This window comes from Squalius cephalus, assembly GCF_949319135.1.
Source record: "Squalius cephalus genome assembly, chromosome: 21".
NCBI lineage: Eukaryota > Metazoa > Chordata > Actinopteri > Cypriniformes > Leuciscidae > Squalius > Squalius cephalus.
The window spans coordinates 1,060,456-1,121,403 of NC_137142.1; the positions used below are offsets into that span (position 1 = coordinate 1,060,456).

At 43.5% G+C, this 60,948-nt stretch overlaps 2 protein-coding genes across 2 annotated transcripts; both read left to right on the forward strand.

Annotated features, from left to right (window-relative positions):
• Positions 1-4,352: 4,352 nt before the first annotated feature.
• On the forward strand, positions 4,353-5,348 carry LOC307149404 (trace amine-associated receptor 7c-like; the record flags this gene model as incomplete). Its single annotated transcript, XM_079855704.1, has 1 exon — positions 4,353-5,348. One exon carries the CDS (start codon positions 4,353-4,355, stop codon positions 5,346-5,348), a length of 996 nt encoding a protein of 331 aa, XP_079711830.1.
• Positions 5,349-31,273: 25,925 nt separating this feature from the next.
• On the forward strand, positions 31,274-38,297 carry LOC307149562 (trace amine-associated receptor 7c-like; the record flags this gene model as incomplete). The annotated part of the gene is made up of 2 exons (XM_079855936.1): positions 31,274-31,945; positions 37,974-38,297. 2 exons carry the CDS (start codon positions 31,274-31,276, stop codon positions 38,295-38,297), a joined length of 996 nt encoding a protein of 331 aa, XP_079712062.1.
• Between the last annotated feature and the right edge of the window lie 22,651 nt (positions 38,298-60,948).

Sequence of the window (60,948 nt, forward strand, 5' to 3'; positions counted from 1 at the left end):
CGCTCCCGTCGTATGTCGCGACTCGCCCGCCATCTCCTCCTTTGGAGTCAGAAGCATCTGAGGTCGCTTCGAGCCATTCACGTCCCTGGTGTGCTCAACTGTGCAGCCGACGAGCTCTCACGGCAGCCACCTCTTCTGGGAGAATGGTGACTCCATGGGAAATCTTCGGAGCCACTCAGATAGATCTGTTTGCCTTCCGGACACGACCCATTGCCAGTGGTTCTATTCCCTAACCGAAGGAACCCTCGGCACAGATGCACTGGCACACAGCTGGCCCCAGGGCCTTCGCAATTATGTCTTTCCCCCAGTGAGCCTCTGACTCCACAGAGCCCCACAGACTCTGTGCAAGATCAGGGAGGACGTGGAGCAGGTCCTGCTCGTTGCGCCATATTGGCCCAATCGGACTTGGTTTGCAGAGCTCATGCTCCTCGCGACAGCCCCTCCTTGGCCGATTCCTCTGAGGAAAGACCTTCTATCTCAGAGACGGGGCGCTCTATGGCACCCGCGTCCAGACCTCTGGAAACTCCATGTCTGGTCCTTGGACGGGACGCGGAGGTTCTAGGTGGCCTACCACAGGCTGTGGTAGACACCATCACTTCTGCTAGAGCCCCCTCTACGAGGCGCCTCTATGCGTTGAAGTGGAACCTATTCTTCGGTTGGTGTTCTTCCCAGCGTAAAGCGATTTGTGTATGCTCTCGCTTCCGCCTTTATACCCGCACTGGCAGGCGGGCCGCGGAATGCAAATCTTCTGGACCGCCAGAATCCATCCTCCTGGAGCCAGCAGCTCTCATGGGTTGAGTATGTGCATAACTCGTTACCAGTATTGTCCACAAGCCTCTCTCCGTTTGAAGGTAGTTTAGCAGCCACCAATTTTTCAGAACCTGTAATACGAGGTTGCGGTTCCCTTCGCTCATGCTTTCGTCCAGAAGTGCCATCGAACCTGGAGGAAAACCAGAAGGGCTATACTTCGGGTGCGAGCACGCACTTAGGCCCAGGCCGATCGCCACCTTCAAAGCCTCCTGAATACATAGTTGGTCAAAAAGAGTGGCTTTCTACTCAGAACATTCCTCTCCGCACCTTTTGTAATAAGCTTGTTCCCAAATGTATTGCCCCGTTCACTGTAACTGAAGTCCTTAGTCCAGTGGCAGTACGCCTCAAACTTTCTCTGGTGTACAGGAGAATTCATTCGGTTTTTCATGCATCTAAAATAAAACCCGTTTTTTGTTCACCTATTAACCACCCATCCCCACAGCCGCATCTCGTAAACGGGGAACCTGTCTCTTTAGTCAAACATATTCTGGACTCGAGACAGAAGGGACGCGGATTCCAGTACTTGGTGGACTGGGAGGGTTACGGTCCGGACAGGGCCGGATTAAGAATTCAGAGGCCCCCGGGCACAATGTCTTGTAGGCCCCCCCTTAGGCAGGCCAAATGTATAGTTTGTCCAAGGATATTTTAATTTTGAATTAACAGTTTTAGTTTACTGACTTAAAAGGAACTTTGTTGTACTATGCTGGAGTAAAGTTCATAAATGATCGTTCTTTCCCATATGATTTTGTAAAACTATGATGGGTGGACCTCTGTCCCTCTAGGGGGGTTCGGGGGCATGCTCCCCCGTAAGAAAATTTTGTACATTTTAAGGTTAAATGCATCAATCTGGTGCTCTTTGAGAGCTCAAAATTAAGAGCTTCAACGGGCTTCAACCCATGAACTGTGCAAAAAGAAAAAACATTGACTTGTACCTGGACATTAAAGGGGGCTCAAACTTATTTTTTAGTTATGATATAGAGTTTCAGTCTACATTAAATTATCACTGGTGTTTTAGTATGCCAAACAATTAGTGATATATATATAAATAAATATATATATATATATATATATATATATATATATATATATATATATATACTGTATATAAGAATATGACACATAGGCTGAAGATGAATAAAGTATAAGGCTATTAAATAGCAGTTCCAAAATAGTTTTTGTAAATACAAATAAGTTAGAGTAGACCACAGTCATTTAGAAATACAGTGAAAATAAAGTGGCATTTTTGGGTTAAGGAAACAACAGTAACCATGGTAAATGCACAATACTAACATGAGCTGTTAATGAACATGACCACTGATCCTGATGAATAGAATGAAAATTGAATGAACATAAACCTGCATGTAAATAATTCCAAACATGAAGTAAGTTGCGGAATTTATTGCCACTTTTTGGTAATTTCATGACTTACAAATTGACATCAACTACGATGTTGTTGCATCATGCTTGTAGTTTCTTTTGCGCTTTATTTATAATAAAGTGACATAAAGCGCTCTGCCGCGCTGCGCGTGTAATTGAAGAGGACACGCAACGAGACTGACGGGACAGGAAAGTACGTTTTTTTTTAGGTGAGAGACTTTTTATTTCGTAACAAGTTACAAATAACGTTAGAATAATGATACAGATCTGTATTATGCTATTGTTTTTGATAGTGTTGTACATTTCTTACAGATAATCATGATCACTGCGTTTGTCTTACCGAATTTGGTATCTTCCTGTCAGCAATTACAGTTTGTCTAAGCTTCTTCTTTTTTATTAATGCCACGAAAAACATTTAAAAAAACAAAAAAATAATAATAATGAGAAATAAGTTCAAAGCTTGTGTTTTGGAAAAGAAAATTAATATATCACTAGCCCTAACATTCAACTTCCCACTTTATTAACGTCCTAAAGTGTCACAATAAATGGGAAAAACGAGTCCAAAAAGACGTATAATAGGTGAATCTGGCAACACGGAGGCTGCACCCGCGCCCTTACTCACAACGCGCTCTCAAGCCCCGCTCACTGTTCCTTCTCTCAGTGACATGAATTGCAAACACACATATGACGCGGTTTAAACGGCTAATTAATCATTCAGAGAGCTTGAAATTTTATTTTTGAATATAAAAAAATGACCGAAGTCCGGACCTCGGTGACGTCATAGCTGGCTACGGCCATGCCTATATTAAACCTTTCACGCTTAATCCAAATGTATTGTTTTACTCGGTGCTTGCTTATATGTATTGAAATGTCTGAAACCTAAAATAAACATTATGAGGTTGAAAAAAACTGCATAGTTGTGTGCTGCATATAAATAATAACCATATCATATCAAAAGTGAGAAAGAAGAAGATCAAGTTCGGCCAAAGGCAGATTTGAACCCGGGTCCAACGCGTCAAAAATCTCAAATACCAACGCCCTACAGTCTACGCCACTGACTCTAGATATAATGCATTAACGTGAGTCTTTTTGCTAGAAAGACAGACACTTAGCGCAAGTTGCGCAACTATACAATACGCTCCGTAAAAAAAAAAAAAAAAAATTTCTTTAGAATTTTTTTTTTTTTTTTTTTTTCTTGGGCCCCAAGTGCGCATGGGCCCCTGGGCACGTGCCCATAATGCCCATTGGGTAATCCGGCCCTGGGTCCGGAGGAGAGAAGTTGGGTTCCTGCAAGAGACATATTGGATCACTCCTTGATCGATGATTACATTCGACAGGTAAGATCTCATGGGAGCACCAGGAGGCACTCCTAGAAGGAGAGGTACTGTCAGGGTTTGCAGGTCTGTGGCTTCTTACTTGTCTTCTGTGATTGTGTGTGTTTGTCACCTGCGTTGCTTGGAAAACCATGATCGCTGATTATTGATTGGGCTCAGCTGTGTCTCATCAGCCTCACTATATCTTGGGCCTGTGTTTGTTCATTCCGTGTCGGATTGTTGTTTTGCTCACTACTCGTTCTCTGTGCAGTGTCTCCTGTCTTCTGTGTCCTGTGCTCCAGTTCCACTTCCTGCCTGTTTCCTGGATTATTTGAAGCCTCCTTGTGGATTTCTCTCACTGGACTTCTGCCTTGGATATTCTGTCATCGTCTGCCCATTGTAGTCCTTGCGTTGCCAAGGTTCATCATCTTCATCCACGACTTTCTGACCATTGCACTGTTTATTTCAAGTTCTTTCTGAAATTAACTGTTTTATTGCACTTGCAATTGAATCCTGAGTCATTTACCTGACACAGTGTTTCCAATTGGTCTTATACTGGGATAAATATTTACAATAAAATTCACTTAACTTCCATCTTTAATTGGTATTATGTATATAACCATATAAAAGCTTTCAAGGACCAGTCTTTTATGAAAGTTTTTTTAGAATATAGATCAGATTAGATCTGATAGGTCTATGAATATTGTAGTAGTGGGTTGGTTGATAGCTGAATATTCATACATCATGGTAAAATGAGGTGGTCGCTGAGCTTCCATAAGTATAAAACTGAGTCATATTAGTGGCAAGCATCTTCACACAGAGTCTACTCTCCAAGTTAGATCTATCATGGAAATGTCTAACTGGGGACTGACAAACATGAGCAATCAAACAATCCAATATTGCTTTCCAAACAACAATTTGTCTTGTACCAGAAGTATCCGACCTGAAGCAGGGTACATTATTGTGTACATTTTCATCGCTGTAACATCGGTGTTCACCGTGTTTCTGAACCTGTTGGTGATCATCTCCATCTCGCACTTCAAGCAGCTCCACACTCCCACCAATGTGCTGATCTTCTCTCTGGCAGTGGCTGATCTGATCACAGGACTGATTCTCATGCCAGTGCAGGGAATGAAACTGATTGAGCCATGCTGGTACTTTGGAGAAATATTTTGCTCAATATTTCCTCTTATTCTTTATGTGGTTCTCACAGCATCTCTTGGTAACATGATTATTATTTCTGTGGATCGATACATTGCTGTGAATGACCCTTTGCGATATCCAATAAGAGTCAGTAATAACAGAGCTATTGTTTCTATTGTTGTAAACTGGTTATTCTCCTTCATATATAATTTTTATCTGTTGTATGAGTTTGTAATGTATCCAGAGATGAACTACACATGTATTGGAGAATGCATTCTTTCTGTTAAGTTGGAAAATATAATACTAGATTCCATTGTTTGCTTAGTGGCTCCTTGTTGTATAATTATTCCTTTATATGTGAAAATCTGCTTTGTAGCAAACTATCAAGCTAAGCATTTAAATTCAGTCACAGACAAAAAGGCCAAATCAGAAAAAAAGGCTACAAGAACCTTAGGGATCGTAGTACTGGTTTATATTGTTTGCTGGATGCCATATTATTTAACTAGTCTTTCTTTGGGGCATAATGAAAATGACTCTCTTATAATTAATGTAATGGATTGGATTGTATGCATGAATTCCGGTATGAATCCACTTATATATGCAATGTTTTATCGATGGTTCAGACTGTCAGCAAAATACATTTTGACACTGAAAATATTTGGACCTTCATCGGCATACTTAAATCTGTTCCCAGAAGAGAAATGATCACTTACACTCTCATGCAAATGTAAATGAGATAATGTGTCTCCAAATCAAATAGATTTTTTTAAGCACATCCTTATAGAACATTAGATGGCATGTAAAAGCTGTTTTTTGAATATGGTGTCTAACATGTATATTGTGAGCATATTTGTTAGTGACACTGTCTGCTCCATTTGCTACATCTGAACATGAAAGCACAGCAAAATTGTAGTGGTGCTGCTTGGAAGGTAGATGTTAAAAGTCAATTTAACATTTGTCACACTAAAGTAGTTATTACAAAGATAATCTTTATTATAAGAAAACAAGTAACAATATATTTTGATGCATGACCATGGTAACTGTGCACTTACAGTAAAACAATTGAGACAAATTTCACAACATGAGCTTAAATGATTGATGATGGGTAAGAGTTATGTTTAATCATCTTAATGATAAGTATTATTAAGCTCTTAAGTTTTTTTTTTTTTGCCTTATAAAAAAGAATGAACCAATTAACCAGTATGACGTCCAATTAGTAATACACTTTGTATTTATACAGTGTTAAGCATGTAATTAAAAAAAGCATTTCATTCATCAAAGAATATAGAAGCAATAGAAGCAATTTTTGCTGGAATGAGTGGGAACCCAGTGTGCCTGTAGCTTTCTTTATTTCTGTTTTGATGAGTGACAGAAAAAGTAAGGCCTATTAAGCATGCATGGCATATCTGTGATATGAGGTCAAACATACACTGAACAAAATTATAAACACAACACTTTTGTTTTTGCCCCCATTTTTCATGAGCTGAACTCAAAGATCTAAGACTTTTTCTATGCGCACAAAAGGCCTATTTCTCTCAAATATTGTTCACAAATCTGTCTAAATCTGTGTTAGTGAGCACTTCTCCTTTGCCGAGATAATCCATCCACCTCACAGGTGTGGCATATCAAGATGCTGATTAGACAGCATGATTATTGCACAGGTGTGCCTTAGGCTGGCCACAATAAAAGGCCACTCTAAAATGTGCAGTTTTACTGTATTGGGGGTGTCCAGGGGGGTATCTGGTCAGTATCTGGTGTGACCACCATTTGCCTCATGCAGTGCAACATATCTCCTTTGCATGCTCAATGGGTGACATGTCCGGTGAGTATCCTGGCCATGCATGAACTGGGATGTTTTCAGCTTCCAGGAATTGTGTACAGATCCTAGCAACATATGCTGTGCATTATAATGCTGCAACATGAGGTGATGGTCGTGGATGAATGGCACAACAATGGGCCTCAGGATCTCGTCACGGTATCTCTGTGCATTCAAAATGCCATCAATAAAATGCACCTGTGTTCGTTGTCCATAACATACGCCTGCCCATACCATAACCCCACCGCCACCATGGGCCACTCGATCCACAACGCTGACATCAGCAAACCGCTCACCCACACAACGCCATACACGCGGTCTGCCATCAGCCCTGTACAGTGAAAAACGGGATTCATCCGTGAAGAGAACACCTCTCCAAAGTGCCAGACGCCATCGAATGTGAGCATTTACCCACTCAAGTCGGTTACGACGACGAACTGCAGTCAGGTCGAGACCCCGATGAGGACGACGAGCATGCAGATGAGGCAAGGCAAGGCAAGGCAAGGCAAGGCAAGGCAAGGCAAGGCAAGGCAAGGCAAGGCAAGGCAAGGCAAGGCAAGTTTATTTATATAGCACATTTCATACACAGTGGCAATTCAAAGTGCTTTACATAGAAGAAATTAAAATAATAAAAAGAAATAATAATAATTAAAACAGTTTAGAAAAATAAAAAATAAAATACAGTACAGTACAAACAGTCGGACGAACATTGGCACAGTGCTCATTCATTAAATGCATAGTTAAATAGATGTGTTTTTAGTCTGGATTTGAATGTGACTATTGTAGGAGCACATCTGATCTCTTCTGGAAGCTGGTTCCAGCTGCGGCTGGCATAATAGCTAAAAGCGGACTCGCCATGCTTAGAGTGAACCCTTGGTATTTCTAGCTGATATGATCCTAGTGATCTGAGTGATCTGTTGGGTTTATATTCAGTGAGCATATCTGCAATGTATTGAGGTCCTAGGCCATTAAATGATTTATATACCAGTAATAATACTTTAAAATCAATCCTAAATTTAACTAGGAGCCAGTGTAAAGACCTGAGGACTGGTGTGATATGTTCATATTTTCTGGTTCTGCTCAGAATCCTGGCGGCAGCGTTCTGTATGAGCTGCAACTGTCTTATGGTCTTTTTGGGAAGGCCAGTGAGGAGTCCATTACAGTAATCCACCCTGCTGGTGATGAAAGCATGAACAAGTTTCTCTAAGTCTTGTCTGGAAACAAAGTATCTAATTCTTGCAATATTTTTTAGAAGATAGTATGCTGATTTAGTTATTGCTTTGACATGACTACTGAAACTAAGGTCTGACTCTAGTGTCACACCAAGATTCCTGACTTGATTTTTAGTTGTTTGACCCCTAGAGTGAAGGTATGCATTCACCTTGAGAACTTCATCTTTGTTTCCAAATGCAATGACTTCAGTTTTGTCTTTGTTTAACTGAAGAAAGTTTTGGCACATCCAACTGTTGACTTCATCAATGCATTGGCACAGGGAGTCAATGGGGCTGTAATCGTTAGGCGATAGTGTCACAGTGTCTGGTTTGTGTTCCCTGGGTGTCCACTAGAGGTCCTCTTCCCGCACGGTGTCCTACACTCTGTTACTACATTTCCCATGATCCTGTCTGTCACTGAGTGTTCATTGTGTTCAGCTGTTTCTCGTCACCTCGTTTAGCACTTGTGTATATATACCCTGTCAGTCTCAGTGTTTGTCACAGAGTCCTTGTTTAATGTCCTCACACTTCTGTTCCTGTTTGCTGCCTGTTCTTGTTCGTGTTTTATGTTCTTGGATTGACTTATTGGATTTTGACCATTTGCCTGAACTGATTGTGAGTACGGATTACCCCAATAAATTAACTGCACTTGGATCTCTCTCTTTTGTGTGTGATACGTGACAGAAGGACTCCATCCCCTAAGAGATCCAGCATGATGGGGTTCCGTATCCTCCCTCCTACCACGGAGAAAGAGAGGATGGGGCGTGTCCAAAATTTGATGAGCTTTCGTCAGCAGGGCCTGTATTATTTTTAATACCTGTCTTGATGACCCATTGCCGGGTTGGGAAATGAAGGGTCTGGAAGTCTTGGACTTTTGGGGTTTTACCAGATACCTTGAGCATCGGAGTCAGTGGGATACAGCAGTCACGTCTGGGTCTCCTGAGAAGATGACCGACACACCTGAGCTGGTGAGTGGAATTTCCCCTAAGGCGGTGGGCTCGACGCTACCGTCTTGCCATCGTAGGCGGAGAAGGAGGAGGAAGGTCACGTCTGCCGATCCAGAGACTGAGCTTCACGTCACGTCTGCCGATCCAGAGACTGTTCACGTCACGTCTGCCCAGCCAGAGACTGTTCACGTCACGTCTGCCCAGCCAGAGACTGTTCACGTCACGTCTGCCCAGCCAGAGACTGTTCACGTCACGTCTGCCCAGCCAGAGACTGTTCACGTCACGTCTGCCCAGCCAGAGACTGTTCACGTCCCGTCTGCCCAGCCAGAGACTGTTCACGTCACGTCTGCCCAGCCAGAGACTGTTCACGTCACGTCCGCCCAGCCAGAGACTGTTCACGTCACGTCCGCCCAGCCAGAGACTGTTCAATCCATGGATGCGTCGCCTGAGCCCTCAGTGACAGTGGGCTACGTACACACTTGAGCCGGTGGTGTCTGTTCCTGGGCCGGTGGTGTCTGTTCCTGGGCCGGTGGTGTCTGTTCCTGGGCCGGTGGTGCCAGTTCCAGTGCCTGAGCCGGTGGTGCTGTAGGATTGAAAATAATCCAAGATATTTTAAATGAACAAAGATATTTGCTTGACTGTTTTTCTACCCCCTCTTTCAGAGACAATGACCATTTGGAGTTCCTAAGGCACAGAGGGGCTGATAGTGATCTCGGCTTGCAGGCCAAATGTTTGTACTTTGGGGGTTGATGAATTGTCACACCTTTAGTACAGTGGTGGAAGTGTAATTATCTGATTGGTCAGTTTGAATGTCTCACAGTTGGCTTTTAGTCACATGGTCAAGGAAAGGATAAAAGATGATTGTAACTGTTGCTCTGTCTCTTTGATGCTCTGGCTCTCTTCTTCTCTGGGTCCCTTTCTTGGGGGCTCCCCTTTCTATCTCTCTCTCTCTCTCTCTCTCTCTCTCTCTCTATCTCTCTCTCAGGTAACATTTTTCATATATGCTGGGTACAATTAATAATATAAGTTATCATCTCATACATATATTTTGTAACTATTTTAAGTGTAACCATAACCATAATTTGTCATTAAACCTTTTCAATTGCAACTAATGTACTAACTAGTTTTGATTTGATATTGACTTTAAAGGGCTACATATTGCAATACAATATCGTCACTATCTATAGCAATGCTCTCCCACAAATATTAAGCTATTGTAACTGCACTTATTTCCGTCGTTGGTATAAGTGGCAGTGGGTGGTAATGGACAAGAAATGTGCAGTTTTCTACCATCTTGCCAATAACGTTTCTTTAGTCGTTCGGCAGTTCTTGCAGCCTGAACCACTGCAGGAATTCCACCCTTACAGTGCCAGTTCCAGTGCCTGAGCCGGTGGTGCCAGTTCCAGTGCCTGAGTTGGTGGTACCAGTTCCGGTGGTGCCAGTTCCAGTGCCTGAGCCGGTGGTGCCAGTTCCAGTGCCTGAGCCGGTGGTGCCAGTTCCAGTGCCTGAGCCGGTGGTGCCAGTTCCAGTGCCTGAGCCGGTGGTGCCAGTTTCAGTGCCTGAGCCGGTGGTGCCTGAGCCGGTGGTGCCAGTTCCAGTGCCTGAGCCGGTGGTGCCAGTTCCAGTGCCTGAGCCGGTGGTGCCTGAGCCGGTGGTGCCAGTTCCAGTGCCTGAGCCGGTGGTGCCAGTTCCAGTGCCTGAGCCGGTGGTGCCAGTTCCAGTGCCTGAGCCGGTGGTGCCAGTTCCAGTGCCTGAGCCGGTGGTGCCTGAGTCAGTGGTGCCAGTTCCAGTGCCAGTTCCGGTGGTGCCAGTTCCAGTGCCTGAGCCGGTGGTGCCAGTTCCAGTGCCAGTTCCGGTGGTGCCAGTTCCAGTTCCTGAACCGGTGGTGTCTGTTCCAGTTCCTGAGCCGTGGCCGCCCGAGGGGTCTTCACCGCCGTGGCCGCCCGAGGGGTCTTCACCGCCGTGGCCGCCCGAGGGGTCTTCACCGCCATGGCCGCCCGAGGGGTCTTCACCGCCGTGGCCGCCCGAGGGGTCTTCTCCGCCCTGGCCGCCCGATGGGTCGTCTGCTTCGCCCTGGCCGCCCGATGGACTGTCTGCTTCACCCTGGCTGCCGGCTAAGCTGTTCCCCCCTATTCCTGTTCCCCTCCATGGACCTGGCCCCCCATCCCGCCCCCTGATCCTCCACCATTTCACCTCCCGCCTGGACTCTTGTTTTGTTTGTCTTGGAGCGTCTGGTAGCCGCTCCGTAGAGGGGGGGTTATGTCACAGTGTCTGGTTTGTGTTCCCTGGGTGTCCACTAGAGGTCCTCTTCCCGCACGGTGTCCTACACTCTGTTACTACATTTCCCATGATCCTGTCTGTCACTGAGTGTTCATTGTGTTCAGCTGTTTCTCGTCACCTCGTTTAGCACTTGTGTATATATACCCTGTCAGTCTCAGTGTTTGTCACGGAGTCCTTGTTTAATGTCCTCACACTTCTGTTCCTGTTTGCTGCCTGTTCTTGTTCGTGTTTTATGTTCTTGGATTGACTTATTGGATTTTGACCATTTGCCTAAACTGATTGTGAGTACGGATTACCCCAATAAATTAACTGCACTTGGATCTCTCTCTTTTGTGTGTGATACGTGACTGATAGGGCTAAGTAGATCTGTGTGTCGTCTGCATAGCTGTGGTAAGCAATTTGGTTCTTTCTCATTATTTGGCTCATTGGGAGCATATACAGGTTGAACAGGAGTGGCGCAAGAGTTGAGCCTTGAGGGACTCCGCATGTCATGGATGTCCACTCAGACTTATGATCTCCTATACTCACATAATAACCTCTCCCATCTAAGTATGACCTGAACCATTTTAGGACTATCCCAGAAAGCCCCACCCAGTTTTCCAGCCTGTCAAGAAGTATGTTATGATTGACAGTGTCAAATGCAGTACTGAGGTCGAGTAGTACCAGCACTGATAATTTGCCTGAATCAGTATTTAAGCGAATATCGTTTATTATCTTTATGAGCGCTGTCTCTGTGCTGTGGTGCAATCGGAAACCAGATTGAAAATTGTCAAAGTATCCATTCGAGCATAAGAATTTGTTCAGCTGATTGAAGACAACTTTTTCAATGATCTTGCCTATGAAAGGAAGATTTGAGATCGGCCTATAGTTGCTTAATATGGTCTTATCCAGATTGTTCTTTTTCAGGAGGGGCTTGACAACTGCAGTTTTCAGGGAGTTTGGAAAACTCCCAGAGAGAAGTGAGGCATTTACCACTTCTAGAAGATCTGCTTCTAAACTGTTTAACACACTTTTGAAAAATGATGTGGGAAGTGTGTCAAGAGCACAGGTTGATGTTTTAAGGTGCTGTACGGTATCTTCCAAAATTTTGCCATCAATTTCTTTGAAGTCAGACATAGTAACTACTTTCTCAGGTGGTTTGATGGTCTGTCTAACCCCAGGGCAACTCAAGTATGTGCTGATCACCTTTCTGATATTATTGATTTTCTCAGAGAAGAAAGAAGCAAACTCACTGCACTTGTTGTCTGAGAGCATTTCACTGGGAATCTGGCTTGGGGGGGTTGTCAGTCTCTCTACAGTAGCAAAAAGAGTGCGTGTGTTGTTTAAATTACTGTTTATAATATTTGAGAAGAAAGTCTGTCTAGCTTTGCCTAGTTCCATATTAAAAGCATGGATGCAGTCTTTGTAGATGTTATAATGGACTACAAGTTTTGTCTTCCGCCATATGCGCTCTACTTTTCTGCATTGTCTTTTCATATTTTGCACTGCTGTTGAGTTTCTCCAAGGTGCTTTTTGTCTGCCACTCTTCTTCCTGATTTTAACAGGAGCAATATCATCAATTACAGTTTTAACTTTTGAGTTAAAGGAATCAAGGAGTAAATCAACAGAGTCTGCAGATATGCTTGGTGTTAAGGATATAGCCTTCATAAATAGTACACTAGTGTTCTCATTTAAGCATCTCTTCTTGACAGACACAGATCTAGCTTCAGTGGCAGGAGAGATCAATATATCAAAGAAAATACAGAAATGATCAGACAGTGCTACATCCTTAATAACAATCGATGAAATGTTTAGACCCTTACTGATGAGTAAATCTAGAGTGTGCCCATGATTGTGTGTGGGTCCATGTACATGCTGAGTCAGATCAAAAGTTTTTAAAACAGTATTGATTTCTTTTGCCATATTGGTTTCTGCATTATCTATGTGGATGTTTAAATCTCCAGCAATGGCAAAACAGTCAAACTCTGATGTAATTGTTGATAACAGTTCTGTAAAGTCCTCAGCAAAGACTGGAGAGTATTTTGGAGGCCTGTAAATAATGATAAGTAAAATGCGTGGAGCACCTTTTAACACAATACCCAGATATTCGAAAGACAAGTAATTCCCAAATGATATTTGCTTACATTGATAGATATCTTTAAAAAGAGCAGCTAGACCCCCACCTCTCTTAACAGCTCTGCAGACACTCATAAAAGTAAAGTTCGGGGGGGCTGCTTCATTGAGGATTGTTGCACTGCAGCTGTCTTCTAGCCAGGTTTCATTTAGAAGCATAAAATCCAGATTGTTTGTGGTTATTAAGTCATTTACAAGAAGTGATATATTTTTAAGTGAGCGGATGTTAACCCTCTGGAGTCTGAGCTGTTTTCTGGGCCCTGGAGGTGTTCTGACATGCTCTGACATTTGTGCTTTTTTCAGTTATTTATAAACATGTTAATGGCAAAGGTGTAAATTCACTCTATATAGCACAAACAGGGCTACCAAAATATCTGATCAACATGCATGTATATGTTTGAATTTTTAAGAGAATAATGTTTATGCGTGGTTATTGGAAAAAATAAAAATGAAAGTTGCAGAAATAAGGCCACAAAACACATACTAAATATGTGGCAATAAGACTTTTGACTAAAGGATATCATCGCCTATAGTTTTTTCTTCAAAATTATGTGAAAATAGTCTTGCTTTATCGTTCACATAAAACCATACATTGATTTAAATTGATGTAAAACAGGTTTTGCTTGGAAAGCCAATATGCGAGGGGGGCGTGAACGAGGAGTGGTTTTCACCTGAATTACCACCCACTCTGCATAATGATGAGCCATTCACTCAGGTGTGACAACTGACTGAGCCACAATGCAAGGACCATTTAAGATTTTGCTTACATCTATCTTGTAAATATGTTTTGCTATTTTATTAAAAAGGTTACAATTACAACAATAATTACAATTTCAACAATATTTCAAGTGTACTCTTTCTTTGTAAAAAAAAGATTATAGGCCTACATTTTATCTATGTATTCATTACTTTGAATATAGCCAACATTGGAACAGCTAACATCTTAGTTGATGACTTTATTTTTGACAAAAATAGTAGGCTATTTTATATATAGAAATTGCTAAACAAAAGCTTATTTGACGAGGCAGTATATTCTACAGTAAAAACTGTACCCAAATCTACTAAACAAAATGTTGTCTTTCATATTTCACCTGACTGTAACGTTGTTTTCATGAAATACGCTTACACACGCTTAAAATGATGATAATTAAGTGTAAAGATAGGTATTACTGAAAATATTTGGTGTTTGGGGTGAGGATTGGGGTTGATCCATTTATAAAGTAGCTGTTTTTTATTTATTTTTCTGATGTGCACAAATAAGCGACAGGTATCATAAGATTTTCTTCTCCATGTTCCTTTTTTTCTATTCTTTTATTCGTTCATGCATGTAATAATGAATAAATGAATGAATGAATGAATGAATTTATGTATGACTTGTGCAATAAATAAATAAAAAAATAAAAAAAATACGATAGGCTATTGACTCGCGATCTTCGCAGTAGGCTAGTGAACGCACCGGAGAAACGCACATTTATTAGGCTACATAGTTTTTTTGTTTTGGATGGTTTTGTTTAGAACCAGCTGTAAATGTAAATATATTTCACATTTTTTAGACATGTGAGGCGAGTAGGCTACGGTCTGGGGTGCGTTTCCCGAAAGCATCGTTGGCCAACTATGGTCGCAAGTTCCGTCGTTACCAATAGAGTTCAATGGACATTGCGATGAACTTGCGACCATAGTTGGCCAACGATGCTTTCGGGAAACGCACCCCTGGTTGATGATCTCCAGTTCAAGCACCTTATGTTGTGATTGCTAGCCTATATTTACTTTAAATCCAGGAAATTTGTTAATGAAAAAATTATTAAAATTAAAATACAATTGATACAAAACGAAATTCGTTTTAAAGAAAGGATTTGTACTTTCTGTTTTGAGGTATCTGTGAATGTTTGAAAGTCAACTGTCACGTAATATTATTTTTTGCCAGCTGTGGTAAACAGCGGGCATCTATGCCGTTCATTCATTCATAAACAGAAACCTGAGAAGGAAAAACTTACTAGTATTCCTCAGCTCGTATTCCTCGTATTCGTCATTATTCCTCACAGCGCTGCGTTGTAAACAAGTAATGTTCTGAATAAACTGGTGTTTTGGTTTTCTTGTGCTGATGATAGGGGCGTTCACAGGATTGCGTGGATTACCTCAGCCATTTGCGTTTGAATAGCGTGCGCTCTCTGTGGGCGGAGTCACATTACATTTGAATTAGCTCTAATGAGGTCGACTGGAATCGCTCTCTTTTAATACAGATTTCACAAGATGAGAATATTTGTTTTTTATATAAATTACTTCATTAAAAAGTAGAGAATTCAAGCTTCATGCCTGTGTGTCTGAATGCCTGTTTGACTGAGTATTCGCTAAGCTACAGTTCATTTTCGGACGCGTTTCAGAATGGACTACTCGGACAGAGAGAAGGCAGAACTCGCTTCGTGTTTATTTTTCTTTATTTGGCAAAAAGCACAACACTTTGTTTTTATTGTGAGTATACACAAAAATAATACACATTTAACAGAATCGATTGATGTATGAAACTTGTTTTGTAAAATCAAAGTCAAAAGAGAATTTCGGGTCTCAATCAACTCATAAGGAAAAAAATCGAGCAGATCACGCCGGCGTGATCTCAGACCCCTGAGGGTTAAGGAGTGCTAACTTAACAGACTTACTTTTCCCCACATCAATCTTAGTTTGACGTGTAATAGGCACCAGATTAGTTAGGTTTGCTGTACGGCTATTGAAGGCCTTAGACTTTCTATCTTGTAATAGAACAGCAATAGAGGAAGATACAGGCACACTGGGTTCCCGTTTGTTCTGTAAACATTTGAGAAAGTTACTGTTATCAAAACGGGGACCCGACACATATCACTGAGAGCTGGTATCAGTTGTTTTCGGTTCACCTCGAGAAGATGGAGGAGGGTGTGGGCCCTGGCGTTGTGGCAGAGGCCGAAGAGCTCTCACAGGAGGGGGAGGGCGAGCTGGGCCCGCAGGCTTTGGTGCAGGCTTTGATGCGGGTGGTTGTGGTGCCTGTCGTTTTTTGGTTGGTATCTGGGGGCTTGCAGCAAAAGAGTGGGATAGTCTGGTTCCAGCATACACCAGTTCTTCCATTTTCTGTGAGAAGCACAGGAGTGGAGATGCTGGAGAGAGGGAGAAAGTGTCTGGTGAAAGGGGCTGTTGCTCTGGTGTTATCGGAGGCTGTGATATGCTGTCCTGGCTTCCCTGGCTGTTTTCCAGGAAGTCGTCCTTGGGTGCTGAATCTTGGAGCAGTTCTAATATGTCACAGTCTGTTTGTGGTGAGCTCTGTGGGCAGGGCTCAGCTGAGATTGTGTCCGTGAGCAGAGGTTGTTGTGGCGGAGTGGTGTTATCATGTCCATTTTGCTGCTGAAGTGAAGTCCCGTCGTCAATAATACTGTGTCCAGATGTGTGTGTGCCATTCAGATTGAGTGGATTGGCACACACTGCAGAAGGATGATTGAGGGAGAAGTAGATATTGTCCTTTAACACTCTTGAACCAAGTTTGTTTGGGTGATGGCCATCCCGATTAAAAAGTTGTCTCTGACTCCAGAAAAGATTGAAATTGTCAATGAAGTTTACTCCTTTTATATTGCAGGTTTTTTGCAGCCATGTATTTAGCCCAAGCAACCGTGAAAACCTGTTTGTTCCTCTTGCTGGGAGTGGTCCACTGATGAATGTTTGAACTTTCAGTCTTTTAAGTGTTTCAAAAAGTTCATTGAAATCCTTCTTAAGGAGTTCTGACTGCTCTTTATGAATATCATTCTTCCCCACATGAATGATGAGTCGATTTGCAGTCTTATGTTTCATCAGAATGTTCTGAAGTTCCCTGTTTATATCAGAAGTTGTTGCTTGTGGAAGGCAGCACGTAGTTGTATCCCTGCCGCTAATGTTTCTGATTATGGAGTCCCCCACTATCAGAGTCCTGGGCTCGGCAGCGCTCTGAGCTGAGTGCCGCTGTCTGCTCGACCTTGAGCGCCAGTTAGCATCAGTGTTAGCTACTGGCCCATTCAGTCTGTGTTCGATCACATTAATCACATTTGGGGATTCCTCCTTTACATTCATTAGCACTTCAAATCTGTTCTCAAGATGTATAGGCAGTGGTAGGAGACCAGTGTTTGCAATCCTTGTCAGAGCTGTATCTGGGGTAGAGGATGCTACTGCGGCAATATGTGATGCTCGTGACAGTCTGATGTCTCGAGTGCCTTTGGGTCTCACTCCCTGTTTGTGCCATCGATTAGTAAGTCGATCGGCTTGTTTCTCTACCTGTCGAAGAGCACTAGTTTCATGGGACTCACCGGTATGCTGAGGGTGTCCATGACGAAGCTCTGTTGTGTGCTCCGTCTGGTTTGGTGGTCCCGTAAGTAACTTTGTTTCAAGAACTGCGATCCTTTGTAAAAGTCTGTGGCAGTTGGTGCAGCAAGGAGATTCCAGAAGAGGCATTTTCTCTTATCCTTGAGGCAGTTGTGTTTTCCTTTCCCGGAATGTAAGCTGGTCGGGTAAAAGAATTCTCAGTTTTTGAAGTAATCCAAACTTAGTCGTCTGAGCACTGTGCTGATTTGCTGAAGTTAAAATTAGGTGATAAAAGGAAATAAAATAAAGGAAATAAAATATAAAAAAAAATAGGAGATAAAATGTAAAAGCGATAGAGCAAAGCGCGGAGCAGTAAGCAAGAGCGTCCGAACAGTAGCTGAGCAGGAAGTCGTCTGAGCAGGAAGTCGATGAGCTTCCCTGAGACGGTTTCTGACAGTTTGTGCAGAAATTCTTTGGTTATGCAAACCGACTGTTGCAGAAGCTGTCTGGGTGGCTGGTCTCAGATGATCTTGGAGGTGAAGATGCTGGATGTGGAGGTCCTGGGCTGGTGTGGTTACACATGGTCTACTGTTGTGAGGCCGGTTGGATGTAATGCCAAATTCTCTGAAACGTCTTCAGAGTCGGCTTATGGTAGAGAAATGAACATTCAATTCACAGGCAACAGTTCTGGTGGACATTCCTGCAATCAGCATTTCAATTGCATGCTCCCTCAAAACTTGCGACATCTGTGGCATTGTGCTGTGTGATAAAACTTCACATTTTAGAGTGGCCTTTTATTGTGGCCAGCCTAAGGCACACCTGTGCAATAATCATGCTGTCTAATCAGCATCTTGATATGCCACACCTGTGAGGTGGATGGATTATCTCGGCAAAGGAGAAGTGCTCACTAACACAGATTTAGACAGATTTGTGAACAATATTTGAGAGAAATAGGCCTTTTGTGTATATAGAAAAAGTCTTAGATCTTTGAGGTCAGCTCATGAAAAATGGGGGCGAAAACAAACTGTTGCGTTTATAATTTTGTTCAGTATATATAAATCCAGAGGGCGTTTTCACAGAATGCAATGGCACTCAAACTCCTACTTACATCATTCCATATTCCCCTCTGTTTTAGATGCAGTCAGGGTTATTATAGTTTTGCATTTTTCATTAGTTTTTATTTTTATTTCGTTTTGACTTTTTGTTTTCAAATTCAGTTTAGTTTTAATTAGTTTTTAAAGTGGGTTTGCTAGTTTAGTTTAGTTTTTATTTTTTGAAAATGCTTAGTTTTAGTTTAGTTTTTATTAGTTTTAGTGTTAGTTTTAGTCTCTTTTTTTGTAATTTTGGTTATTTGTCAGGGGCAAGATTCAAAAAGGTCACCCTATACTAAATTTACCCTATACAGTAGGGTGACCACCATCAAACAAACCAAATGTGGGACGATTATAAGTTTGTGTGGGACAATGTTGGACATGTTACCAACACTAAAACATAACCTGAAACTGTTATTTAATGCTTATCTAACTTAATAAAAAAACATTTGTATTCTGCCTTTCAGCTGATAAAAATGCTTTGTTCTTTAGTCCCTTCCAGAAAACACCATTATATCACAATGTAACATAACATGTCTTAATTTGACATGTCATTTAAATTCAACATCACTGAGCCCAAAGGCAGCAGCATCATGCAGATAACTATTTTTGAAACAGTTCTGACCAAGTCCAATTAAAATCCAACAAAATATATAATGAACTAATAAAATATAAAACATGAAATTAGATCATTGACATGTCTTATATATAAAAAATATATTAAACCAAAAACTTTAATATTTTTAGAAAGAATGTGAATCAAAACAACCACAGCAGGCAACAAGTTGATAAATTCTGTTAAATTTTAATTTTAATTGACCGAATTATCCATTTGTTTTCTGACAGGGAACACATGGAACGAATCACCACTCCACATTTTGATTGACAGCCGTCACAACCTACTAGTGACCGTGTTTACTCCTTTACTTTCAACCATTGGATAGGATTTTAAAGACGGCTTTTGTATTTGAACTTCTGACAAAGCACTGTTAAATATAGGTGAAAAACTATGCCGCAATGCTGTGCGGTACAACGCAATGCGGGACGGGTGGTCACCCTACAGTCAATAGCCTTACGTACTCATCTGGATTGAAGCAGCAAACATTCAGTGTAAAAGTAAAAAAAAATGACATAACATTATTTAATATTTGAATCACAGCTTATATAGTGTTTTGACATCGACAACCACAACCAAAAAGTGCATTTTACCTCAGTGCATTTCACCCTACGAGTGTTCGTTCGACCTTGAAAGCAAGTTCGCGAAAGGTTGGTATCTCTATCTCGTGAACACCTTTTACACAATCACACATTAAAAAGTAGTATAAAAATATTTTAAATTATGAATATAATTTTGTCAGTGTGTTAATGTCGACCCGAGATGCGATTGCGCCTTCTTTAGAAAGTTAGTTAACTTTCTAAAGAAGGCGCAATCGCATCTCGGGTCGACATTAACACACTGACAAAATTATATTCATAATTTAAAATATTTTTATACTACTTTTTAATGTGTGATTGTGTAAAAGGTGTTCACGAGATAGAGATACCAACCTTTCGCGAACTTGCTTTCAAGGTCGAACGAACACTCGTTCTCATGGAGACGCGGTGTGCACAGTGGGGAGGGGCTGTGTGTGTGTGCGCGCGCGCGCATGTGAGAGACGCATGAGTGACAGAGACGGAGGGAGAGCAGGGAAAGGAAATGCAGCTGAACGAATACGCTGCGTGTTTTAAATAGCGTTAAAAAATGAAAGACCTTGACAAAGACGAAAACTAAGGACATTTACTCTATAATTTTATTTTATTTTAGTTAGTTTTGCCAAACACACATTACAGTTTTAGTTAGTTATCGTTTTTTTGTAATGCCTCGTTTTTATTTTTATTTCAGTTAAGACAATGTTTTTTCCCACCTAGTTTTCGTTTTTTCGTTAGTTTTCGTTAACGATTATAACCTTGGATGCAGTACACAGTTTTATTGACTAGAGCAGTATTTCTCAAACCTGTCCTGGAGACTGTGAAACATTGAACACAAAATGGTTAAAAAAGACTGGGTTCACTAAGACAGGCCTGTCCAATCCTGCTCCTGGAGGGCCACTGTCCTGCAGAGTGTCAAACGCACCTGAACCTGCTCTTCAGGATTACTAGAAACTTCCAGGCAGGTGTTTTGGAGCAGGTGGGAGCTAAATTCTGTGGGACATATAACTGTATGAGGTGGCAAGAGATGCCTTTTACCTCACTCTCAGGGTAAAAGGCACCCAGTATTGAAACAAGCACTTTAGTTTTGCATAATACAATCTACATTAACCCTCTGGGGTTGGCAAATGCGCCGGCGCGTTTTGCTAGATTTTTTTCACATAGCAGCAAAATAGACTTAAAATACTAATTTTTGGTCATTTTTGGTCATACAGACTTAAGAAGAATATGAAAAAACAAACTGTTAAATGTCTACTTTTTTATGTGTCCGCTTAAAATCGAAACAAAACATTGTGCTTTTGTAAAATAAAGAAAATAAACAGGGTGTGCTTTCTGCCTCTGCGTCTCCGTGAACTTTTTTTTCTGGTGCACGTCTCTAAACTTAAACAAAACTCAGCAAATATTATTCACCCAGGCATGAGCTATATATCTTTATAATCATTTAAGTGTGAACTTTTAAATTATCTAATTCAAAACGAAAACAAATATTCTCTGTTTATGTAATCTATATGAAAAGAGAGAGATGTCAGTCGTTTTCAAATGCAAATGATCTGAGTCAATACATGCAAACGTGTCAACGCCCACATCAACTCGATAAAACACATCAAGTTTGATCAGATTAATGTACTTTACGTCGTCCTGCGAGGCTATGAGGAATAATCCTGGGAAATTCACCTCAGAAGTGCTGGTTTAGTTTCACTTCGAAGAGCAACGGATCCAGCTGAGGATTGTAAATAGTACGTTTTTTTTCTTTGTTTTAATCGCAATATGGAATAGTGTCTGTAAACCACAAAAAGACTGTTTAAATATGAATCGCTTATCTGTGTGTGAATGAATGGCACAGATGCGCGCTGTTGTTTACTATGTTACAGACAAAATATGAAAGACAACATTTCGGATAGATTATAAAATTTTTACTGTAAAATAGACTACTGCCACATCAAATAACTTTTGTTCGCCAGTTTCTGCTCATATGTTAAATATATAGTATGTTTTGTCAAAAATAAACTCATCAATTTATTACTATAGTGTTTATTTCCAATGGAGGCTATATCAAACTAATGAATCCTTAACTTTGAAATGCACATGAAAAAATGTATACTTAAAAAAAAAAAAAAGAAATATTACACTTGAAATATTGTTAACATTTTAATTGTTGTTGATTTACATGAGAACACTTTTTAATAAAATAGCAAAAAATATATTTACAAGGTAGATGTAAAGAAATCTTAATAGGTCAATATAAGCCTTTTCATTCAATTATTATTATTATTATTATTTTTTATTAGTGACACATTTGGGGAGAGGATATATTCCAAAACTTTCTGAAAATACAGTATGAGAATTAACTGCACAATTACTAGGAAATGTTTACCTTGGCTATTATACAATTTGCATGCATCATTTTTTTTAGCAACTTTGAACCAATTCTGAAGAATGGCCCATATATCCTATTTGAACAGGATTTGTTTCCAGGTATGACTATGTACTAAAACTGTGCTTTTGACTTTCATTTATATTTGGATTTTATATATATATATAAAATCCACATATATATATTGTCCTTGCATTCTTTCTTTGTGACACACCTGAATGAAAGGCTCAATATGCAGCTCATTATGCAGGTCATTGTCTTCTCAGGTGTGAATCACAGCATTATTCATGATCATTCACGCACCCACGCATATTTTAAATATTTAAATCAATGTATTGTTTTATGTGAATGATTAGGCAGGATGATTTTCAGATCATTTTGAAGCAAAAACTCTAGGCGGCAACATCCATTAGTCAAAAGTCTTGTGGACACATATTTAGTATGTGTTTTGTGGCCTTATTTCAGAAACTTTAATTTTTAGTTTTTTCAATAACTATGCATAAACATTATTCTCTCAAAAATCCAAACATGTACCTTAGGGGTGTCCCCGACTATGGATTTTCATAGTCGAATCAGAATCGTCAAGTCTTGCCTATAGTCGACTAATAGTCGAATCATGGGGGTGGGGCTGGGGGCGGGGCTTTAACATTTCAAAGCCGCGATGTACAGAAAATCACACAAAGATATAGAAGAAAATATATAAAAACATTTTGGATCAATAAAACTAAGAAATAACATAAAAAACTCCAGAAAGGCCACACTGCAGACAGGATTTGCATTTCACATGCAAATCAAATTAAATCGGCTAAATTACCTGTGCGAGCAGGCTCCAAGTACAGCACAACATCGATGCACCGAAAAAATAAACAATTAATTTACTAAATTAAATTAGAACAGAATATACCTTTCTAATAAATAAAAATACAAAACGAAATAAATCAGAATCAAGTCACAAGATGAGCAAATGTGTGCAAAATGCCTAAAGTGCAGGAGAACATATATTCAAAACACAAGCCACAAATAGTTAGATTAGATAACCCTGACAGATCAATAAATAAAATAAAAATAAAGAAATTATTAAAATAACGATAGTAGCCAGAATTTTCAACTTTGTCTTTTTAACTGCAGAACAACAATAAATGCTAAACTGGAGTGGTAGTCTTTTTAGCTAAAAATGTTCACAGCATCCAAAAATCAAATTAGAACTGACTGAAAAGTTTTGAAATCACTTGTACCCTACCTGATCGAGAGAACAAATCCAGTCTTTCACTCTGTCTGTGTCCGTTGGAGTCTTTTGTGCGCGCGGATAAACTCGTTACCTGTATAAAAGACACCTGTCCACACATTCAATCAAACAGACTCCAACCTCTCCACAATGGCCATGGCCAGAGAGCTGTGTAAGGACATCAGGGATAAAATTGTAGACCTGCACAAGGCTGGGATGGGCTACAGGACAATAGGCAAGCAGCTTGGTGAGAAGGCAACAACTGTTGGCACAATTATTAGAAAATGGAAGAAGATCAAGATGATGGTCAATCTCCCTCTGTCTGGGGCACCATGCCAGATCTCACCTCATGGGGCATCAATGATCATGAGGAAGGTGAGGGATCAGCCCAGAACTACACGGCAGGACCTGGTCAATGACCTGAAGAGAGCTGGGACCACAGTCTCAAAGAAAACCATTAGTAACACTCTACGCCGTCATGGATTAAAATCCTGCAGCGCACGCAAGGTCCCCCTGCTCAAGCCAGCGCATGTCCAGGCCCGTCTGAAATTTGCCAATGACCATCTGGATGATCCAGAGGAGGAATGGGAGAAGGTCATGTGGTCTGATGAGACAAAAATAGAGCTTTTTGGTCTAAACTCCACTCGCCGTGTTTGGAGGAAGAAGAAGGATGAGTACAACCCCAAGAACACCATCCCAACCGTGAAGCATGGAGGTGGAAACATAATTCAAAGGGGACAGGACGACTGCACCGTATTGAGGGGAGGATGGATGGGGCCATGTATCGCGAGATCTTAGCCAACAACCTCCTTCCCTCAGTAAGAGCATTGAAGATGGGTCATGGCTGGGTCTTCCAGCATGACAACGACCCGAAACACACAGCCAGGGAAACTAAGGAGTGGCTCCGTAAGAAGCATCTCGAGGTCCTGGAGTGGCCTAGCCAGTCTCCAGACCTGAACCCAATAGAACATCTTTGGAAGGAGCTGAAAGTCCGTATTGCCCAGCGACAGCCCCGAAACCTGAAGGATCTGGAGAAGGTCTGTATGGAGGAGTGGGCCAGAATCCCTGCAGTGTGTGTAAACCTGGTCAAGAACTACAGGAAATATATGATCTCTGTAATTGCAAACAAAGGTTTCTGTACCAAAAATTAAGTTCTGCTTTTCTGATGTATCAAATACGTATGTCATGCAATAAAATGCAAATTAATTACTTAAAAATCATACAATGTGATTTTCTGGATTTTTGTTTTAGATTCCGTCACTCACAGTTGAAGAGTACCAATGATAAAAATGACAGATTTCTACATGCTTTGTAAGTGGGAAAACCTGCAAAATCAGCAGTGAATCAAATACTTGTTCTCCCCACTGTACGTCTCCGCCTAAGGGCAGGTTATACTCGCTTTCTGCTCCTGAAAGGAAGGCCATGGAGAAATATATTTCTGATTCTCTTGCAGCCAAGATCATCCACCCTTCTTCCTCTACTGTTGGCGCGTGGTTCTTCTTCGTGGATAAGAAGGATGGTTCTTTGCGACCTTGTATTGACTATCAGGGGTTGAATAACATTATGGCAATGAATTCGTATCCTTTGCCGTTGATGTCTTCGGCCTTCGAGCGGTTGCAGGGGACTTCCTTTTTCACAAAGTTGGATCTCCGTAAAGCTTATCATTTGGTATGCATCAGGGAGGGGGATGAATGGAAGACCGCCTTTAATACCCCCAGGAGGCATTTTGAATATATGGTCATGCCGTTTGGGCTGTGTTGTTTCATGAACAATCTTTCCCTTTCTTGGGGTTCATCGTCTCGTCCGAGGGGGTGCGCATGGATACCGACAAGATTCCGGCTGTTGTGGATTGGCCAACCCCAGACTCCCGCAAGGCCCTGCAGAGGTTTCAGAGCTTTGGCAATTTTTACCGGTGGTTCATTTGTAATTACAGCCAATTTTATTCCTATTGTTTGTCACCTCCAGAACGTAACTACGATATTGGTAACAGAGAGTTGCTGGCAGTCAAGCTGGCGTTGGAGGAGTGGTGTCATTGTTTGGAAGACTCGGGGGAGCCTCTCGTCGTCTGGACTGATCACAAGAACCTTGAGTACATTAGATCTGCAAAACGCTTGAACTCTAGGAAGGCTCGGTGGGTGCTTTTTTTCAGTAGTTTTGATTTTTCTATCTCATACTGTCTGGGCTCTAAAAACATCAAGCCTGATGCTTTGTTTCACATTTTTGATCGTTACGAGCATCCATCCTCTCCCGATTCCATCGTGCTGTCACGTGGGAGATCGAATCGAAGGTCCGCAATGCTTACAAGGGGTAACGCCTCCGTCCAGTTGCCCACCAAGTCGTTTGTTTTGCCTGAGAATTTGCGGTCCAATGTTATCTGCTGGGGTTCCAAGATCGCTTGTCATTCAGGAGTTAATCCTACCATTTTTCTGGTTAAGAAGCGGTTCTGGTGGCAGTCTGTGGCATTCATAATTTTGTTTTGGCCTGCTCAGGTTGTGTTGTCGATAAGACTTCCAATCAGCCCCCGGCGGGCCTCCTTCAGCCGCTGTCTGTCCCTTCAAGACCTTGGTCCCACATTGCGCTAGATTTCGTTACAGGCCTTCCACGTCCCAGTGCAACACGGTAGATTTAACAGTGGTGGACCGGTTCTCGAAGGTGGCCCATTTTATTTCCCTGCCTAAATTGCTCTACTTCAGGTGCGAGCACGCACTTAGGCCCAGGCTGATCGCCACCTTCAAAGCCTCCTGAATACATAGTTGGTCAAAAAGTGTGACTTTTTAATCAGAACATTCCTCTCCGCACCTTTTGTAATAAGCTTGTTCCCAAATGTATTTTCCCGTTCACTGTAACTGAAGTCCTTAGTCCAGTGGCAGTATGCCTCAATCTTACTCTGGTGTACAGGAGAATTCATTCGTTTTTTTTAATGCACCTAAAATAAAACCCGTTTTTTGTTCACCTATTAACCACACATCCCGACAACCGCATCTCGTATTTGGGGAACCTGTCTCTTTAGTCAAACATATTCTGGACTTGAGGCAGAAGGGATACGGATTCCAGTACTTGGTGGACTGGGAGGGTTATGGTCCGGAGGAGAGAAGTTGGGTTCCTGCAAGAGACGTATTGGATCACTCCTTGATCGATGATTACATTCGACAGGTAAGTTCTCATGGGAGCACCAGGAGGCACTCCTAGGAGGAGGGGTACTGTCAGGGTTTGCAGGTCTGTGGCTTCTTACTTGTCTTCTGTGATTGTGTGTGTTTGTCACCTGCGTTGCTGGGAAACCCATGATCGCTGATTAGTGATCAGGCTCACCTGCTTCTCATCAGCCTCGCTACATCTTGGGCCTCTGTTTGTTCATTCCGTGTCGGATCGTTGTTTTGCTCACTACTCGTTCTCTCTGCAGTGTCTCCTGTCTCTTCTGTGTCCTGTGCTCCAGTTCCACTTCCTGCCTGTTTCCTGGATTATTTGAACCTTCCTTGTGCACTTCTCTCACTGGACTTCTGCCTTGGATATTCTGTCATCGTCTGCCAATTGTAGTCCTTGCGTTGCCAAGGTTCATCATCTTCATCCACGACTTTCTGGCCATTGCACTGTTTATTTCAAGTTCTTTCTGAAATTAACTGTTTTATTGCACTTGCAATTGAATCCTGAGTCATTTACCTGACACAGTGTTTCCAATTGGTCTTATAGATGAACTGCCTGTACTGCTCTGAGGCATGGAGCTACTATGTCAAGTTTACCAGAATAGTAATGAATTGGACGTAAACTGCCCACATGATCTTGCATTAGACATGCAGTCATAAAGCCCAGGTGTTCATGGACATAAAGCACAAAGGGTCTATCAGATTGAGCAATTCCCAATGCTGGTGCTTGACATAGTGCTCTTTTCAAATCATTGAATGCTTTGAGGTGAAGTTCTTCCATACAAACAATATCTGAATCTTTACCATGGCCTTTCAACAAGTCATAGAGAGGCTGAGCAATCGAGGCATATTCTTCAATCCACGGTCTACAGTAACCTGCTGTTCCTAAAAATGTTTTAATGGTAGTAGGCGGAGGTATGGCTTTGACTGAAGCCGTTCGATCCTGTGTAATAGATCTATTTCCTGCACCAATTGTTTGACCCAGAAATGTGACTTGCTTTTTAGCCATTTGAGCTTTGTGAAATCTGCATTTGTGTCCTTTTTTATGCAAATAGTCCAACAATGATGCCAATTCAGTTTGATGTACCTCGTGGTCTGTTGAGGCAATCAAAATATCATCGACATATTCGATCATAGTGGACTGTTTTACTGGACATTCTGGGTCACACAAATCACGTCTGACAGCCTGATGGTATATGGTCGGGGAGTTTTGAAATCCCTGAGCCAATCGGGTCCACTGATATTGTTCATGGTCAACTGTGAAAGCTAACCATGGCTGGCTGTCAGAGTGCAATGGTACAGAAAAGAATCCATTAGACATATCAATTACTGAAAAAATCTTACAATCTAATGGTAAGCCATTACAGATTGTAGATGGATCTGCCACTAGCGGGGTGATTTTATCAATGTTTTTATTGGCTACTCTGTAGTCTATGGTGAGTCTCCATGTCCCATTGGATTTCTTGATGGGCCATATGGGTGAGTTACAGGGACTGTTGGTTTTAACTAGCACTCCTTGCGTCAGCAGCTTTTCTACAATAGGTTTGATTCCCTGTATGGCTTCCTTACTGATCGGATGCTGTTTGGTAACCGGGGGTGGAGTTCCTGTCAATTTGACTGGTTCTACACCTGTCAATAAACCACAATCATCCTTGTCATTAGCCCAAATTGGATGATTCAGTAAGAAAGCATACTCTGGAGGGATTGCATTATTGGTAGAAATGTGTGCTGAGGAAATTTTAATGCTAGCAGATTCTGAGGACATGTCTAAAGTTAGATGTACTTGTCTCAGAAGATTCATGCCTAAAATTGCACCTGTATTCAATGGAGCACATAGCAATTTTGTCATCAGAGTTTTCGGGCCAAATTGTACCTCTATGGGCGGGGTTTCATACAAAACAGAATCTTCACCTATTACGCCAGTTAAAGAAAGTTTGGTTTTCTTGTACGGGATGTCTAAACCTTTAGCCAATTTTGTAGGAATTATCGTAATCTCTGCACCTGTATCAAGCAAAAAGTCAATCTCTCTTTCTTTTATGCTACCTTTCACAAAAATTCTTTTGTCATTATGATGGATTACAGGGGAAAGGTAGCTACTCACAGCCCCAACAATTAGTTTTTTTCCTGTTCTTTTTGTGCTCTTAGAAGAGCCTGCGCGAGCTGTCCTAAAGTTTCAGTGGACATTGGCTGAACTACGTCCGGGTTGTAGGCAGGTTGAGAAGGAGCAGAATTATGCATTCTATTTCTTTTATTATCTTGCAACTTCTTCATACATTCTTTCTCCCAATGTCCTAGTTTTCCACAGTAGTGGCATGTACTTTCTTTTTTAGTCCATCTATTGTCTTGTTTCATTGGGTTAAACGTAGCTGCTGCTATTCTCACTTGGGTTTTAACATCAGCATCTCTTTCCCATGTAGCTAACCTGTCTAGGTTACTTCTGAGAGTTCCGTTAGCCCACGTAACATGTAGGAATGGCAAGGCTGATCTGTACTCAGCTATAAGACCATCTGCCCAAATTCGGCTTAGAGCTCCTCTATCATCTAGTACACTTTCAGAATCCTCCACTATTCCACTGTACGTTGCAGCTGCCTGAGAAAATCTTTCAGTGTATTCACTTATAGTCTCTCCTTTCTTTTGTACACATCTAGTAACTTTCGACCAATCTATTTTGGGTCCTAAGAGATTCTTTAGGATTTTCAAAACACCTTCTCTCAAATCGCCTTTACTGACATGTTGCAATTCGGAAGTTACAGCAGACTCAAAACTGTTGAATTCAGATTCAGTTAGAATTTGTGACATCAGCTGTGTAACTTCTGGCAACGACATGTCGTAAAGACGCATTTTACTTATCAATGCTCTTCTAAATTCAGAAAATTCTGTGCGTGCTGAGGGTAAACTCTGGGATAGTCTCTCGATATCTTTGGGTCCTAGCGCTTTGGCAACAGTTTGTACTTGGACAACAGAAGAGTTGAGAGGAACACTTTCAGTTCCCTCAATTCCCTGAGACCTTCTCCTAGCGCCACACACCTTCACTGAATCTACTGGCTTATCAGTTACTGATTGGATGGCTACATCTGTTTCAAAAAAAGCTTGTAAGTCAGGGTAAATGTTATCTGGCTGACTAACTTCTACATCAGTTTTTTCTATAGCTTTGTTGCGGCTCAATTTCTTAGTCAACGAAGATATTCTAGCACGTAGCTCATTTACCTGTTTCTCTAGCTCTGAGTTGCGCTTAGACTGTTCTGTAGCTTTTGCTAAAACAAATTCTCTGTGACAACAAATAATGCCCTTCATATGGTTTTTGCGGTTGCTTGCTCCAAGCACCTTTTTACACTCATCTACTGACCAAGTTTTGTCTGGGTGAATTTCATATTTCTGAGTTAGTTCCTGTCTAACTTTTTCAGTGACTATTAGGTCCATTTGTTCTCTTAACATATTTTTGAATTCACTTTCTGACCACGATGGAGTCGCAAAGCCACCTTTTTCCGATGTGGGGATCAGTCTGGCATTTTTTCTAAACATTTCTGTGAGTTTTCTTTGTTACCACACAATAAAAAAAAAAAACTAAAACTTCTCTAGGGTACACTTGTTAACACATCAGCTATTGTTAACTTTCCAAATGACCAACACTTCACACTTAACCTCCCTGCCTACAAAAAAACAGAGGATAAACCAAAATATTAGCAATTTACGCTAAAATCTTCCCTGCCTACAAAAACAGAGGATCAACCGAAATAACTAGCACGTAAAGCTAATTCTTCTCTGCCTAAAGCAAAGGGTACACAATATTAACCTGTAATGTTAATCTTCCCTGACGGGCAGAGGGTATCTTTCATCTCTAAAACAACTTTTTTTAGAGGATAACTTAGTTAACAAAACCCTGCAGCTGTCTGTTAACTCTTCTCTGAACGGCGCAGAGGAAAAAACACATATACTGGTCTGTAGCGGTCCTTTGAATGGAGTGAAACTCACCAACCCTTGGTTGTAAAGGAAGATTCTGGAACTCAGTCAGGCTTTGAGATCTTTGAGCTTGAAGTTTCAATCTGGAGGAAGCTGGAAAAATTCAGTCTGGTAATCTTTGTTTAGCTGGAAGTTTTGCTCTGGATTCCAAAAGATGCAGTCTGGAAAGCAGATATTTTGTTGAGCTTGCTGTTTCAATCTGGATTCAGGTCTTTGAGCTTGAAGTTCTTTGAGTTTCCTTTTTCTCCATCCGGGTTCACGGCACCAAGTTGTTGTGAACTTAGAATTGAAAGACCAGGAGACTTGGTTGTTTCTTCAGCAGGATTCTTTATTGAGAACACGATCTGTCGGTAGCTGCAGTCACCAAGTCTGAATCAGTGAGATGTTCTCTTACAGTTTATATACATTTAGGGGCAGGAACCAAAACTTTGTGATGAGACAGGTTTCGGAACCTGTTTGGGACTGAGAGTGCTGCCCACCCTAATTCACTCAGCATATCCATTCAAATGCTGAGACCTGAGAACAGGACTGACAGGACTCTCTTGCTAAAACACAAACTCCAAGAGTTTCAGTAAATCAGGACTGACCAAAGTCTTTTGCTAAAAAAACTCTGATAATAATAATTTATACCTAACCTTAACATGCTAAATTCAATGTAAACCTAAATTAAACATTTTAATAAATTTGGAATCCCACAACTGGGATAAATATTTACAATAAAATTCACTTAACTTCCATATTTAATTGGTATTATGTATATAACCATATAAAAGCTTTCAAGGACCAGTTTTTTTATGAAAGGTTTTTTAGAATATAGATCAGATTAGATCTGATAGGTCTATGAATATTGTAGTAGTGGGTTGGTTGATAGCTGAATATTCAAACATCATGGTAAAATGAGGTGGTTGCTGAGCTTCCATAAGTATAAAACTGAGTCATAATAGTGGCAAGCATCTTCACACAGAGTCTACTCTCCAAGTTATATCTATCATGGAAATGCCTAACTGGGGATTGACAAACATGAGCAATGAAACAATCCAATACTGCTTTCCAAACAACAATTTGTCTTGTACCAGAAGTATCCGACCTGAAGCAGAGTACATTATTGTGTACATTTTCATCGCTGTAACATCGGTGTTCACCGTGTTTCTGAACCTGTTGGTGATCATCTCCATCTCGCACTTCAAGCAGCTCCACACTCCCACCAATGTGCTGATCTTCTCTCTGGCAGTGGCTGATCTGATCACAGGACTGATTCTCATGCCAGTGCAGGGAATGAAACTGATTGAGCCATGCTGGTACTTTGGAGAAATATTTTGCTCAATATTTCTTCTTATTCTTTATGTGGTTGTCACAGCATCTCTTGGTAATATGATTATTATTTCTGTGGATCGATACATTGCTGTGAATGACCCTTTGCGATATCCAATAAGAGTCAGTAATAACAGAGCTATTGTTTCTATTGTTGTAAACTGGTTATTCTCCTTCATATATAACTTTTATCTGTTGTATGAGTTTGTAATGTATCCAGAGATGAACTACACATGTATTGGAGAATGCATTATTTCTGTTAAGTTGGAAAATATAATACTAGATTCCATTGTTTGTTTAGTGGCTCCTTGTTGTATAATTATTCCTTTATATGTGAAAATCTGCTTTGTAGCAAACGTCTCGGTTACGGATGTAACCCTCGTTCCCTGAGTAGGGAACGGAGACGTTACGTCGGATGACGACGATTGGGGTTTCGCTTAGAAAGCCTCTCACCTTCGAGTATATAAAACGAGCCAATGGCAATGAAATGCCATGGGTCTGCGGAATTTGCATAGCGTATCTCCGCCCACCGCAGGGGGTATATAAGGAAGTACGCTGCAATATGCAGATATGTCTTCACTGAGGAGCCGAGACTGAACTCAGGCGTTTTTCAGCGATACAGCGGAAGTGGCAGGAAGACGTAACGTCTCCGTTCCCTACTCAGGGAACGAGGGTTACATCCGTAACCGAGACGTTCCCTTTCGTGGTCACTCCGAGTTACGTCGGATGACGACGATTGGGGTTCCAGTCTAATCACGCCACCTCGGCTGTCATCCAGTGCCCTGCGTAAGTCTGAGCTCCCTGTTGTGAGACTAGCACGAACGAAGGAGTCCTACTTAACACAGGAATACCAAGGTACACTGGGAAGCATATCTCAGGAGAAATATGCAATTATGCCCAACCATTAAGGGGGGGACTTGAGAGACACATATGACCCAGAGGGATGCATATGGGGTATCACTGAGGTGTCCAGCCGCAGGTGGAATATTTAAACCCCAGGGGTGGCAAGGTGGCTTGCCAAGGGAAAGACACACGCTCAAAAGAGACTTACAGTGGAATACACATGTGGGGGTCGCCCAAAGGGGGGACCATGCACATGGAGGCACCTAGTCAAGCGCAAAAGCTGTGTTATGGCAGATTGGCATAACTCAGGCGTTGATGTAACCAGTGCTGGAGGAAACTCAGAGCTTATCAGACTCACCTGAGAAGATGATCGCACGTATCCCGTCCGTGGAGAGGAATGGCGAGCAAGCGAAGACACCTGAGCAGAATCTAGTACCGGCTGGTTGAAGCGAGTACATGGGAAGAAACTGGCTCTACTCGGAGATTATAGAATCTCGCGAATGTGTTGGGTGTCGCCCAGCCTGCAGCTCTACAAATGTCTGTTAGCGAGGCGCCATGCGCTAGAGCCCAAGAGGAAGCCACACTACGAGTCGAGTGAGCTTTCACACCAAGGGGGCATTGACGACCTTGCTGCTGGTATGCCAAAGCAATGGTATCCACTATCCAGTGAGATAACCTTTGCTTTGAGAGAGCCTTTCCCTTCAGCTTCCCACCATAACAGACAAAGAGCTGGTCTGAGGTCCTGAAACACCGCGTTCTGTCCACGTAAGCACGAAGGGCGCGTACTGGACAGAGCAGTGCCAAGGCTGGGTCTGCCTCCTCCAAGGGCAGCGCTTGCAGGTTCACTACCTGGTCTCGAAAGGGTGTGGTAGGAACCTTGGGCACGTATCCAAGCCGGGGTCTCAGGATCACGTGAGAGTTAGCCGGTCCGAATTCCAGGCACGCTTCGTCAACCGAAAATGCCTGCAGGTCCCCTACCCTCTTGATGGAGGCCAATGCAACCAGGAGCGCTGTCTTCATAGACAGGAACTTAAGCTCTGCTGATTGCAAAGGCTCAAATGGAGCACTCTGCAGGGCAGTTAGAACCACTGAGAGGTCCCAAGAGGGTACGAGGGGAGGACGAGGAGGATTCAGTCTTCTCGCTCCCCTCAGGAACCTGACGATCAGGTCGTGCTTCCCCAGAGACTTACCATCAACTGCTTTGTGATGTGCGGCAATGGCGGCAACATACACTTTCAGGGTGGAGGGAGACAGCCTTCGCTCCAACCCTTCTTGCAGGAAGGAAAGCACGACACTGATGGGGCAATTCGTGGGTTCTTGATGTTTAGAAGAACACCAGTTGACAAAGAGGTTCCACTTCAACGCATAGGCATGTCTCGTGGACGATGCTCTAGCGGAAGTGATGGTAGCCACCACCGCTGGTGGTAGGGTACTCAAACCTGCCTCGTCCCGTCCAGGAGCCACACGTGGAGGTTCCAAAGATCGGGACGAGGGTGCCAAAGGGTGCCCCGTCCCTGAGAAAGGAGGTCCTTCCTCAGGGGAATTGGCCAGGGAGGTGCTGTCGCGAGAAGTACTAGTTTGGAGAACCAGGTCCGGTTGTGCCAATACGGGGCAACCAAAATGACCTGCTCCTCGTCCTCCCTGATCTTGCGCAAGGTCTGCGCAAGAAGGCTCACTGGGGGAAACGCATACTTGCGTAGGCCCCGCGGCCAGCTGTGCGCCAGTGCATCCGTGCCGAGCGTGCCCTCGGTCAGGGAATAATACAGGTCGCAGTGGGACGAGTCGTGGGAGGCAAACAGATCTACCTGTGCGTCGCCGAACTGATCCCAAATCAGCTGGACCGTCTGGGGATGGAGTCACCATTCTCCAGCGAGAGGCCGAACTCGAGACAGCTCGTCGGCCGCCTGGTTCAGGTGTCCTGGGATATAAATGGCTCGAAGCGACCTCAGATGCTTCTGACTCCATATGAGGAGGTGGCGAGCGAGTTGCGACATACGGCGTGAGCGTAGACCACCCTGATGGTTGATGTACGCTACTGTTGCGGTATTGTCTGATCGGACTAGTACGTGCTGACCCCTGAGCAGCGCATGGAAGCGGTGCAGGGCGAGACGTACAGCCAGCAACTCGAGGCAATTGACATGCCAAAGGCGCTGGGGTCCTGTCCAGGAGCCCGCGGCAGCATGACCATTGCACATGGCGCCCCAGCCCGTGGTGGAGGCATCTGTTGATACAACAACATGCCGGGAAACTCGTTCTAAGGGCACTCCGGCCCGTAGAAAAATGAGGTTCGTCCACGGGGTGAAGGTCTGACGGCAGGCTGGAGTCACTGGGACTCGGAGCGTGCCGTGTTGCCATGCCCACCTCGGGACTCGATCGCGAAGCCAAAGCTGAAGCGGTCTCATATGAAGCAATCCCAGCGGCGTTACTGCGGCTGCGGATGCCATATGCCCCAGGAGCCTCTGAAAAAATTTCAGTGGAACCGCACTCTTGCCCTCGAACTGACGAAGACAAGTCAGCAGTGACTCGCTCGTAAGTCGACCGAGTCGATCTCCATACCGAGAAAAGAGATCCTCTGCACGGGGCAGAGTTTGCTCTTCTCCCAGTTGACCCGAAGGCCCAGACGAGCTAGGTGCCGGAGCACTAGGTCCCTGTGTTCGCAAACCTGGTCTCGAGAGTGAGCTAGGATTAGCCAGTCGTCGAGATAGTTCAGGATGCGAACCCCGTGTTCCCGGAGGGGAACAAGGGCTGCCTCGACGACCTTCGTGAAGACGCGAGGAGACAGGGCTAGCCCAAAAGGGAGAACCGCGTACTGGTATGCCTGCCCCTCGAAAGCAAACCGTAGAAACGGTCTGTGTCGAGGTAAAATTGAGACATGGAAGTAGGCGTCCTTCAGGTCGATCGCTGCAAACCAATCCTGCGGCCGCACACACTGGAGGATGTGTTTGGCCGTTAGCATCTTGAACGGCAGCCTGTGAAGGGAGCGGTTCAAGACGCGCAGGTCGAGGATTGGCCGTAACCCACCGGACTTCTTGGGTACAATGAAGTAAGGGCTGTAGAAGCCGGACTTCATCTCGGCTGGAGGGACAATCTCGATCGCACCCTTCGCCAGTAGGGTGGCGACCTCCGCTCTCATGACAGGGGCATTGCCACCGACCATAGTGAAGCGGACTCCCCTGAAGCGGGGAGGAGATGTCGCGAACTGAATCGCGTAGCCGAATCTGATGGTTCTCGCGACCCAGCGGGACAGTCTGGGAAGCTCTAGCCAGGCCTCCAGAAAGTGCACCAGAGGGGTCATATGAACCACAGACGCACCGTCGGTGGGGCAGCGAGGCGGAATGACCGGCACCGGCGAGGGTGGCATAGCGGCCCTGTGCGGGGGCACGGTCATTAACTGCGTGCTGCCAGAGGAGGCCAGGGGAGGGCGCGCGTCCCACGGGGGCGTGCTCTGGCAGGGGTCTGGCGACAGAGGGGGATGAGAGGAGCGTGGCCCGTGGGCGGCGCGTGCTGTCATCCACAGCCTCTTGGGGCTTGGAGGAAGGGACATCTGTTCTTGAAACAAGAATTTCCCCCCGGCCCTCCACCGGGGAAAGGAGTGGCCCTGCTACCAGCTCCTGAGAAGAACTGAGCCCTAACCCCAAGCTGCCCGTCTCAGAAGTGCTGCTTAGCATGGCGTTTAGCCGGCTAAGGGGCGGAGACAGGCGGTGCCACCCTCCTGCGACCTCCTCTGCTGTGGGCCAGTGAAGGCTCGAGGGGAGGAACGCAGAGGGGCGGTGTCGGCGGGAAGCAGGCTAAGGAGACCGCACGGACAGATGACCGTCGGTGCAGAAGGTCCTGCGCCTGCTTATAGAGTGATCGAAGACTGTTGGGCGCAATCCTCAACCACACCGCCGACTAGGCTGCCCGTCTCAAGAGTGCTGCTTAGGCTGGCGTGGCAGTCTAAGGGGCGGAGACGGGCAGCGCCGCCCTCCTGCGACTTGCTCCTGCTCAGGGCCGGTGAAGACCCGAGGGGAGCAACCGCATGGAGGGGGCCTTGGCGGGAAGCAGACTAAGGAGACCACACGGATGGATGACCATCGGTGCAGGACCCGAGTCTACTTCAGGTGGTCGAAGCCACACCGCCAAAGAGCCCAGCCCGGGACATGGGGGAGCTTAGAAAATGAACTCTCAGACACCCCCACATCAACCTGGCTAAGCCCATGTCTGGACCACACTAGTGGACATCACCTGACCCAGGATCACGCAGGTGCTGATGTCGCCTGAGCGAGGTCGGCAGTGTGCGTGGCGGAACAAACCAGGCCGGGCATGGGAGGCATAGCGTCCCAGCATAGGGGCGTGGTTAGAATTTCCGCGTTCTGCCAGGGTTGGCCAGGGAAGGACTAGCGTTCCACTGCGGCCGGTTCGACAGAACTCCCGGGACAGCACTGCATCGAAGGCGCAGGCGACACACAGCACTGCATGACCGTGCCACGATAGTGACAGGGAACATGCAGACCATGATCGCCGTGCGATCGAAAGCAGCGAAGGCGGAGGACACCCGCGGGCCACGAAAGTCACGTGGAGTCTCGCGCAGCGCAGGCGTCCTGATGCACGTCCGGGAGAAGCTTACAGCGCTCGGGGGGAGGGCGGGACCACTCCAGCTGATGCTTTCAGCTGCCCGGGAAAGCATGGCTGACAGCTCTGGATCGGTCCCGGCAACGATGGCACTCCCGTGGGAGGCAACGTAGTCGAAACTTCATTTCCAGAGGAATCAAGCCCGCCTTGTGATGCTGTGAGTGCATGGTCTGCGATGTGGAGGGGGGTGTGGCCTGAGGAATTGACTCGTCGGTTGTTGTGCCACACCAAACCCTCAGATCACCCTGGCCACCAGCCAAAGTATCCCTTCTCGAGGAAGAGATAAATTGGGGTGTGGCAGAGGGGACTCTACTCACATGGAGATCATTGAGTCTTGATCTATAAACATCGCGATGGTCATGTTCCCGCAATGAAAACATGACTCATCAACGAGCGCTGCCGAGCGTGATTAAGCCCAACACGCAAAACAGCGCTCGCGACCGTTAGGCAGATGACTCACGCACACACATCCAGAAAATACACAGGCGAACCGTCTTGAAAAAGACGTGCCGCGTGCAGCTCTTTTAGAGAGTGGAAAAGCTCAGCAGAGTGCTGAAGCGCCCAGGGAGAAACACACTCACTGTCGGCAGATTACTGCACAAATCAGCAGCAGGAAATGCGATCTCGCTGGAAAGCGCCGTCACACCAACACACTGAAGAGCCGCTCGTCTCGAAGAGATTTGAGATGACACTCAAAAGGCTTGTGGAGTGAAGTACTGAACTTGGCTCCGAAGCGAAAACATATCTGCATATTGCAGCGTACTTCCTTATATACCCCCTGCGGTGGGCGGAGATACGCTATGCAAATTCCGCAGACCCATGGCATTTCATTGCCATTGGCTCGTTTTATATACTCGAAGGTGAGAGGCTTTCTAAGCGAAACCCCAATCGTCGTCATCCGACGTAACTCGGAGTGACCACGAAAGGGAACTATCAAGCTAAGCATTTAAATTCAGTCACAGACAAAAAGGCCAAATCAGAAAAAAAGGCTACAAGAACCTTAGGGATTGTAGTACTGGTTTATCTTCTTTGCTGGATGCCATACTATTTAACTAGTCTTTCTTTGGGGCATAATGAAAATGACTCTCTTATAATTAATGTAATGTATTGGATTGTATGCATGAATTCCGGTATGAATCCACTTATATATGCAATGTTTTATCGATGGTTCAGACTGTCAGCAAAATACATTTTGACACTGAAAATATTTGGACCTTCATCGGCATACTTAAATCTGTTCCCAGAAGAGAAATGATCACTTACACTCTCATGCAAATGTAAATGAGATAATGTGTCTCCAAATCAAATAGATTTTTTTGTTAAGCACATCCTTATAGAACATTAGATGGCATGTAAAAGCTGTTTTTTGAATATGGTGTCTAACATGTATATTGTGAGCATATTTGTTAGTGTCACTGTCTGCTCCATTTGCTACATCTGAACATGAAAGCACAGCAAAATTGTAGTGGTGCTGCTTGGAAGGTAGATGTTAAAAGTAAATTTAACATTTGTCACACTAAAGTAGTTATTACAAAGATAATCTTTATTAGAAGAAAACAAGGTACAATATATTTTGATGCATGACCATGGTAACTGTGCACTTACAGTAAAACAATTGAGACAAACTTCACAACATGAGCTTAAATGATTGATGATGGGTAAGAGTTATGTTTAATCATTTTAATTATAAATATTATTAAGCTCTTAAGTTATTTTTTTTTCCTTATAAAAAAGAATGAACCCATTAACCAGTATGACGTCCAATTAGTAATACACTTATTTTGTATTTATACAGTGTTAAGCATGTCATTTAAAAAAAAGCATTTAATTCATCAAAGTTTATAATATGCATGGCATTAACGTGAAGAATGTTTAATTTCGAACTTGCAGAAATTTTCCATAAATTCTGTTTCTATTGAAATCTAGTGCATTCAGTTCCTGAATAATATAAATATATATATTTTGGAACAACATTTCAAGTTTCATTTGATAAAGTTCTGAGGGAGAAAATGTTGAGTTGACACACCAGATCATTTTCATTTTCAGCATTTTGCTCGATTTCTTTCTCACATAGCAGCAAAACAGACTTAAAATACTCATTTTTGGTAATTCTTGGTCATACAGACTTAAGAAGAATATAAAAAAATAAACTGTTAAATGTCTACTTTTTATGTGTCCACTTAGAATCGAAACAAAACATTGTGCTTTTGTAAAACTAGTGCAAAATGCCTGTGCAAAATCAGTTTTTGAGTGTGTATTTAGTAATTGTTGGTTTGATGAGATTGAATGCTCATTGTTACAATTACACAGCAAAAGTTCAGTGACATTTTTATTTGTGCATGGTAGAAAGCACATAGTGAACTCTGAGAAAACGCTATGCTTGAGCAAACAGTTTGTGAATAGGCTACTACAAATGATGCCCGTGACGTTAAGTGCACCAGAATGGAATATAATATTCAGAAGTAAACAGCATAGCTGACATATAGATTCAGTTAACATCCACAAATGAATAAGCGTGTCGATTCAGGGAGCAGAGCAAAGTGCCCGTGCAAAATCAGTTTTTGTGTGTGTTTTTAGTAATTGTTGGTTTCTTGGTAAAGAAAACACATTTTTACTCAAATTAATCCAAATGGATTTATCACGTTTTGGAACCAAACGATAATATTCAGAAGTAAACAGTGTAGCTGACAGGGTGTTTATGTCAGAATATTATTTTTAAACCACAACCTTCTTGGGGCTTCTTTGAATGATACAACCCTCTAATGTCAGAATGTTTATTTTTAAACCACAACCTATTAAAGTGCTTCTTTTACCAATATATTTAACGATATCTTTTGCATTTCTCATCCAAACAACGTCAAACTTGGCACTGCACTTACTCGTGACCGTAGCGAGACACCTGTTGAGTTTGAAATCCATCGGACTAACGGTTCGAGAGATATGCGAATAACACACAGACAGACAGACAGACAGACGGACATTTCTGTAATTTATAGAGAGATAAAGAAAATAAACAGGGTGTGCTTTCTGCCTCTGCGTCTCTTTGAACTTTTTACTGGTGCACGTCTCTAAACTTAAACAAAACTAAGCAAATATTATTCACCCAGGCATGAGCTATATATCTTTATAATCATTTAAGTGTGTACTTTTAAATTATCTAATTCAAAACAAAAACAAATATTCTCTGTTTATGTAATCTATATGAAAAGCGAGAGATGTCAGTCGTTTTCATTTCAGCTCATTATAGCTCATTATCTGCTAATGTGAGCACGCCCACGGAGAGTGCGCGCTATTCAAACGCAAATAATCAGAGTCAATACATGCAAACTTGTCAACGCCCACATCAACTCAAAAAAAACACATCAAGTTTAATCAGATTAATGTACTTTACGTCGTCTTGCGAGGCTATGAGGAATAATCCTAGGAAATTTACCTCAGAAGTGCTAGTTTAGTTTCACTTCAAAGAGCAACGGATCCAGCTGAGGATTGTGAATAGTACTATAACAATCGGCCTAATCAGTAGCGTTACAAGAATAAAATTGGGGTCAGATTAAACTGTGTGAGTTTGTTAAGTGTTTTAAATGATGAGACAACAACAGAAATAAAGTGAATAAATTAAGTGTATTTACAATCTCTTCCAGGAACTTAAAACAACAGAATACAACAAAGAAGCCTTAGGCTGTTAAAAGCATAGAGTCCATTGGTTCCATACCATAAAACAGTCCTTAAGAGTCCTTGCGTGCTGTAAGTCCCAATGTGTAAGTGTCCAACGGTGTATATACAATCCAACTGTAGTGATAATCCAATGAAAAGTGATGTTGTTTGCTGGATTGGTAAGTCCTTAAAATAAACTCCTCAATCCAGCTTTGGTCCTCTTGACAGAGACGGAGGCTGCGTTCGAAACCGCATACTTCCCTACTATTTAGTATGGGAAAAAGAGTAGGCGAGCGAAAAAGTATGTACGAATCCAAAAGAGTAGGCGAGAATTACCTGGGTGACATACTAATTATCGCGAGATTCGGACTTAAGTGCGTTCGAATATGCCTACTGTCCTACTATATAGTAGGCGAAAACAGTACGTGAAGGAAGCAGTACGTTCGAAACATCAGTATTCATAAAAGAGTAGGCGAGAAGTTCCCAGATGGCTTACTGCTTCCGGACAGATTTTCGAGTGCTCAACCGATGGATACTTTTCTATCCCAGGAGGCCACGCGAGAGGATACGTCATTATCAAACATCGCAGAGATCAGCGACGCGGGTGCTTTCAAATGTGAGTAAACATGGTTCCTTGTGTTAAAATCGCATATGTTGAACTACTGTAGAGTAAACTGTTGAATTGTTGAAGGTGTAAAGACGTTACACAGTATAGTATAGTATAGTTGTGATTTTGCTGTAAAAACGTCTCGGGTTACGACTGTAACCATTGTTCCCTGAGAAAGGGAACGAGAACTGCGTCGAATGACACTTTGGGGGAACGCCCCTCAGCGTAGCGCCTCTGAAGTATGAATGAAACTAAGCCAATCCTGACTGGTGTTGCGTCATGACGTAATGTGTGACGGCATATGCGGAAGCTACAAAAGGACGCCGGCACACAACAGAGATAGCTTCTGTGATGAAGCAAGCGCTCCCAGGCAGGGGGAGGCGTGGCGAAGGGACGCAGTTCTCGTTCCCTTTCTCAGGGAACAAGGGTTACAGTCGTAACCCGAGACGTTCCCTTTCGAGGGAACTCGAACTGCGTCGAATGACACTTTGGGGGAACGAGTACCCACTATGCCACAACGAGCCCTGCCTGTCCTAGTGTGAAGCTGCGCACAGGCACACTTAGGACGAGAGCACAAGGGTGCCAGGTGTCCATGTAATGTCCAGGCTGTAAAATCTAATAAAAGTGTGAGGGGTGGCCCATCCTGCTGCATCGCAGACTTCTTGGATCGGGGCCCCTAAGAGGAGGGCTCTAGAGGACGCCATGCCTCTGGTAGAGTGAGCCCTCACGGCCAGAGGTGAAGGCAAATTGCGCACCTGGTAGGCCATAGATATAGCATGGACAATCCAGTTGCTAATGGTCTGTTTAGAAGCAGGAAGCCCTTTCTTGGGCGACCCGAAACTCACTAACAACTGGTCTGACTTCTGCCATGAGGAAGACCTCTGGATATATATTTTGAGAGCTCTGACAGGGCAGAGCAGGTGAAGTCTCTCCTCATCCGCCGTCACGTGAGGTGGAGGATGAAAAGCCTGCAGAACCGTAGGCCGTGCCACATTAGATGGCACCTTGGGCAAATAGCCCGGATGTAGAATGGCTTTGATGTTAGATGTAGAACCCGTTAGATAAAGAGAGCGCCTGGAGATCTCCTATCCTCCTCAGAGAAGTAATGGCCAACAAAAAAAAACAGCTTTAGGGAAAGGTTCTTGGCCTCAGTCGACTCCAGTGGTTCGAAGGGGGCCTCAACCAACCCTTCGAGAACCACCGCCAGGTCCCAGGTGGGAACCCTGGTACGAGCCGCAGGTCTCATCCGGGGTAAGACCAGCCGAGAAGCGATCTTGGAGGAACTCCAGCACTGAAGCCACTGGGCAGTTAAATGGGTCCACCTCACGCTCTCTGCACCATACGGTGAAAACATTCCATTTGAGGCCGTACAATTTCCTCGTGGAGGGAGCTCTAGAGCTGAGTATGGTCTCCACTACTCCTGCTGACAGGCCGGCCTCTCGGTACTGTGCCCCCTCAGGGGCCAGACCCACAGTTTCGATAGTTCGGGCCGAGGGTGAAATATTGAGCCCTCTGCCTGAGTCAGCAGGTCCCTCCTGATGGGAAGTTCCCATGGAGGGCCGTCCAGGAGTAATATTATGTCTGAGAACCATACTCAGGCAGGCCACAATGGGGCTACCAATAATAGACTGATCCCGTCGCGACGAACCCTCTCTAGAATTCCCGGGAGCAGAGCGATCGGGGGAAATGCATACAGACGCAGCCTCGGCCACGTCTGTACCATGGCATCCAACCCCAGCGGGGCTGGATGTGTGAGGGAGAACCACAGTGGACAGTGAGTCGTCTCTCGAGACGCGAATAGATCCACTTCCACTGGGCCGAACCTCTGACATATTGACTCCACCACCTCGGGATGGAGTCGCCATTCCCCGGGCCTCAGCCCCTGCCTCGACAGGATGTCTGCTCCCTGATTCTGATTCCCTGGGATGTATGTTGCTTTGAGAGACAACAATTTCCCCTGGGACCACAGGAGGATCTGATGCGCCAGTCTGCATAGAGGGCGAGACCTCAGACCCCCTTGATGGTTTATATAGGCCACCACCGACATATTGTCCATCCTCACAAGGACGTGATGACCCTTGAGGTCCGGCAGGAAGCTCCCCAGAGCTCGGAACACCGCCAACATTTCCAGGCAGTTTATATGCCAGGAGGAATGATGGTCCTGCCATAGACCTCTCATAAAGCGGCCGTCCATGACGGCGCCCCAGCCCGTGAGAGAGGCGTCTGTCGAGACGGCTTTCCGGTGACATGACGCTCCCAGCACGGGACCTTGGGACAGAAACCAAGCTTTCTTCCACATACAGTAGATAGGGAACGAAGGCATCTGCGCGTAACCCTGATCATGCGAAATGGGTTTCCCCTCGGGGAGAACCCCTTGGTTTTCAACCACCACTGCAGGGGCCTCATGTGCAGGAGACCGAATGGAATGATGTTGGATGCTGCTGCCATGAGACCTAACACTCTCTGAAAAAGTTTTACAGTGATGGCCTGGCCTAGCTTTATCCTGGTCACCGTGGCCAGGATGGATTCGATCCGTGCAGGAGACAATTGTGCCTGCATCGTGACCGAATCCCACACCACTCTCAGGAACGTGGTTTTCTGGGCTGGTGCCAACACGCTCTTTTTCGTGTTGAGTCTCAACCCCAGGCTCTGGATGTGGGCAAGGACGACATCTCGATGCCGAACTGCCAGCTCTTGTGACTGGGCCAGGATCAGCCAGTCGTCGATATAATTGAGGACCCTGATACCCTGAAGCCTCAGCGGTGCTAGAGCTACGTCCATACATTTTGTAAATGTGCGAGGGGAGAGAGCTAGGCCGAACGGAAGAACCCGATATTGGTACGCTTCACCCCCAAAAGCGAACCTCAGGAACCTCCTGTGAGATGGAAGGATGGAAATGTGGAAGTATGCGTCCTTCAGATCTATCGTGACAAACCAATCCTCGGATTGAATTTGGCTCACGATAATGGGAATAGTGAGCATCTTGAACCTGAATCTCCTCAGAGACCGATTCAATTGCCTGAGGTCTATTATCGGACGCAACCCCCCATCCTTCTTGGGAACTATGAAGTAGCGGCTGTAAAACCCGGACTCCCTGTCTGGAGGAGGAATACGTTCTATAGCCTCCTTTACCAGCAGGGAGTTTACTTCTTGTTCCAATACCCGACTCTGCTCTAAGTCGACTACAGTCCAGACCACCCCATTGAACTTTGGTGGGTGGGAACCAAACTGTAGTCTGTACCCCTTTTGAATGGTGCGCAGAGCCAAAGGAGAAATATTCGTGAGACTTTTCCATGCATCGAAATACTCTACTAAGGGAACCAGCTGGCTCTCGAGGCTGGCTTCGGGTATTAATCGGGATTCGTTCTTGGCCCCCTGAAGCGGATCTCTGGCAGGGTTCGACCGAAAACGATTCTTGATGTGCGGACGCGAATGCTGCCTGGCCGCAAGCCTGTGGGGCGGACAGTGCAGGGCACGTTCGCTGGAAACCGATGCGTCCCGAAGCGCACTTGACGGCGGGAAGTCGACATCGATTTCCTGCGGGCTCCGCGGAGGAGGCGACCTCGATCGCTCCCCCACGGGTGGGGCCGCCCGCAGAGGACCTAGGCTGGCTAGGACCTCTTTGTCGAAGCCTTTTTCGCCTGCAGGACGGCCCTCACGTCTATGCCCCCAGGCTGTTTGAGGGGGGGCTCTAGAAGCGACGCTCTCTTTTTGTGCCTGTCTGTAGGCGGAGGAGCTGGTGGATGGCTGCGGCTGCCCACTGGGGGCAGGCTTCTTAGGCTTGGAGCGGCGAGGGAGATATTGCCTGAAATCTGCAGATTGTTTCTTCGCCTCCTGAAACCTGTCGATGACGATATTAACGGAGTCGCCGAACAGGCCAGAAGGCGAAATCGGGGCATCAAGGAGGAAAGCCCTGTCTTTCTCCCTGATGCCCGACAGATTTAACTATAGGTGTCTCTCCGAGACCACCATTGCCGCCATGGAACGGCCGATAGCACGGGCCGTTTCCTTGGTGACTCGGAGAGACAAATCTGCAGCCTTCCTCAACTCCGCCATATCTTCCGGAGTTGGACCCTCGCCCTCATCAATATCCTTAAGAAGGTCGGCCTGGTACGCTTGTAGTACTGCCATTGTATGCAGATTAGCACCAGCCCGACCCGCAGCCATATAAGCCCTGCCCACTAACGTAGATGTATCACGGTACGGTTTAGTGGGCAGCACCGGGGTTTTTAGGGATGATGCAGACTCGGGGGCTAAATAGGTGGCAAGCGGCTGTTCCACCCGAGCCATCATCCCATAACCGTTCTCTCGCGCCAAGATGTTACTGTAATTCAAAACAGGGGGGTTGGACACGCGAGATGAGTGTGGATTTTTCCACGATTTACACAACTCATTACGCAAATCGGGAAAGAACGGTAAACCCCGATGGCGAGGTTGCTCTCTGTGCTGCAGGAAACGCTTGTCCAACTTGCTTTTAATAAGCGTTTCCTGCCTCTCATGTGGCCAACTGATATTAAGACGGGCCACTGCACGAGAGACAACTTCCACCAGCTCCTCATATGCGGGGACATGGGGTGGCGAGTCATCCCCAAAATCCCCGCCTTCGATGCTGAGCGCGTCTACTTCCTCGGAAGCAGACAGCTCAAGCATCGGGCTCTCCACTCGTGCGGAAGAAGCCGCGGGGCGGGCTTCCGCGTGAGGTGGGAGAGCATCGGAACTGGCGGATGAATCACGAGAGCGTCCCCCGCCAGATCCATCTGTGAGCCCCATGAAGAGCGTTGCCGCGCCGCCTCAGCGGACGCGGGTCCCGCACCACGGGGCTCGCGAGCCTGGCCATCCTCATTGAAAATGGCCAGGCGGGAGCGCAGCACACGGATTGGTAATCTTTCGCAATCCTCGCAAGCAGCCCCCTCGAGAGCTGCCCGCGCGTGCTGCGCTCCCAAACAGTGTACACACATTCTGTGTGTGTCACCACCCGTGATGTAACGTGGGCAGGGATGCACACACCTCGTGTAACTGCTTGTGCTCGCCATTGATATATATGCTTGTGACTGATAGACAATACAACACTAAATAGGACAGACAAATGACAGAGAGCGCTTTGCTGAAGAACAGAAAGCTATCTCTGTTGTGTGCCGGCGTCCTTTTGTAGCTTCCGCATATGCCGTCACACATTACGTCATGACGCAACACCAATCAGGATTGGCTTAGTTTCATTCATACTTCAGAGGCGCTACACTGAGGGGCGTTCCCCCAAAGTGTCATTCGACGCAGTTCGAGTTCCCTCGAAAGGGAACACGTTTTATTATGTATAACATTAGCTAACAGGGGAGCTCCAGTAAGGACACGTAAGTTACGTCTCTAAAGTGGATTTACATAAACCATATACATCTTAAAGGCGCTTATTTTAAATGTCTATTTACATCTGACAGGAAAATCTTCAGTAAGTATTGCAGAAGAGCACATCACAACATGAAATAGACGTCTGAGTGATGTATGTGTGCTATTATGTAGAACAAATCTATAAAGTAACTAAACAAAAGTTATCTATTTTATTTGTCCATTAGTAGTTGATAAATTGAGGAACATTTATGTTGGATAAAAAGCTAAAACAACCTCAACATGTAAATGTAGTGTTGAGCTCATACACTCACCTAAAGGATTATTAGGAACACCATACTAATACTGTGTTTGACCCCCTTTCGCCTTCAGAACTGCCTTAATTCTACGTGGCATTGATTCAACAAGGTGCTGAAAGCATTCTTTAGAAATGTTGGCCCATATTGATAGGATAGCATCTTGCAGTTGATGGAGATTTGTGGGATGCACATCCAGGGCACGAAGCTCCCGTTCCACCACATCCCAAAGATGCTCTATTGGGTTGAGATCTGGTGACTGTGGGGGCCATTTTAGTACAGTGAAGTCACTGTCATGTTCAAGAAACCAATTTGAAATGATTCGAGCTTTGTGACATGGTGCATTATCCTGCTGGAAGTAGCCATCAGAGGATGGGTACATGGTGGTCATAAAGGGATGGACATGGTCAGAAACAATGCTCAGGTAGGCCGTGGCATTTAAACGATGTCCAATTGACACTAAGGGACCTAAAGTGTGCCAAGAAAACATCCCCCACACCATTACACCACCACCACCAGCCTGCTTAGTGGTAACAAGGCATGATGGATCCATGTTCTCATTCTGTTTACGCCAAATTCTGACTCTACCATCTGAATGTCTCAAAACTCGGTATAAGCAGAGAGACTAATATTAACATAGACGCCATTCTTCTTATGATGTAACGAGTACATCAGGATTCATGGGAAGTGTTCCCGGTTCCGGCTGGCCTAATCTATGCAGCCTAATATGGAATTATAGAAGTCTATAATGTGTTATGTGAATGCTAGGTCAAAGAGATGTGTCTTTAGTCTAGCTTTGAACTGACAGAGTGTGTTTGCTTCCCGGACAATGTTAGGAAGACTGTTCCAGAGTTTTGGTGCTAAATAGGAGAAGGATCTACCGCCACAGTCAATTTTGATATTCTAGGTCAGGGGTGTCAAACTCATTTTCATTGAGGGCCACTTCAGCATTATGGCTGCCCTCAAAGGGCCGGTTGTAACTGTAAGACTTTTACATTTTTAAATTTTTTTAATTCTTTATTTGATTATTACTTCTTTAAGTTACAAATATAGTATATGCATTTGCAGGGGTGTTTCTGGGTTTTAAAAACATCAGGGGATGAGCCCGAAACATCAGGAGCAGGGTAATAATGATTTGATACAGAGAATAATGTATATTGTATATATGCAGGGGGGCAGACTGGCTCAAAAATTCAGCCTTGGCACTATAGCCACACCAGCACACATTACCACACAGTCATGCGTATTCAAATGTGAGGTATAGGGGGATCGGGGACATGCTCCCCCGATAAAATTTGGATTTCTCGGACTTACATATGTGCATTTTAAGGTGTTTAAAGGCCAAAAATTTTGGATAACAATAGCTTTAAAAGCATGTCAGTGGGCAGTAGCATAAATTATTTGTCAAGATAACAGATTCTTAAAAATGAGAATGAGGATAAATGTTGCAATGAATTATCCACACTACAAAATGGAAATGCAGAATGTTTCTGCTTATTGTTGACAATATACAATCACATATTCCAAACAGGAACGGCCTTAAATGAGAAATCTTTCAAGGATTATTTTGCATAGATGTTACATTTCAATCAAAAACCAGTGCAATCTTTGTGTGTCCAGAGGCAAATGAGCAATTTATATTAGCATTAAAGATTGGTTTCAGCAACTTGTTTCTTTCCTGAGTTAATCAATGTTTTTGGCACTAATCAGCTTAAAGTTCAATTGTTCACTCATAAAAACAGTCACTTGTCGCCACCTACTGGCTTAATGATGCAAGTGGCGCAAACACAGACAAGCGGAGTGATACAAATGGTGAAAAGGCTAATACTGGTACCTATATTAAAATAATATAAAATATCAATATATTATTCTTCAATCAGTTCTATGCAGCAGAATCAGATTTAACAGATTTATTTTTAGACCAATTGTCAAAATAAAGTATAGTCCTACAAAGCTATTTTTATCAGAGCATGAGCAGAGCAGGGAGAGGACCAGTGAACGAGAGGATCGTGATTCGTGTAATTTTACCAGTGTTGCCCAGCACGGCTATACACACCATGTTACAGCACAGTAGTGCTATTGCAAAAAGAAACAAGTCCAAAGAAATTTCATGTCGGCACGTTTTTTTCAGCGGACTTTGCCTTTCCGGTGAGCGTGAGCAGAGCTCGCAACTCAAACACAGACACACACACACACACACACACGGAGGTTGCTTGCGGGACATTGAGCAGAACGCGCTGTGAACACGGAGCGGAGAGCACAGCGCGCACACACAGAACGCGCTTTGAAGTTATGCATCTTCGGAAGCGGACTCGCACACAAAGTCATAAAACACGCTGAGCCAGAGTCAAACCATCGCCGAACGCGTAGGGGCGCGGCGGCTTTTTAGTATCTTTCGGCCAAAAAACGAAAATGTTATTTTCGGCCAAAATATTTTGGCAGCCTAAATTTCGTTGCATCCCTAATTTTAAGACACCCATATGCTCTCGCGGGCCATATAAAATAATGTGGCGGGCCGGATTAGGCCCGCGGGCCTTGAGTTTGACACATGTGTTCTAGGTATTATCAACTGGCCGGAATTTTGAGATCACAATAGACGTGAAGGACTATAATGCGTTAAGAGCTCGCTCAAGTACTGCGGAGCTAAACCATTTAGCCTAGTGCTTTGTAAGTAATCAGCAATATTTTTAAATTTATACGATGTTTAATAGGCAGCCAGTGCAGTGTTGACAGAACCGGGCTAATATGGTCATACTTCCTGGTTCTGGTAAGAACTCGAGCTGCTGCGTTTTGGACCAGCTGTAATTTGTTTATTAAGCGTGCAGGGCAACCACCCAGTAGAGCATTACAATAATCTAGCCTTGAGGTCATGAACACATGAACTACTTGTTCCGCATTTGTCAATGAGAGCATATGGCGTAATTTAGATATATTTTTAAGATGGAAAAATGCGGTTTTACAGATACTAGACACGTGACTTTCAAATGAAAGATTGGTATCAAAGAGCACACCCAGGTTCCTAACCGACGACGAAGACTTAACAGAGCAGCCGTCAAGTGTATGACAGTATTCTAGATTATTACGTGAGGAAGTTTTTTGTCCAATAATTAGAATCTCTGTTTTTTCAGAATTTAGTAGTAGGAAATTACTAGTCATCCAATTTTTTCAGCTATGCATTCCGTTAATTTTGTGAATTGGTAAGTTTCGTCTGGGCGTGAAGAAATATAGAGCTGAGTATCATCAGCATAACAGTGAAAATTGATTCCATGCTTCCTAATGATATCTCCTAAGGGTAGCATGTACAGAGTGAACAGCAGCGGTCCTAGTACTGAGCCTTGTGGTACGCCATACTGAACTTGTGATCGATAAGACATCTCTTCATTTACTGCTACAAACTGATAACGGTCAGATAAGTATGATTTAAACCATGCTAGTGCAATTCCACTAATCCCAACATAGTTTTCGAGTCTATTTAAAAGAATGTTGTGGTCAATAGTGTCAAATGCAGCACTAAGATCGAGTAACACTAATAGAGAGATACAACCACGATCGGATGATAGGAGCAAATCATTTTCTGACTCTAATGAGAGCTGTCTCAGTACTATGGTACGGTCTAAATCCTGACTGGAAATCCTCGCAGATATCATTTCTTTCTAAAAAGGAACATAGTTGTGAAGATACTGCCTTTTGTAGTATCTTTGACAGAAAAGGTAGATTCGAGATCGGCCTGTAATTGACTAATTCTGTAGAATCAAGTTGCAGGTAGCCAGCTTAAAAGTTTTCGGTACATATCCTAGTGACAAAGATGAATTAATGATATTAAGAAGAGGATCTATGACCTCTGGAAGTATCTCTTTCAGTAGCTTAGTCGGTATAGGGTCTAACATACATGTTGTTGATTTAGATGATTTAACGAATTTAGTAAATTCTTCCTCTCCTATAGCAACGAATGAATCAAATTTTTCCTCAAGGAGACTACAATGCACTGATGTGATACTGTAGTAGACGGTTGCATAGTTATAATTTTCTCCCTGATATTATCAATCTTGTTAGTAAAGAAGTTGTAACCGCACTGGCATTAGTACATTTAACATTTAGCTCAAATGATCTATAGGGAATTTTAATAATTAATCATGAATATGATTAATATTTTGCATATTACAGTTACATTAACCCCCTGAGGTCGGCTATCGCGCCGGCGCGATAGGCTCGTTTTTTTCCGTATGAGTGCAAAAAAAATATATTAAAAAAATATTAATTTGTATCTTATATGCTTGTGTTATACATCAATCGATCCTGTTTAGTGTGTATTTTTTTTGTGTATGCTCATAATAAAAACAAAGTGTTGTGCTTTTCGCCAAATAAAGAAAAATAAACATGATGCGAGTTCTGCCTACTCTCCGTCAGTGAAGTCAATTCTGAAACGCGTCCGAAAATGAACTGTAACTCAGCGAATACTCAGTTAAACAGGCATACAGTCACACAGGCATGAAGCTTGAATTCTCTTCTTTCAAATGAAGTAATTTTTATAAAAAACAAATATTCACAGTTTATATAATATGTATGTAAAGAGAGAGATGTCAGTCGTTCTCATCTCAGCTAATTAAGTTTTAATGTGACTCCGCCTACGGAGACCGCGCTATTCAAACGCAAATGTGAGGCGATCCATACAAACCTGTGAAACGCCCACATCCGCTGGATAAGGCCGGTGAAACACTGGATGCATGGCGTAAGCGTCTCAGCTGCGTGGCGTGTCCGTTTTTATTTCGGCTCCCATCCATGTTAACAGTTTAGAGTTTGCATACTGCCTGTGTGAGACGCGCGTCTCAGGCGCGGCACGAGCCGCGTGGAAAACGCGTGCATTCTAGAAATAGAACCGACGCCTATTTTTCACGCGACACGCAAGCGTCTTGGAAGCGTTTCCATGCAAAATTGAATAGGAAAATCTGTTTATTTGTCATTTTGACACGAATACATATTAATAAATGTCCTTTTGATGTTTAAAAGTGTCTAGGTTTTGACATAAATGCAAATATAAATGTAATTTTACAAAATATGATCGATTTTCAAATACTGCTGTATTGAATGAACAGCTTTTAGCAAACTCTATTGCTATACTGAGATGAGGAATATATACTGTATGTGTTTTGTCAAAAATAAAGTCATCAACTAACTAATGAATCCTTTACTTTGAAATACGTATGATAAAATGTATACTTTAGTTTTGAAAGACGTTGACTAGTTTTGAAAAGATTATAAAGTATGTATGTGCATGCATATATATATGTGTGTGTGTATATATGAAGAGTTCAGATGCAAAAGCCTCTAAATGCCATCTGAAATTTTCTCCTAGAATGATCATTTTTATGAAGCTTGTATATTTAAGTTAGCTATAGGTGACACACCTGAATGAATGGCTCATTAAGTATGCAGGGACGTAGTCTCACCAGGTGTGAACTACTAAATATGCATGATGCTGTTGGAGCGTTTACGCCCCATCCGCATATTGGCTTTCCAAACTAAAAGTGTTTCACAAAACTAAAATCAATGTATCGTTTTTTTGTGAATGATTAGGCAGGATGATTTTCATATCATTTTGAAGAAAAAACACTAGGCGATGAAATCCATTAGTCAAAAGTCTTATTGCCACATATTTAGTATGTGTTTTGTGGCCTTATTTCAGGAACTTTAATTTTTAGTTTTTTCGATAACCATGCATAAACATTATTCTCTCAAAAATGATAAACATGTACATACATGTGGCTCACATATTATGGAAGTCCTGTTTGTGCTATATAGAGTGAATTTACACCTTTGCCATTAATATGTTTATAAGCAACTGAAAAAAGCACAAATGTCAGGGCATGTCAGAACATCTCAAGGGCCCCAAAAACAACACAGACCCCAGAGGGTTAATTTATTCGAAGTTGAAAATAGATCGATTTGTATATATGAATAATCAATCACAACGAATTATAATTCATCATTCATATATCAATAATCCTATTTCAGATCGATTATGAGATAACCCTTAATGGAAAATTAATGTAATTATCGAACAGTTGTTTGTCCCGCAAACGACCATAAGATTAACTTACTAACCTTCTCAATAAAGTTATCACTTCTTATAATTTCAAAAAGGAATAGCTTCTGGCCATGAAACCATTCTTTTTGTCCTTATAAAGTTTAGGTTACTAAACCATAATCAAATTGTAAAGCCTGTAGCTAGATCAAACATTTCAGGGACTCGTAATGTGAGAATTATAGACAGGATCAATCAAGTATATATAGAATTTTAATAATTGGACTAATACATTGAACTAAGAAATACAAAATACTACAATTTACACGAGTAAATATGTATGTACAGGACACGTAAACAAAATACAAGACTAAACAAATAACGAAAATGAGGGAGAGGATGAAAGAGATCGGACAATGAGACCGGAAAATGGGAGAGATGAGAGAAAGTGAAACTAACATGTGCGATCACAGAAAGATCACAGTTAGGCAAAATCACAGACAGTAACCTTTTGAGAGACACAACAAGAAATCACATCAATCAAATCAAAAATCATTACTTGCGTATGGTTCTCTTTGTATTTGCTGAAGAAGAGCTCTTTTTAGAGAGGGGCGTGTTTCCTCGTGTCTTTGGGGCGAGCAGACTCGCGCGAAGTTTAAAGGTTCACCGAACGTGAAGTTGCCAGAAACATGATTCAGAGTTCATCTCCCTTTGTGGAGAGGCGAATATGAAAATAAAACTTAGTAAAGAAAATAAAACGGAGATGAGGACTCCTTAAGGAGCCATGGAGCCAGGAATTCTCTCAGACGCAGTGCTCGTGCACGTCTTTAAGGAAGAGGAGCGCGCGTGTGTTTCTGCAGGGCTTGCGCTCTCGTCTCTTCCGGTGAGCGCGGTAGCGGGATTTTCAAAAGAGTCTTTTTCTTTGAGTTGAAGTTGCTTGCTGCGTTTGCTTCGCTGAGTCCGAATACGAAAATAAAGAAAAGACTTAAAGGAAATTGAAAGAGAAACGGAGAATGGAGAATGCTCCCTAAAAGGGAGCCATGGGTCTTCTGAAGAAGTGGGTTCGGACAAGTGCATGAGAGAGTTTTCCGAAGGGGAGAGAGAGTGAGAAACAGGCAAGTTCCGTCTTTTGAGGGAATCCCGTCCCCGCCCCATTTTACGGGAAGGGCAAATCATCTGTCGAGATTTTTCGAGCGGGAAGATTCCTTTGTTTCTTTGGAACAGCCTTTTGGCTCGAATTACAGTGATGTTTGACTTGAGCCTTTCGGCTCCAGAAATATGAAATGTGTCAAACAATGTACATTACTGCATTCTGCTATCGAAATTCGACTCTGTTAGATTGCGAGGATTACAGAGATATGAAACTTGTCATAGGAAGATTGTAGGAACACCAAGTTACATAAGATATGCATAATTACAAACATTTTAAAGTTCGTAACATGGCTAGACATAAGGTTTACCCAAAATGTGTTGTACACTAGGCTACAAATGGAGATGAAGCTTAAGGAACTAAAGACGGTACACACCTGATTTGTCTAACCTTATTACCAAATTTTACCAGAATACACAAACTACACCACGTAAAAGAAAAATTATGAGATTGGAAATTACATCCATGTTTACATTTCTTTAGTGGTTATACATATAGAAAATGTAGGATTTAAGTAGGAGTAAAGATTAACACTTTAATTCTGCTCCACTCCTAAAATCTCTGTTGCTTGACATTCCATTAGGCAATAAAACAAAGTTGGAAGGCAATTGCCAGAGAATGTTGGTGAACATTCTCTAACTAAAACACTATTGATTAAAGAATACATTTCAAAACCACACCTCTATTATAAAGCAAAACTAATCACACATACATATCGGAAGGTATACATTCAAGAGCCATATTTCTATATGAAGTTGCACCCCAAAGGATGTTTTGTGTGTGTGTGTGTGTGTGTATGTGTGTGTATGTCACATAGAAAGTTTTCGTTATCTCTCTGTGGGTCCTTTTGAAGCTCCCCACAGGGAAGAAGAATGTTGGTTTCAGGTTTCTGGAGTATCTCTGAGATGCCATAAGTGTCAGAAAAGTCCATTTGTTCCAGTCTCTCTGGAGCCTGGCGTATGATTTGTAATTTTGAAGTCACGAGGTTACAAGCTTTGGTAAGCTTAGCAAAGAACGTTTTGGGCAGGAATGTGCTTAGAAAACACAGAGAGTCCGAATTTGTTAATTCAGAATCACACGAACGAATGATTCAAATAGCCCAGTCGCTACAAAGTTCATAAAGTCATTACTGCTGTGCTGCTTGGAAACTGGGGTTGAAGCTTTCTTTTTCGTTAGTTTAGCCACTGTTTCAAATAAATACCTAGGGTTTTGTTTATTTTCTTCTAATAGGGTTGAAAAATAAGCAGATCTATAACATTCTCATGAGTCTCTGTACATGAACATGGTAAAGTGAAAATCAAACACCTTGGAAATTAAAGGTATGTACAATGTTTTTAGGAATGGCACAAAGGTCTCTGTCTTTGAATTATTGTTTTCAATAATGTGCTTTTTTGTCATTTGTTGTGTATCTTTGGATTATGTTGTGTTGTAAATAAATCCAAACAGTCAAAAAGCCATTCTTTTTTTAATCTCTTCATTCTTTGTGCAAGGTTGCTCAGAATGATAGGGCCTGATAGCTCCTAATAGGGCCATTAGGGAGTGTCTTTGTCTTTCTCAGGTGTGAAAAGCTTACATATTAATGAGGTGATCCGCCTCTTCGCTTAAAGCTTTCTCACACAAAACACGTCTTACAGTTTTTAAATCAATATATTGTCTTATCTGAATGAGCAGTCAGGGTGATTTTCACATAGTTTTGGAGCAAATATTCTAGGCTACGTCATACAATTTTCAAAAGTCTTGTGAAGAAATAATCAGTATGGGTTTCATGGCCTTATTTCTGTGACAATTGTTTTTTGTATTTTCACAAACCACGCATAAACGTCATTATCTCAAAACTACAAACTTTTACACACATGCTGCTGACATATTATTGTAGCAGAGTTTGTGCTAAATACAGTGTAATCAGACTTTAGCCATGAAAATGTCACAAGTAACAGAAATAAGCACAAATGTCAGAGCATGCCAGAACACCTCCAGAACCCAGAAAACACCTCAGACCCCAGAGGGTTAACCTCAATTAAAGTTTGGATGCGTGTTTCTAGTTCTGAAATCTTCTCCGCCAGCCTAACTATCTCCCTGCATTTATCACATGCAAAACCTGTGCTGGCAGAGAAGGCTATGCTATACATGTTACATGAGGTGCAGGTGACAATAAGAGGAGATGACATGACTCACCGTGTTTGTTGACTGATACTCACCACAGGTTTTTGATGAACTGAAAAATAAATAAAGAGCGCACAGAAGACGCGAGCGCGCTAGAGAATGAATAAATAAATAAAATAAAGAGCGCACGGAAGACGCGAGCGCGCTAGAGAATAAATAAATAAATAAAGAGCGCACGGATGGCACGCTAACAGGCTAGCGAATTACTAGCGTGTTGTGCTAGATTGAAGCTAGCGATGTCAGGTTAATGTGTGATGTTGATTAAGTTATATTTAGCAGTATAAATAACAAGGAATGATAGTAAATAATGATTAAAACAGGAAGATACGAAGCTTACAGACGCAAACTAATGCAACGCAGCAGCAGCAGGGTAGACAGGTAGACAGGAGCAAGCAGCAGAGTAGACAGGAGCAATCGATCCTCGATTTCCTTTACTGAATTACAGCACTTTTCGGATTCTTGATTTCTGTGCATTTGCTGCAGATCTTTTGTGGTGGAGGACCTGCAAGGAAAGATGATGGCGGCATTTGTGAAAAAAGCGTTTTTGTCTTCTAAATAATACTGAAATCAAATGACATTGTGCGGTTGAAATGACTGCTTTTGTGTTATGTTTGTGCATTTTTGTAGGATCTGAAATGTCAGCAGATTGGTGTGAGCACTGAGGATGAGGAGCCCAGAGCTGAATCCTGGAGATGGTGCCATGGACGAGACCCATCACTCCACCTGCCCTTATGAGACCCTCCATCACTCCTCATGCCCTTATGAGACCCTCCATCACTCCACCAGCCCTTATGAGACCCTCCATCACTCTACCAGCCCTTATGAGACCCTCCATCACTCCACCTGCCCTTACGAGACCCTCCATCACTCCACCTGCCCTTATGAGACCCTCCATCACTCCACTTGCCCTTATGAGACCCTCCATCACTCCACCAGCCCTTATGAGACCCTCCATCACTCTACCAGCCCTTATGAGACCCTCCATCACTCCACCTGCCCTTACGAGACCCTCCATCACTCCACCTGCCCTTACGAGACCCTCCATCACTCCACCTGCCTTTACGGTACCCTCCATCACTCCACCTGCCCTTATGAGACTCTCCATCACTCCACTTGCCCTTACAAGACCCTCCATCACTCCAGCTGCCCTTATAAGACCCTCCATCACTCCACCTGCTCTTACGTGACCCTCCATCACTCCACCTGTCCTTATGAGACCCTCCATCACCCTCCATCACTCCAGCTGCCCTTATGAGACCCTCCATCACTCCAGCTGCCCTTACGAGACCCTCCATCACTCCACCCGCCCTTATGAGACCCTCCATCACTCCACCTGCCCTTACGAGACCCTCCATCACTCCACCTGCCCTTACGAGACCCTCCATCTCCAGAACCCAGAAAACACCTCAGACCCCAGAGGGTTAACCTCAATTAAAGTTTGGATGCGTGTTTCTAGTTCTGAAATCTTCTCCGCCAGCCTAACTATCTCCCTGCATTTATCACATGCAAAACCTGTGCTGGCAGAGAAGGCTATGCTATACATGTTACATGAGGTGCAGGTGACAATAAGAGGAGATGACATGACTCACCGTGTTTGTTGACTGATACTCACCACAGGTTTTTGATGAACTGAAAAATAAATAAAGAGCGCACAGAAGACGCGAGCGCGCTAGAGAATGAATAAATAAATAAAATAAAGAGCGCACGGAAGACGCGAGCGCGCTAGAGAATAAATAAATAAATAAAGAGCGCACGGATGGCACGCTAACAGGCTAGCGAATTACTAGCGTGTTGTGCTAGATTGAAGCTAGCGATGTCAGGTTAATGTGTGATGTTGATTAAGTTATATTTAGCAGTATAAATAACAAGGAATGATAGTAAATAATGATTAAAACAGGAAGATACGAAGCTTACAGACGCAAACTAATGCAACGCAGCAGCAGCAGGGTAGACAGGTAGACAGGAGCAAGCAGCAGAGTAGACAGGAGCAATCGATCCTCGATTTCCTTTACTGAATTACAGCACTTTTCGGATTCTTGATTTCTGTGCATTTGCTGCAGATCTTTTGTGGTGGAGGACCTGCAAGGAAAGATGATGGCGGCATTTGTGAAAAAAGCGTTTTTGTCTTCTAAATAATACTGAAATCAAATGACATTGTGCGGTTGAAATGACTGCTTTTGTGTTATGTTTGTGCATTTTTGTAGGATCTGAAATGTCAGCAGATTGGTGTGAGCACTGAGGATGAGGAGCCCAGAGCTGAATCCTGGAGATGGTGCCATGGACGAGACCCATCACTCCACCTGCCCTTATGAGACCCTCCATCACTCCTCATGCCCTTATGAGACCCTCCATCACTCCACCAGCCCTTATGAGACCCTCCATCACTCTACCAGCCCTTATGAGACCCTCCATCACTCCACCTGCCCTTACGAGACCCTCCATCACTCCACCTGCCCTTATGAGACCCTCCATCACTCCACTTGCCCTTATGAGACCCTCCATCACTCCACCAGCCCTTATGAGACCCTCCATCACTCTACCAGCCCTTATGAGACCCTCCATCACTCCACCTGCCCTTACGAGACCCTCCATCACTCCACCTGCCCTTACGAGACCCTCCATCACTCCACCTGCCTTTACGGTACCCTCCATCACTCCACCTGCCCTTATGAGACTCTCCATCACTCCACTTGCCCTTACAAGACCCTCCATCACTCCAGCTGCCCTTATAAGACCCTCCATCACTCCACCTGCTCTTACGTGACCCTCCATCACTCCACCTGTCCTTATGAGACCCTCCATCACCCTCCATCACTCCAGCTGCCCTTATGAGACCCTCCATCACTCCAGCTGCCCTTACGAGACCCTCCATCACTCCACCCGCCCTTATGAGACCCTCCATCACTCCACCTGCCCTTACGAGACCCTCCATCACTCCACCTGCCCTTACGAGACCCTCCATCACTCCACTTGCCCTTACGAGACCCTCCATCACTCCACCTGCCCTTATGAGACCCTCCATCACTCCACCAGCCCTTATGAGACCCTCCATCACTCCACCAGCCCTTATGAGACCCTCCATCACTCTACCAGCCCTTATGAGACCCTCCATCACTCCACCTGCCCTTACGAGACCCTCCATCACTCCACCTGCCCTTACGAGACCCTCCATCACTCCACCTGCCTTTACGGTACCCTCCATCACTCCACCTGCCCTTATGAGACCCTCCATCACTCCACTTGCCCTTACGAGACCCTCCATCACTCCAGCTGCCCTTATGAGACCCTCCATCACTCCACCTGCTCTTACGTGACCCTCCATCACTCCACCTGTCCTTATGAGACCCTCCATCACCCTCCATCACTCCACCTGCCCTTACGAGACCCTCCATCACTCCAGCTGCCCTTATGAGACCCTCCATCACTCCAGCTGCCCTTACGAGACCCTCCATCACTCCACCTGCCCTTACGAGACCCTCCATCACTCCACCTGCCCTTATGAGACCCTCCATCACTCCTCAAGCCCTTATGAGACCCTCCATCACTCCACCTGCCCTTATGAGTCCCTCCATCACTCCACCTGCCCTTACGAGACCCTCCATCACTCCACCTGCCCTTATTGCCTCAGATTGTGAAGCACAACACATCACGCAACAACCTCCGGCACGAAGGCACGTCTGGCGGTCAGCTGATTCATCAGAATAAAGCTGCAGAATGGGAACCGCTGTGTTGAGATGGAAGAAGGATGTGGGGTTCAGCGCCTGTAGCCTACATACATGATTGTAGTTTGAATAAAGCTTTGCTTCATGTGTTGACTTGTATATGCATTTGTTTATTGTGTGATGGTGACTTTCATTATTTTTTTTACTAATTTATTAATATTTCTCATTGTTGTCAGTAAATAAAATATAATTATTTAATTAATGCTTTAATTAATTGTTTGAATGAAAATGTAGATATGTTCACTATATACACATCTAGAGTGTATTCATGCATAGCTATGTCATATGACATACATTACATTTTGTTTGTTTTATTGAATTATATCATTTTCAGTAAAAAGTAATATAATTAAGTATTGGTCAGCATTTATCGTTGCTATTATTGTATGTTTTGGGGTGGGATAGCAATGCAATTCATTCTGGGGTAATATTAATTTTTAATATGAATGATACTTTTTTTCGAGTATAAAATCAACAGAATCTTCTAGGTAGGGCTGTCAAGTTACTGATGTTATGAGGTGTATATATATATATCAATCATTGGTTTGCAAACATAATATGAGATTTTATACACAGGAAAAAAACCTACAAGGTTGAATATCTTAATATATATTTTCTTAAATAATTCATTATAATACATTTAAAAGCTGCACTTTTTGTTATTTATAGGCCTGAGGGATGAAACGAGAGTTAAATTCAACAAGAAAAAGAGGAAAACATAAAGCAGTAGCCTAAGCCACTTTTGCTTGTGGATGCCAGGACGCATGCGCGAGAACTGAGCTTAAATACTCCCAAAGAGTGAGCAGTCAGTAACAAGTAGTAGTAGAAGAAGAACGCCGTAAGCTCAGTTCTCGCGCATGCGTCCTGGCGCTCCCGTGAACTCTCGTCAGAGGCCCACATTGAGGAACACTAATAGTTGGATAAAGTCGTTATTTTTGTTGTTTTTCCGCAC